Source organism: Quercus suber, unplaced genomic scaffold (genome assembly GCF_002906115.3).
Source record: "Quercus suber isolate HL8 unplaced genomic scaffold, Cork oak 2.0 scaffold_156, whole genome shotgun sequence".
Lineage (NCBI taxonomy): Eukaryota > Viridiplantae > Streptophyta > Magnoliopsida > Fagales > Fagaceae > Quercus > Quercus suber.
Genome location: NW_027069617.1, coordinates 329,079 through 399,775, shown reverse-complemented (window position 1 = coordinate 399,775; position 70,697 = coordinate 329,079). Strand labels below are relative to the sequence as shown.

Genomic DNA, 70,697 nt, shown 5'->3' with positions numbered 1-70,697 from the left:
GTGATTTGATCCTTTGAAGACACCTAGTCTACTAACTAAGGTTAAGATCCAAGTATATTGTATCCACACAAACAAAAAATAATAATATTAAAAAATAAATAAAAAAAACCCATAACTCTCTCTTAAGATGCCTGAATATCATATTTCTTCTTTGTTTTGATAGGTAAATAGTGAAGAAGGAGACAAAAAAATTCAAATCACATACATGCGATATCACAAAAAATATTATTAAGCTATCACTTCAATCCCAATAATATATCTTATTTATTAATATAAAAATTATGTCTTATATATAAAACCCAAAACCCATCATATATGTAACATGAAGAACAATTACAAAAGAAATTATTTATGGAATCTCTCAGTGAAACTTGAATTGTGGACCAATTCTCCTCACTTACGCCTTGGAAGAGAAATTGTTAATGACTAGATGCACCATCTTTAAATTTGTCAAATTTAGATGAATTTTTTTTTGATACTCATTAATCTCATTTGAATTCATATATAAATGATATAAATTTGTGTACTTCACAATATTTTTTTGAGTATCTTATAAAAATATATATTAAAATAATCCAAAATAATTCTAATTTTATAATGGCCCACGCTCAACTCACCCAACACAAAAAGTCAAAAACACAATACCGAATGCATGATTAAAATTAGAAAAAATAAATATAACCTACTACAGTGAGATATTAGCTTATTGTATTTAATCATGCATTGGGAGATATATTTACATTTTGGTTCCCAGGATTATGCTCAAGAGCAATAAGTCCCTCGTTTGTAGTTGAGTTTGGGTACATCCAAACACAGCTTAGTATATCTCATATGATACTAGTAACGTTAAATTATTCCATGTAAACTATAAAGACATAACTCATATTATTTGTTTCTCTCCATTCCCTTTTTTTCAAGTGTAATAATTATTCCCTCCCTTATAGATTGGAAGAGAGACATGTTACTTAAAGATTCTTTTTTTTTTTTGGTTGGTTAATGAAACAGAATGTTGTTCATTAAAAAAAAAATTGTAAACTGTAAAAAATAAAAGACCCACAATGGGTTCTGGGTTCTGGCCAGGATTTTGTGGTTTTGGAAAGTCCCTTGTGGACCTATGTGTACTTTTTTTTTTTTTTTTTTTTTAATGACAACTTGGGATTTTATTATGAGGACCCATGTTTTACTAAATTGTTTCTGTGTGGTTAGTGAAAGTCGGTTTTAACCACAAAAAAAAAAAAAAAAAAAAAAAAAAAAAAAAAAACCATAAATCATAAATGTCACAAACTAATACCTATAAAGTTATAAACTATAACATTGTGATAAAGACTCAGATAGAGAGGGATGGTTAGACCAGTTAGGATGGCTCAAGCAGCATCTAGTCTGCAAATCTAGAAGGTGCTGTCTCAAGAAATACGCTATGGGCTCTTTCAAAGGCCACGTCATTAGTTTTGGACCTTTTCAATCTTCTTGGACGCATCAAAACCCACATAAAGAGCATCTATGATCTATGACTATCTATCTCAAATTTGTGACCCTGTTATTTTCTTATTTGGGGCACTCTCTTATTAAGCAAAACAATTTTTCTCCTGTACAAAGTATAAATAATCATCTACCTCCTCTACAACTGTCTTTCTTGAAGTGACATTATATATAGATCCCTCACTTGTGAAAGGAAGCGTGAAAATTTTGATTTTAATTGTGTAATAGTCTGTGTGTTGTTTTGCTAGCTCTGCATGAAGATGGAGGTTGAATACCAAGAGGTAAGTCTTTCATATATTTCTTGAGCCCAAAAAAAAAAAAAAAAGGTCTCCATATGAGAGTATGGTAAATTTGCGAGTTCTTTTTCTTCCTGTCATTTTGCTTTACTGAGTTTTCGTCTTTGTGTAATGATGTTGAGATTGTGATACTATATTATATCAGGAATACATAAGGAATTCAAGAGGAGTGCAGCTCTTTACTTGTAGATGGTTGCCTTCTTCTTCTTCTCCACTGGCTCTTGTTTTCCTTTGCCATGGTAGCTCCTTCTCTCTCTCTCTCTCTCTCTCTCTCTCTCACACACACACACATGTGAATGGGAGTTATTAATTAATATTTGTTGCTGGGATTTGCAGGGTATGGCATGGAGTGTAGTGGTTTCATGAGAGGTAATAAATATTCTTAAATCGCTTGATTTGTTTTACTCTCTTTCCTCTTTGTTTATTTCTAATTTTCTACGCTTATTTATTATTAACATTCCAATTATCTGTGTGACTTTGTGTACATTGCTTAAATGGTTGCCACAATATTTCTATGATTCAAAAGTTGGCAAATTTTAATCTCTTTATTTTACAAGCAATTGTTCGGAGCACGGTAAACAGTGTGCTCTCTTTTTATATTCATAATAAAATTCACTCATTAAATTTATATTAAAATTCACTGTAAATGTAAGGAAAAAAAAGTATCATTTAACTTCCATATGCTTGTATTTATTTCTAAAATTGTAGATACCAAACTTTTCGATTTATCTTTTTTTATAAGACTTTTCGATTTATCATTTTCTCTGACTTGCATCTTTTTCAAAGACAAAATAATCGACCAAAATAAAGCTACAACACCAAACCTCTTGTAGACATTATTGCCAAAGCATCCAAATTCCAACTGCCCAAACCCAATCGTGTAAGTTACTAAGTTTCCAAGTTTTAGCCAGAAAATTGTTCACCCAAATTCCTAGAACCAAATTAAGTTGCCTTAGCTAGCTAGGTCATCAGCTAATTCGTTCGCTCACCTATAATTATAAACTTGGATTCTATAATGTTATTGTCAAAGTTTTCCCCACAACTTTAATAATCCTTGAATTCTTAGTGCACAAAATTTCCAGTGTTCACCGTTTTGAGTGGTTCTATGCACTGTTTTTGAAATCAGTATGTATATTTTTAACCCAAAAAAATTTAAAATTATTTTATTACAATATTTTTAATTTTTAATAATAAATAATATTCAAATAAACTTTTAATTTAAATGCGAAGTCTACTGGTCTAGACTCGCATTCTATTCGTACAATCCTCACGTTTATCTGTTTAATATTGAATTATTGATAGTTGCATTGTTGATGGACATGGATGGACGTGATAGACATGGATGGACGTGTGTCCGTCCATGTCTATCAATCTTAAAGCCTTTTCTTACTTTAAAAAAATAATAATTTGTAGGATTTTTTTATTATTAATTATTAAACAATAAGCACTACCCACTTTTTCGTACCCTTTTGCTTCTGTATAGTTAATGTTTGTTACACCTTTAGGTGAAATTATTGAGTGCGTTGTACTGCACCTTTTTCTTTTTCTTTTCTTTTTTTGAGAAACACCTTTTTCTCAATATTAATGTTTGTTACACTTTTTCTCTGATTCATGTTGGAATTATAATTATCTGTAGCCTTTATTCATATCATATGTGAAAATATGACTTTTCTGTTCAAGATTTAGGACTTTTTTTTTTTGATAAGAAAAATCAGAATACAGCCAACAAAGGAAAGGTTAGGGACCCAACATGATTGTAGAAAATCAGAAGAGACAAATATGATTGAAGATCAAATTTAACCATTTCTGCAGTCTTCCCACATCTTTTTTTCCACTTTTATTTATTTATTTATATAATCATATCTTTCTGTTCCACTTGTCATCAGTGCTTAGCACATCATATATATATATATATATATAGAGAGAGAGAGAGGGAGAGAGAGAGAGAATTGATGTAACTATGTATTAAAAATATATCATTTAATAATATTTTTTTATTATATTAATATACGACAACATTTTATCATTGAATTTTATTAAAATCTTAATAAAATGTTATTTGCTAAGGGTTTTATAGTTGTAATTATTTTCATGCACTACACTTTTTAGTACTATTTATGAGTTTCATTGTACTATTTCAGCAAATTTTTACATTTATCTATAATACTTTCAGTAAAAAGTTTTCAATTTTAGCAAAATAAGAGAATCTGTTATTTACCATTTACTATCTAGTCAATATTATGTTTTGTGCATAATTTAAAAAAATTAAATTTAAACAATTTGTAGATTAAATAGTTATAAAGTTATATGTGCTATAATTGTTCTTTTATGTACTAATTTGGCTAATTATTCTATTAAAATTATATCAAATATAATGGTAATCTTCAAAAGTCGTAGAAACAATTGCTCTCTTTGACTGTACGTAGATTATGGATCTACGACAGACCTCTCTTTGACTGTACGTAGATTATTATGGATCTGCGACAGAAGGTTGTGCACTTGAAAAGCATAAGTCATTAATATTAACCATAAGTCCGGTCTATTAGTATTTAATCATGGCCCCATGAAAGTCTCTGTTGGTAATAACAATCTATGTTACGTTGGGTTAACCTCCGAGTCGAAAAGTCAATGGTGAATTAGTTACGTTGTTTGGCAGCAACTTGCAACGAATAATATTAATTGGGCATTAAAGAAATATATATTCTCTCAAAAACAAGAAAGAAATATATATATATATATATATCTAAACGTACAGAATACGCTAATTAGTCGTTTGCTTGCGCTCTTTTCTTAGGTGAGAGGAGGTTGAGGTGGTTGGAACTTGGTTTAAAACCTATAAATTAAAACTGTTTATATAATAGAAAAAGTATCATATTTTAACCACGCATTAAAAAATTATGTAAAATTGTGTAAAAATACATAGTTACTATTCATGTAAATTTACTTTGATATTATTCATTTACATTTACTTTTTTATTCTTTCTTTACGTATTACGAGTGAAAAAGATATAGTGAATAGTGGTTGTTATGTATGAAAAAAGATAAATAAGTAAAAAATATATATATATTTGAATGAAATGTAATGTAAAATAGATAATTTAATGTAGGGTGTTTTGAAATCTTATGCTAAAATATATAGAAAATTTTTGCACGAACTGATGCAAATACTCTTAAAGTCACATTTATAAGTTATCGATTAAAAAAAAAAAAAAAAACATTTGTGTTATTTATTTTGGTCACACTCCTACACCTCCCAAAAAACACATCTTCGTATTATTAATTTAATTCATGTTTTCTAAGGGTATTATCAAGAATTTAAGATTATGTTAATCCCGTAGTGTATAGGAAAAATATCACTAAATAAAGAGGGGGGTTTTTTTTTTTTTTAATTATTTGATCGAGCACTTTGTAAAGATAGTTGAAAATGTGTGCTAAAAGGCTTATTAGTATTGATATGATCATCCCGGTTCTTTTAGAATGCGGGGTAAGGCTTGCTCGTGCAGGATATGCTGTATTTGGGGTCGATTATGAAGGACATGGACGGTCTAAAGGTTCTCGTTGTTACATCAAGAAGTTCGAAAACATCATTAATGACTGCTATAATTTTTTCAAGTCAGTTAGCGGTATGCATCCAATCTATCAACTTAGCTACCAAGGATATGCTTATACACAGCCTCTAAAATTTATTCACAATGATTTCTCAGTGCAGGAAGAGTACAGGAATAAGTGCAGGTTCTTGTATGGAGAGTCCATGGGAGGTGCAGTGGCCCTACTATTGCACAAAAAGGACCCTACATTATGGAATGGTGCTATTCTTGTTGCACCCATGTGTAAGGTACGGAAAATTATTATATGAAGCAGCTATATGTGCTACCTCACAACATGACCTAATATTGGTCCCAAAGGTTGTGAGGAAGCAGTTGCATACTATTCGTAAAGTATGTAATACGGTTTTCTAATTAAATTCATTCATATAATTGTATTGACCAATAAGCTACTTACTTAGTAATTGTTCTTGGAAGATATTTATACCTTCTATGTTGCATTGGTGAATACGGCCACATGGTTAAATTTAATTGAATATCCTAAATTATTACATCTAAGGAATAGTACCTTCATCATAATCTCCATGTGATTAGCGTTAACTCAACTTGTTTTTGATTTCCAATGATGTTTTAGTCCTTACCCAAAAAGAAGTTGTGGTCCTCCCTTTCTTCTCTCTCTCTGTAATGTTCCATGGTGTTACATGTTTTTAGATATCAGAGAAGGTGAAGCCACACCCAGTGATCGTGAATATCCTGACCCAAGTAGTAGACGTTATACCAAAATGGAAGATAGTTCCCACAAAAGATGTCATTGATGCAGCTTTCAAAGACCCCGTTAAGCGAGAACAGGTAAGGTTAACTATTTTCAATTTTTAATAAGGTATGTTTTAGAGAAAATGAGCTATTATCTGAAGAATTAAATTACGGTGTATCTCCTTTCCTCCATGATGGATGCAGATAAGGAGCAACAATTTGATATACCAAGACAAGCCTAGGCTTAAAACAGCACTAGAAATGCTGAGAACTAGCATGAGCCTTGAAAACAGTTTAAGTGAGGTTGTTACTGTTTCAAACTTAAAAATTTGTTGACTTTTACTCTATTTGTGACAAGGAAACGGGTTTTTGACTTATTTTGCAGTAAAGTAAAATAGTTTTGGGTGGTTTTTTGTGCAGGTGACACTACCATTCTTTGTGTTACATGGGGAAGCTGACATAGTGACTGACCCAGAAGTAAGTAGGGCACTGTATGAGCGAGCTGGCAGCACAGACAAGACCATAAGACTGTATCCAGAAATGTGGCATGCTTTAACCTCCGGAGAGCCCGATGAAAACGTTGATATTGTCTTTAGGGACATCATAGGTTGGCTTGAAAAGCACACAACCGTCGGCAATGCTGTGACAGTTCAGCCAATTCACCCATTTAGAAATGGCGTTGAGATGTGCACTACCTCAGCATCATCTGCAACAACAAACAAGCAACAGCCACAGCGAACAGTTTCAGCAGGCAGCTATTGTTGTGGATTGAAGGGACGCCGTACACTCCATCACTCATCATTGTAACACACTTTTGGGCTGCTTGTCTGCATCTAGTCTTTCTTTGTGTTGTGTAATTATTCTTTAGTGGTCTTCATTTTGTTCCAATTGTGAAGTGAATCTTAAAAATGAAATGAAATAAGGAATGTTGTTATTGATAGACCAAAACCACTTGAATTCCATTTAGATTAATGACACGTTTGGTAGACTGTAATAGACACTGTAATGTAATAATATTCCTATGACATAACTATTCGGTTGTTTGGTTATGTTTTTATTACAATGAATAGTTATTCTTTATAAATAGCTATTCTTCAAAATGAGGAATAACTATTCCTTATCAAAAATACTGAATATTTATTCTTTTACTTTATATAATAACTTTTTAAAAAAATTTCCTAAAAAGTAATTAGATGCCACATCTTCAAAAGGAAAGAAAATAAATTTTCTTTATTGTTAATTATTAGCTCCATTTTGAACACCTTAAAATAAGTGTATTTTAAGAAATTTGACTTAAACTTTATTTAATTACACATTCTTTTTATACTTTACTAAATTGTTGATGCATCTTCATAATTTTATTTTTAAATAGTCACCAAATTAATGAATAGTAATACTTATTACATTCTAACTTAATGTATTCTTTGTAATACTTATTCATATTCTCATGTAATAATCATTACAATATATTGAACATGCCCTTAGTTTATCTAGTCATAATCGGAAGTTGCATTTAAACCGTTGTAGAATATATGAAGTAAAAATGCAGCTATAACCCGCGTGTTTTGTAGTGCAAGTGAGTCCAATTTAGGTGTATTGACATATTTTCTAGAGGATTTGGCTGGTGTAATTCTACATAATCATTTGGTATGTGTCTCTTCGCTAAATTATAGATAATTTTAGGGCTGACATACCTCCTTATTACTAAAGAGTCGACCCTTTCCTTCTCTGTTAGCCATGAGAGCCTTGTTCATATCTCCCATTCTTCTAAAGCCCATCTTTCTAATGCTTTTAAGTTTTCACAGAGTCCCAAGGTTTAAGATAGAGAGGTAAATATCTTCTTGCTTTCCTCATCAAAAACCTTTTGAGGATGGAATCAATCTGTGTGTACACAATTTTTGGAAGGTTCATAGAGTTCATCATGCAGATGAGGGCAGCAAAAACTACGAATCTAATGAGAAACGACCTCACCGCTTGAGATGAGTTTTTGCTTCCATCCCTGAACTTTCTATTGAATCTTCTCTACTACCATCTCAAGAACGCTTCTTGTGGATCGCTCCCGACTTAGAGGCATCCAAGATACTTAGAATGAAATGGGGGTGGTTTTAGGCTTTGGAAAGCTGCAAACGTGTTAAAATTGCAGGGCATACTACAGGGCAGAGTAGCATGAGACAAGATACAAGTGTGGCAAGTGATGCAGCTGTTACTGAGATGAAGTGCACTAGCCGAGCCACAAGGATGGTAGGGAGTGCAGCACTTGCTGATAAGCAGTGCAGTGATCAAGCCACATAGCGTGCATCAACACCTGACCTGATTAGCACTGAAGTCTTGGAAGTGATTGAGGCAATGCCTCATCATGAATTCTTCATTATGGATCACTGAAGACTTAGGTTCCGAGATTTTAGGAAGCAATTAATCACAATTGACACATGTATGGTCCTGGAAGTTTCAATAACTGCTTTTGGCGCCATTCTTGGTAGTTAGTTATGTTTACTGTGTATATAAACAGAGCATTATGCATTTTACTTTCACTTTTCATTCTTGTAATCATTTTTTCCCAATCAATGAAACTCTCCCAATTTTATTTAGATTTCTCTCAGAACTTTACAAAACGGATTGCCTTTTCCTAATTCCTATTCCGTACATTCTTATTGAACATCACAAAGGACTTCTTGAAATTAATCATCTGACCTGACCCATCTTGATTGATTGGAGTTGTGGTTGATCTATACAAGAATAATAATGGCTTAAGACTTAAGTGATCAAAAGAGGATAAGCCCCAAGGCAGGGAAGAAGAAAAAAAGCAAACTGAAGTATCTAGTAAGAAGAAGATGTCACGACTCACAACCAGACATATCTCACATCAAATATGCTTCTACGAGCTTTTCTCTTGCCATTGATGATTAGGCTCAGGTGGAGGGCTAAAATATGCCCCACCAGCAACATGATTGTTTTACCTTGGAATTACAAAGGGCTGGCTCGTTCCCTAGCAGCTTTTGCAAGAAACTAAAATTGATACAATTGGAATTAAGCATTGTAGAAAGATTAGGCTTCACTAATTCTATTTTTGGTGCCTCTTATGGGCCTTGCTGGAGGTTTGCGTTTTCATTGGAAGAATGGAGCTGAATATGATCTCGAATTAGTCCATTTTTTAACCTTTTGGTCTTCTCAGAGCCTATTCATGATTCATCAACCATGGATGCTAACAGTAGTATATGGGTCCTCCTGCAAATCCTTAAGAGCCTACTTTTAGGATGCTCTGAATTGTATGACAAACTCTGTTTCGGGGCCGCGGTTATTTATTGAGGTTTTTAGTTATGTAAATGCCCAAAAAGAGAAAAAGGGTAGAGGAGCCTTTGTGGAATCCTCAAGCGTTTTTTGTTTTTTTGAGAAATTAAGGATTTCACAAATGACTCCAACTCCTAAATATGTGATTCTATGAAAACAAGTTTATTTGGTCCAACAAGGCAACAAATGAGTGGCATGATTAGTTTTAACCGTTGAAATCTTACATAATCACAAAAGTGGGTGTTATATATAAGATAACTGAGCCCAAAACAAGTGCTCATTAGAGCATTTCCATTGATGGAGTCATAAATTTAGTAATATGGCTCCAAAAAAAATTATTTTATTTATTTTACATTTTCACTTTACAAAACACCCAAGTGGTTTTATTTTAACTTTTAACACAATAAAATAATATAAATAATACAATAAAATAATATATCTACTACAATAAAATAATATATTCACTACAAAGTAATGTGAATACATAAATAAAATAATATATTTAATATAAAGCAGTGTGAATACACAATTTAATAAAACTTTTTTTTTTTTACGTATGAGCTGCGATGCATAGCCACTTTTGGTATGCACTGTAGCTGTGGAGCCAAATTATTTGGCTTTGACTCCACCAATGTAGTCATAAATTTATATTTGATGGTGCTAAAAATAGCAATAAAGCTTTTTAACACTACCAATACTAAGGGTTCGTTTGGTTGGAAGAGTGGAAAAGTGAGAAGATAGAAAATTGTGTGAGAATGGAAAAGTGGAAGGATAAAAAATTTTTAATTTCTCTCATTTTTATTTGGTTGTGAGTGAAAAAGTAGAAGGATGGAATAAGTGAGCTTGTATAAATTTACTCATATACTCTAGTTAAAAAATGATGGCCAATTAAAACAAAAAAGTGACAAACAACCTTTTTTTTTTTTTTTTTTAAACCTAGCGACTTTTCTTTTTCATTTTCAGATTCAAAAGCAAAACTTTTCTTTTCCCAAACAGTTTTCTGGGAAACCAAACACATCTTTACCACAAAGAAAAATCGGAAAAAAAAAAATTTATAACTGAACCTAAGAATTTCCAGCAAAAAAATTTATAACTAAACCTAAAAATCGTAAAAACCTTTCCAGCAACCGCTTGCAGCTTCGCTGCGAGATCTGAACCTAAGAATTTCCATAAAACCGCTCTGGTTCACTGAGTCGTTGCATTACTACTCGACCATGTTTGACTTGTTGGAAGGATTGGTGAATAGTGAGGATAAGGTGATGTCCGAGGTGCACTTAGGGAAACAGATATGCAACGTGGTGGACTGTGAAGGCGTGGACCGAGTCAAGAGGCACAAAACGTTGACTCAGTGGAGAACTTGGATGGGATCGGCCGGTTTTGCACCAGTTCACCTCGGGTCGAACGCGTTCAAGCAAGCATGTTGTTGGCTTTGTGGTGGAGAAGGGTACAGCTAGGATGCACGGATGTGGCGCCAGAGGCGCCGTACCTGTGTCGGACGCAGCACGACGTGGCGATATGGGAGGGACGCCGCTGACCCCGCGTCGGTGCCGCATCGGGCCGCGTCTACCACGTGATTTTTTTTTTCGCCGACTCGCGCCGACGTGGTGAGGACTCGGGCCGGTTCGCGCTGAAGAATCAATTGGATGTCTCGTTGCAAATTCTCTTCACCATCGAAGGTGTTTGCTGATGCATTCCTGGTCTCATCGGAGTCGATAATCTCATTATCGGCTTCATCGGCGACCTTTGTTGAGTGGGCTAGTGTCAGACAGCTACCGAGAACGGCTTGAGGAAGCATCGACTCGGCAATACTTACATCGGAGATCTTATTACCTCTCACAGAACTCGCCGTGATTGATGCCAAAGACATCCCTGGGATTTGGGTTTCGCGTTTTGGGCCGCTAGACAGAGATGGGCTTGGGTTTAAAAGTGTGGACTTGTTTGGCTTTGACTGGGTTGAATGGGGTTGTAGACTTAAAATAATCTTCTGTGGGCTTAACATTTTGGCCCACTTACTGGACTTTGGACCACTTAACTTCCCACTTACCATCTGGTCCATGGTCCAATCTCAAGCAAACATCCAGAGATAAATCAGTGCCACTGCTAGTTTTATACTTTTATTTAGTTAATAGTTATAACTTATTAGTAATTTGTGAATCTGTGATTTGTGAGTGAATCTGTGAACTTGGGTTTGATTTATTACTCATTCTGAACCAGGCCTCATGAACTTATTACTCATGAAATGTTTTAGTTTCAATCTTGTGGGTTGTATTTAATTTATGAACATCATGTTTTAGTTATTATCTAATATTGCTTTTAAATTTGAACCGTGCATACATACATGGTTATTGTAGTTGTGCATACTCTTATTTATTATTTAATTTCACACTTTTTTTCTCTCTCTTCTCCGTGTGCAAAACAAACTCAATCTCAAACTTCTCCTTTCCTCATCTTCTTTTTCCTTAGGTACATACAAACACATCCACATAGACAAATCAACACAAAATACACAAACACACCTACATGGACAAACCAACAGAGAGAAGAGAGAGAGAGAGAGAGAGAGATTGGTGTTGGTATTGGCCGCTTATGGATCGATGCTGGTGGCAGAGATTAGAGTTTGTGGGTCGATGGAAATGGATCTAGACGCTTGTGGGTCGACGGAAATGAGTTTTAATGCTTGTGGATTGGTGCTGGCGACGAAGATTGGTGCTTGTGGGTCGACATAGATCGGTGCTTGTGGGTTTTGATTATTGTGGTGCTTGTGGATTTTGATTATTGTGGTGCTTGTGGTGGAGAGTTGATCTGACTGTAAGGGAGAGAATAAGAAAAAGAAGAAGAAGAAGAAGCTGCCTGTAGAGGGGGGGGGGGGGAGGTGATCTAACACGTGAAACTGTGAAAGGAAGAAGAAGAAGTGGCCATGAAAGGAAGAAGAAGAATAAGCGGAGGAGGGACAAAAGATTGGGCTGAAAGAGATAAGGACAAAGATAAAGAGAAAGAGATAAGTGCAAAGAAAAGATAAAGAGATAGGAACAAAAGAATAATAATAATAAATTAAAAAATATATATTATTATTTAAATAGAATAGATTGTAAAACAGATGAATTGATGTGGGTTTTTTGGAAAAGTGGTAGTGTAAAATAGAAAAAGTAAGTTCTTAGTGTAAAATAGACAGAAAAAATTGGCCGGACTAATGCAATTGCTCTAATGCTCTTATTATCTCCCTAGCAGGGCTTTTTTTGTAAGGCTTAATCAAACATCACCCTACTATTATTGAGCACTTATTTTAGAGTGCCCCATCCATCACAAGGATAATTTGGACCAACTTCCCTTGGCATTTTCATTTCAATAATATGAACATCTCAAGAGGGAATGGGTTATGATCATCTTGAACACCACTAGGTTCCTTAATGTTCCTTAATATGATGCTAAGAAAGTAACATTTCATGCAGCTGTTTGTTGCATAATGAATTGGATGCTCATAAACATGTTGCTAGGTAAAAAAATCCAAGTGAACCCTATACAACTAGCTTGGTGGATAAATGAAGTGTACTTTTGAGCACTTGCAATTGTGAGAAAGCTTTTTTTTTATATATAAGCTTGTGAGGAGCTTACTTCAAAGGAGAAAAATACCTATTAAAAACTTATGTGGATGCACACAAGTGTGTAATAAACATTATCCTATTTTAAAAAGGCCTTTTGAGGTTTTCAATTATTCCGTTGGTAGCATTCTAAGAGGCAATGGACAAAAGAACCATGTTAACACCATTCAAGAAATTGAAAAAAAAAATTAACAAAATAAAAGGACAAAAATGACAATTAATTAAAGTTAGAGGTTGAATTTTGGATTTTACTTTTTAGCCAAAGCTTTTACAAACTATTTCAAATCGTTAAGATGAACATAGACGTCTTCTATTGTACTTTGTACATTACAATTAGCAAAATTATTTTTAAAAAAAAAATGGTGGCAATAATTTGACTTAATATTAATCTATAGTAGTCAAAAGGGCACTGTACATTTTTGATATTTTCAATAGAGATATTCATTGTTTAAATTTCTACATTTATTATTGAATTATTACAAAAAGTGTTATATCTACAATATTTTCATAATAAATTCTAGTGATAAGTTGTTATTGGTTCTAATTTGAATTCACTATATCAAAATTACTTTTTTGTCAATCATAAATAGCCCTTGCCCTTATAAAAAAAAAAAAATAGCCCTAGCCATTGAAGATTTATTATAAAAATTATTGTGGATTTAACGTTTATCAATTATTAAATAAAAAGTTCCTCAAAAAAAATTTAAAAATAAAAGTTAAAAAAAAAAAAAAAAATCGNTATTATCTAATATTGCTTTTAAATTTGATATATGTTTATATAATGTGAAAAAGAATGCTTAGCAATATATAAAAATATAAATTAAAATATTTTTAATAATTTTTTAATCCGAGTCCCGCCGCACCCGCACTCACTTTTTCAAAAATTGCCGAGTCCCGCACCTGCACTCGCACTCGAGTCCGAACGCACCCCGTGCTTCATAGGGGTACAGAGTAGAAGAAATAATGGGTCTCTGATGCTGGGTTGGCATACTCGACTTCTCATAGCTACATCGGCATGGCAGCTTGCCCACAACAACAGAGCTGGGGTCTGTTGTGACACAGTGAGTCAACTTAGAGAGAGCTGGTAAACTTGTTTACAACTTGTAGGCCCCAACATTACACATTTTAGAGTACTTTGGTCATTTCATTTTAGTGGTATTTTAGTAATTTGATAAATGGGTAATTGGGCGGGTTGAGATTTACCTATAATAATGGGTTGGGTTGAATTAGGTTAGAAACAATTAGTTTAAATGGGTTTCAAGGGTAAATGAGTTTATATACCCAACTCAATTATGCTCACCCCAACCCACCCATTTGACACCCCTACCCATTACCCACTTAATTTAGATAAATCTTGACCCAACCCAATTAAACATTGGGTTAAATGGGTAAAGACCCAATTGGGTATTTAATTAATGAGTCTTAATAAATAAACCCATTGGGTACTTAGTTGGTTACTGAAAGTTCAAAATGGGTATGAAACACCCTTGAACGTTTAGACCCCAGATACAAAAATACCAATTTAAGCTTTCTATCAAACAATTAAAGTGCGGAATATGATAACAAGCTTATAATGGAATTGATAAAACAATCTATGCCAAATATAAACACATCCACAACAATAAATATAAGGCAAAATAAAGGAAAGAGAGATGCAAACACACGAACAACACACGATGTGTTATCGAAGAAGAACCGAAGTCCTCGGCGTAAAACCTCTCCGCCGCCCTCCAAACGGTAATAAAATCCACTAAAGAATATAGTTGGGATACATGAACAGCAGAAGACCTTCCAGCCTAATTTACCCATGCACTTTAGTCTATTGTAATCTCTACACGACTCATGATGCCTGTTTGTCAGCACGACGTCGTATGATATAAAGCGACTTGGCACCCGACTTATATTTAGTTGTGAACCCTCCGTTTCTTTCTTTCAGTCGTGAGATCTATATTCCTCTCGACAATAGGAGCAGTTCCCTAAAACCCTAACCACTCGCTGTAAGTTCTCTATCGCTTTCCTCTAATTTGCTTCAATTTCAAAGCTCTCTCATTCAATTTTAAGCACATTCTTATCTTTCTTTAGATCCGCTTTACCCTAAAAACCCCTTATTTTGTTTCTGTTTTCAGGGTTTTTTCCTGGTAGAGAATCACATTATCATCAACATGAGGTAATTTCAAGATTTCTACTCCTTTTTGTTTTTTTCTCCAAAATTTTCTTCGTTTTGTTTAATTTGATTGAGAATTAGGGTTTGCTATTTCGGTTCTAAATTTACTAATCAGTTTTTTTTTTTTTTTTTGGTTGTGTGTGTGTCTATTGCAGTAAGCCAATGGATGAGGATACCACTGTAAGTAATTTATCTTTTACAGACACAAACACAAATGTTGTTGTGAATGTTTTCAGTGGGTAGTTATTCCTAAGATCATGCCCTTTTATGTGTTTGTCATTTGGTCATTCAATTGTCTCTTTCAAAACTAAAATGGGAATTGCTTGAAGAATTTTAAGATGTGATAAGGTTGTCAATTTGTCATAAGTATCAGGCATTTAGATACTTTACTCCTGTTTTATTAAATAAATTTCCGTGTTGTACTGCAACCTATGCCTGTTTTGTGCTTGCGTATGTTTGGGGAGGAAAGTGGATGAGGTTGTAATTTCTGTTTTATGATGTCAACATATTAGCTTTTACTACTGTATATTTGAAGCATCTCTTAACTTCTGGCATCATAGCCTTCCTTCATGCGAGTATCATTCATCCACACTGTAGTTTCACTTACCTTAGAGCACTCACAATGGCTTAGGCAAAACACTAACAATTAAATAACCCAATTTGCAAAATTTAAATTTATGAGAAAAAAGAAAAAGGTTGAGCTCAAAAGAAGGTAACCCTGAAAAAGTTTTGAGCCAAAAATTCGTTGGGGTTGGACTAACAATAGGTACTTAATTACTTATTTTGTTACTTAAACCAAATCAAATGAAGAAGACAGGATAGGAATAAAAATGGCCAAGAAAATTGGTTTTTCAGAGCATAATGGAAATGCCTGTGTTTTGATGCTGACAAGTAAAGAAAGGAAGTGGCAAATTGATTGCGGTTTGGAAGTGAAATAATAAATTTTAGAATAGAAAATCAGATGTGGTTTTTTTGAAAAGTGGTTATAGCTATAATACAAAAAGTAGGTTCTTATTCTACAATATGATTGAAATTTTGCTTAAGCCATTGTAAGATTGCTTTCATAAAATACCATGTCATCAACCAAAAATTATTTCTATCAGTTTTCTTTATCCTTTTACATACTTGATTTACTTCGTTACTTATTAAAATATATAAGTATATGATTGAAATTTTGCTTAAGCCATTTTGGGTACTTTTACATCACCATTCTTGATTACGTTTACATAAGCATGCTCTCTTCTATATAACTCCTATATACTGTATCTTATCTTTAGGTATTATGGTGTCATCCTTTTTGTGGGGCTCATTTTTAGCTACATTGCTATGTTCTCTTTTTCCCCAGACTGATACAGGATTGAATTTACCCTTCTACTGATATGAGCTATTGTTCCATGATTTTTCAATATAAGCTTCTACTCACCCAAACTCTTTGTGACAGGGAGGCAAGAATGAGGAAGAGGAATTCAACACTGGGCCACTCTCTGTTCTGATGATGAGTGTTAAGAATAACACACAGGTAAATATATTATCTTCAAAGCGCTGTTTATTAAATACCAAAGTGTATTGTCAAAGCAAGTCTTAAACAATAAATTGAGTGTGTGTTTGTAAATCAAACATTGTGTTAATGGGTAAAAAATATATGTTATTGATATGCAAGCATTTTGTAAACCCCAAAATCTAGTCAGCTGGGCATCTGATTGGATAGGGAATGCATGTTGTTTTCTAAGAAAAGGTGAGTTGATTGCCATTATAGCTTAGTTTGAACATTTAGGCGTCAGGGGCAATATTTTAAACTGTTGTTCTGTTGGTTTTCACCAGAACTGGATAGCATTATGCAAGTGACCAGGCCTGGTCAGTTTTTAGAATTCTCAAACAGTCCCTTGGAGTTATAGCTTGTGATATCAGTGAGTGTACAGTTCTTTAGATATAGTTTTCTTACCTGTTATCAGATAGATTTATTGTTGATTGCTTCTTTGTCTCTTGCCTTACTAAGGTGCTCATTAACTGCCGAAACAACAAGAAGCTTCTAGGTCGTGTGAGGGCATTTGATCGTCACTGTAACATGGTTCTTGAAAATGTCAGGGAGATGTGGACTGAGGTTGGTTTCCATAGCAATATTTTGTCCCTTTAATTCCTCAATCTGATGCTATCATGTCTATCAAACTCTTGCTGATTTAACTAATACATTGTACTCTTGGTTTAGGTACCAAAGACTGGTAAAGGCAAGAAGAAAGCTCAACCTGTCAACAAAGATAGGTTTATCAGTAAGATGTTTCTTCGGGGAGACTCTGTTATCATCGTTCTTAGGAACCCAAAGTGAGAGATGTCGCAGTTCTCATGATCATCTGAAGTTTAACAACTTATTTTGATGATGTCGCAGTTTTCTGGAGGTTCACTTAACAATGACAATATGGTCTTAGTAGGAGAATTGTTCCTTGCTTAAGTTCTTCTTAATACTATTAATGATCTATTTGTTTTGCTAGTAACTTGTTGATCACATGGGAATTGCCGTTATTATTATGAATGTGTGACCTTGCTGAGGATTTATGTTAATTGTTGCCCCCAAATGCGTGTACTGCCTTATATTCTACTTTGCTTTCCGTTTCTTTTGGGTTTGGTGATTAGATTCTGGACCTTAGATATGGCAATACAGGCAGAAAATTCTGACCTGACCCGAAAAATACTTGACCCGAACCACATTTTTTGCAAGTCAATCTGACTCGACGCGGATTACCCGTGACCCGACCCATTAAAAAATATTCGCTAAAAAAAAATTTAAATTATGTCTTGATACTAAGTGCATAAAGCATAAAGTACCAAAATTTATAATTAATATGTTATATGTTATAAAAAATGACTGTTTGATTCATCAACGGTCAAAAGCTAGCTAGCCTAGTTTTAGTGCACTGCATTCCATAAAAATAAATAAATAAATAAAAGCCTAGCTTCAGCCTTCACACGTTACACCATTAGACCACACACGATACACAAGGCAAGGGTCTTTCAGTGATTGGCAATTGGCAAGGGTCTTTCAGTGATTGCCAATTGCCATGAGATAAGACCATTAGACCACACGCGTTACACAAGGCAAGGGCCAAGGCTGTTAAGAGTCAGACAACCATTAAAAAAAAAAAAAAAATCTCATTCAGCTGAGGTACAATTTGCAAGAATAAATATTTACAGTGCTAAATCTGTTACTAACGTTAAGCAGATTGAGATTGATGTGTAATTTTATAAAATATTTATTTATTCTTCTTTACTTAATATGTTATGTTTATTTTTAAATTTTTTTTTTTTGTTTAGTTTATCTTTTTAAGTAGCCTAACTTTACTATTATATTAAATGCAATAGGAATGTGTGTATTTAAGAAGACCAATAACTTGCTACTTTGTTGGCTTGTTTGTTTTAAGATCTCTTTTTGAAGATGTAAACTTGTAATTATATGTATTTTGACAGTAAACTATTAACATTGAAGATTTTTTTCATCATAAATTTATGACTATAAATAATTTTTGTCATGCTCAAAACTATCAGAATTAGAAGGATATTAATAAGTGGTATTAAGTGCAATTCATTTGCTTAATTGATTTTATTCATTCTCTCTAAACAGGTTGTCATTGATTTGTTTTTGTAATTAAAAAAAAAAATTTGTTTGAAAATATGGGTAACCCGACCTAATCCGCAACCCAATCAACCCGTTTAAAAATAACCCGTTTTGACCCACAAACCCGATTGACCTGAACCAACCTGACCGTTTTGCCACGATTCTGGTGGTCACATTGTGAGGCTTATTCGGTTTAAGTTTTACCTCTTTCGTTGAGAAAGCTCAATTTTTGTTGTCATGTTTCTTTCCGTTGACCTTTGTCTAGACTCAAGGACACACAACTTGATAAATTACGTTCTAATACCCATATTGGAATTGGTTGGACCCAACTCTGCGGTGATTTGTAGTTTGTATTGACAGTATCGGCATTTTCTTACACGGGACTTGAATTTTAGAATATTCTATTTCTGAGCTTTCACGGCCCACAAAAGCTAGAAGGGTAAAAAATTTTCACACGCATTTGCTATTTGGTTTTCTAAGTTGTTGGTCGTATCTTTCTCAAAAAAAAAAAAAAAAAGGTTGTCGGTAGTATGGTAGTTTTCTTGTTTCTAGAATTGTTCAGGAACAGACTGCGATAACCGTATTGATTTGAGTAGCTTTGGCTTCGTTTATTTGGTTGTTATTTCTTGGAATATGGGAAGCTTGTTCAGAAACTTTAGTGGAAGAGTTTTGGCACTTAATGAGTTCAGCGTGCCCCGTGTTACGTTGTATAAGGCAAAATGACCTTAGGGGGTTTTAAGTATCAACAAAGAAGTTTGGATCCTAATGGTAACAATAAAAAACAAGGCTTCTAGAGTACACGTTTATAAGTTTTTTTTTTTTTTTTTTAACCTCTTGATCCACGCTTGCATGTCAATGCTGTTAATTAGGAAATATAATCTGTATTGATCGATTGGAATTGAAAACTTGAAAAATTAGTAAGCTTTCACTTATACATATATAGCAGTTTATAGCCAATTGTATCTTTGAGCAAGAGATCTTCAAGGGTCAACATTGCCAAGCTGAACTGCGATAATTTACACCCTTTTTAAGAGAACAAAACGGAAACAAACTGAACTGCGATAATTAAGCTGGAATGAGAATGCAGCAGGTAAAGCTATTACTGTAGGCCTCTTAACAAATTAAATTTAAAAAATAAGGAAAGGAACTTTTTGGAATCACAAATCTATTACGCTTAAATGGGCTTGTAACCCAGAAATTACTAAGATGATGGAAATCAAATGCCAAAGGGACACCTAAAACCTATTCCAAAGAAGAATCAAGCAGCACAAATGCTGCTTCTGGTGTTGCTACTGTATTTTGCTTGGAGAAGGGAAACAGCTGAGAATTGCATTCCAACAAACAATTATCATTTCCCTCTGTCATCACTCTTCAAGTATACATGCCTGACTTAGAATTATGCGGTAGTAGCGCCACCCTCCTTGTGGTCACCAAAGATACGTTTCCGGAAATCTGAGACCATGAGAGGAAGACCCTTGCGGAGTTCCACCTTTGGTTGCCAGCCAAGTAGCTCTTTAGCCTTTGTGATATCAGGCTTCCTCTTGTGGGGATCATCCTCTGTGTTGGGCTTGTACTCTATCTTTGCGTCTGGGTCAATTGTTTCCCGGACCACCTGCACCAATGACACGCAGTACAGCTCAAAATTTATTGATCTTTCTGTTTGTTTTGTTTTGTTTTTTTTTTTTACTGCCACAACTCACAACTAGAAATGCAAATTAACCTCAGAGAGCCAACAACTGAGCTGTTCATCAATAGTAACCATTATAGGATTAAATTATAAGATGCTACCCTTCCATTAAATTTAAACCATCCCATCAATTTTTCCCTTCCATCAAGAGTTATATATAACAACACAAATTAGATTTTTTTTTTAATTATTATTATTTTTTTATTTTTTAAGGAAAGCAAAGGCATGAAACAGGAAACGTTGTTGTTGTTGTTTCTCTCCCTCTCTCAAAACGAGAAAGTTAGAATTCCAGAAGAGCAATAAACTTACCCCAGCAAGTTCGAGCATGGTGAATTCACCCGGATTACCGAGATTGAAAGGTCCAACATGTTCTCCTTCCATTAGGCGCATCAGACCCTCCACCTGTAGTAGCACACCATACCAGAAAATTTTAATAATCCTGAACAGAAATTACTAAACTGTAATTGCAAATTTACCTCACAAAGCACCAAAAGAAAACAGAAGAAAATAAATAAATAAATCTTATTATTCCAATTATTTTTTAAGGATAATCTTATCACTAATTTCATTATCACAGAAGAGACAGTTCCGTTCATTACAAATAAAGGCCTACCCCCCCCTCCCCACCCCCCCCCCCCCCCCCCCCACCAACAATCAAAAAATAAAAAAATAAATAAAGGCCTACCCCAGATACCCCACTTATAAGAAATAATATTCCCAATCATATAAATTAAAAAAATATCTTAGTCAATGAAGCCCGCCCTACCCCAGATAGCCAACTACTCTAGAAGCCATCTCATTAGTCAATATTGATATTTTACTACCACATCAAATATACATCTTGGTACAATCAAATATCAATTAAATTCTGAAAGCAACCTGGGATCGCACTTCAATTTATTAAGGTGATCTTTTGCTTTAAACTTTAAACAAAGTTCTAATGCTTTTGAGACTTGAGAGTTAAAATTCACTCAGTAGACCGATCCGTGCCTTATATCAACATAAATGGGAATTATAACAAACAAAATGGGGAATTATAACCGGCTGGCCCACCTTCAGCTTTCAAATCCGCTCTTTTCATATATAGGGAATATGATCCTCTTAATCTCACTTAAAACCGAGAGAGTTTATTTCATGGTTAAGATTTTATCCAGACTGAAGGATTCGAACAAACAATAATGTAGGTTCCATGAAGTCTACAACCAGACTGATTCAATATATTTTTCAATTTAGGCACCAAGTTTGCACAAATTTTTTATTTATTTGTGCTATGCACATGGGAAGGTAATCTCTTATTGTAATCTAAGATTCATAAGGAACTAAATAGCAAAGACAACAAGCATAAAGCAGTTACATTTTAATTTCTTCATTTATTCAAAGTCTCAGTCTTTAGTTTAACAATTTTAGTTTAAAATATAAAAGTAAAACTTGGCATAAGATGCAATATGATATCTTTTTGGTAAGTGAAGCAACTTAAGATCACCAAAAGGATATCAGAAGCAATTTGGAAAACAAACAATAAATTATCCTTGACAACACCAAACAAAGAATAAACAACACCCGCATGATGAATAAACAATTAAGAATTCACTTACCAAGTCAGATACATATTGGAAACTCCTTGTCTGCTTCCCATCACCATAAACGGTCATAGGCTCCTTCCTTAATGCCTACAGTATCACCACCAATCATCATTAACTAAACTAACTAAATAAACAGCTCATTTTTCCTGCACAACCAAGTCAAATAAATAAATAAATATGTATTGCATTAATGATCTACCTGGGCAACAAAATTGCTGACCACACGACCATCGTCGATGCACATTCTGGGTCCATAGGTGTTGAAGATTCTTGCAATCCTCACCTGCAACAAACCCATGCCGTTACATTGATAGAGTACTTATTTGGACCCATGTAGTAATCACATGGATATAGTGCTTGTTTAGAAAAGCATATTCTCATAGATTTATATATCTTAAAATTATAATACATTGCTTCATCTAAATATAATAACAACCCCAATAATAATTGTACATAAATTTAATAAATCAAAAATCAAGATGCTGATAAAAATGAGAGCAAAGGAGCCATGATCTTTTTTTTCTTTTTTCTTTTTTAATCACATAACGTGGGACCTACAACATTTTAGTTAAGATACCTGTAACACAACATGTGCACATATGGAAAGTTCAAAATATCAAACACAAGCAATATTCTTTAATTAATTAATTAAACGAAAATCAACATTAACGGAAATATTTAGCTTAGTAAATACAAATAAATAAATAAAAACTGACCTCAACGCCTGCACCTCTATGATAGTCCATGGTCAACGTTTCGGCCGTACGTTTTCCCTCGTCGTAACAGCTTCTAACACCTGTCGCAAATCCCCAACTAAAAAATGTCAGATCTTTTTTTTTTTTTTTTGAGAAACTTAAAAAAAAAAAAAAAAAATGTCAGATCTAATTTTAGTAGTTATCTAACACTTAAAATTTCAGACCACATCCCAAATTACAAAACACTCCCTCCAATGAATCAGAAAGAAAAACCTCGAAGAGACAAAAGAATCATCCATCATATCTCATAGAGTCACAAAGATAAACGTGGACCGTCTGATTAACAGAACCGCACATCACGGGTTACTCGTTTTTCCACGGGTCCCACAACCAGGTCCACGTGGTACAGCTTTCGAGTGGGTTTCAAAACAGAACAGAGCAAATGACAACTGGGTTTTCTTACATCAAACAGTGAGTCTACCACCAACCCCCTAAACCGCGCAGATTAGGACCGGCGACCTTAAATCACGCTACGTTGCGCCGTTTCGACAAAACACACAGACGCGAAACGCCGTACCCACCCTCTATTCCGAAAGAAACGCATGTTCTCGATTCCAGCCAGTTGCCTTGCCGGAAATCAAAAAAAAAAAAAAAAAAAAAATCCTTACCAATAGGATTGACGTTTCCCCAATAGGTTTCGACCTGAGGGTGTTGCAGTGGATCTCCGTAAACCTCACTTGTGCTCGTTAGCAAAAACCTCGCACCCACTCTCTTCGCAAGTCCCAGCATGTTCAATGTCCCCACAACATTGGTCTTGTACAAATCAAATTAAGGAACAAACACTAATAAGACTAATACTAACAAATAAATCAGAAATTGAAATGAAAATTTCAGTTAGCTCAACGAGTAAGAGATCTGAAGTAGTCGACTTTATAGTATTTATAAAAAGGATATGATGGTCTTGACGGGGTTGAACTTGTAGTGAACAGGAGAGGCAGGGCAAGCGAGATGGTAGATCTGATCGACCTCGAGCAAGAGAGGCTCGACGACGTCGTGTCGGATGAGCTCGAACCTTGGGTTGCCGAAATGGTGCATCACGTTCTCTTTCCTTCCAGTGAAGAAGTTATCGACCACGATCACGCTATCGCCTCGCTCCATCAGACGGTCGACCAAGTGGGACCCGACGAACCCGGCCCCGCCGGTCACCACGATCCGCAAACCCTTGCGTTTTAGCCCCAAGGGGACTTTGCCAGAGCTGTACATGTGGAAAGCAGAGCGGTGCTCGTACATGGGTTTTTGGTCGTACTGGCTCAGCCGTGTCGTCGTTTCCGGGATCGTGAAGTGTCCGTACTCGACACGGGATGTGGAGGAGGGAGGTAGGAGGGTGAACACGATGGTGGCTATAGCAATGCCAACGAGGACGAAGACCAGGCGTTGTTCTCGGAGCATGTAGCGAATCGGTTGGGTCACTGAGAACCATGGCTTTGGTTGCTTCGGTGTGTACGTGTCCGACACGGGTTGGCTCTCGTGTCCTCTGAAAATCAGCTCCGAACCCATCTTCTTCTTCTTCTTCTTCTTCTTAAACGATTCAAAATTCTGTGTTTCTGGGTAATAAGAAAATGAGGGGGTGAAAAATGAAGGAAAATCGGTGAGTGATTGAGTGCGTGCTGAGTTACGAGTTAACTCGCCGGCAACTCGGACGCTTCGGCGAGTGAGAAAAATGGAGGAAGGGTCAGAGAGGTGGTGTTTGGGTTTTTGGTATTTAAGGAGTGAGGGCTGTTAAATAAGGCATTGGCTTGTGTTGTATTTACGGAAATACCCTTTTGGTTTTTGTGTTTTGAAAAGTAAACGGTTCAGACGGTTGTCATTAGGCGGTGGGAAATTGGGATTGGAATTTTGGCAATTGCCAATATTTAGGCCTGCTTGGGACCTATTCCAAACTCACATTTTTACCTTTTTAAACAATATTATATATATTTTTATATATTTTTTCATTCGTATGTATTTCAAACAACTACAAATAATATTATTCAAATTACTTTACTAAATGCCCCTTTAATTTTTGAAACTGTCAAATATATGCTTATTTGGTAAAATAATTATTTTGGTTAATTAATTACTAGTTTAGGAGGGGAGTTTGTAATGTGTTTTAAACATTTAACTTTCTACAAAAAAAAAAAAAAAAGATTTAATTACTTTGCTTTATGTGGGCGGTATTAGGTTTTAAATTCTAATAAAAGTTGGCTTTTCTGGACTTTCAAATCCCTGCTTTGAGGTGGTCAAGTAGTTGTGGATGGGTTTGGGACCTTGGCTTATAGCTTGATTAAGACCAAAATCTAAATGTACGAGTAAAAGGATTGGCCCAAACTAAGCTACGTTTCATGTCATTGCAATTACAACCTATCCAAGCAAAAGATCGTGTTCACAAGAAGTTCATGAATAAAACATTCGTGCACAAACCTACCACATGTAATAAATAAAGATAAAATTGTGATATAAAAGAGTCAAAGACCACTAACAAAATTTTAAGTTAAATGGCAGGGTAAATGTAATTAAACAAAAGAAAGGAGAGAGAGTTTTGAAATTGGATCGAGGATTCTATGAAATGGTCAGAGTGTCTTTAAGAAATTTGTTAAACTATTTTAAGAAAGTTTTTATACTATTTTAATAAGAAAAAAAAAAACTTGCCAAAACATTGATTGCTTTTTTTATCTTATAAAATCTTTCCTAAAATAATTAATTAACAAATGCTCTTAAAGAATCCATTAACCTTTTCCTTAACAAAAAGTTCATTTATATTTTACTTTGTTGTTTCGTGAAATTTATAGTTTTTATGACTCTATTTAGGTAATATAATAAAAATCTTGTTTGAAGTTAATAAAATTAATTATAGCCATCATTCCACATGGCTTGTGTTATTTATTTACTTTTTTGGGGTACCACACCAAAGTTTGATTATTGAAACAACATTTTAATCTATGCTAATCCCATTCATTTGTTATTTATCATTATAGGTTTTCTTATTCTACCTAACTATAGCACTCTTCCCTCTTTTGTTAGCACTAAATAGTAACTGTTTAAATATCTGACATATCATATATAATTCTCCAATAAAAAATTGTAATAAAATAAAAAAATTAATATACCAAGCAATATCAAATAAATTACTACAAAAATACAAAGTTACACCATTTAATTTTATTTTGTTCAATCCTCATTTTTGTCCTGCAAATTTTATTTTTACCAATTTGGTATTGTAAGTTTACATTTGCCAATTGCCATTACTATTCTATTAGCCATTTCATCCATAATTCCCATTAACCATTGAAAAATAATTTTTTTATACTAAGAACTATTAAATTTTCTTTTAAAAACAATAAATACAACAGACTTTAAATTTGATCAAAATTCATGTTGATACTGTAAGATGCTTTTTTATTAATTTAATTGTAAGTTCACATTTATTGTTACCATTAGTATTAGTACTTAACGTTAACTTTTTAAATGGAGTGCAGAAAGAACTAATGATGACAGCAAATATTAAATTACATGACCAAAATGACAAAAATGAGACATACAGAATCAATAAATAAATAAATAATGATCAAACTTTAAAGGTATAATTTATATTTTTGCCAAAATGTTATCTTAGATGTTGTGAATAGTTAATGGTCAACAAGTACTGGAACATTTTGCATAATTCAAAGAAATAAGTAAAATGCTATGGCTTTGAATAAGCCTTAAGGAAGTCATTAAAATTCTTTAATAAACCCATAAATTTGTACCAATTTGGGATATAACATTTAATCATTAAAATATATTTATAACCTGTAAATTCAAATTGATTTTACTTAAAAGTTAAAAGTAACGTTTGGACTGTCATGTTATGGTCCCATGACTTATCTAAATATATATATAAAGTGCGGTTACTAGGAAAGAATGGATAAAAGGGAGGCAAGATGTCTTTTTTTTTTTTTTTTTAATATATATTAAAAAAGCTATATTTTGTTAATGGGTAGGCTCAACAAGTTTTTTTTTTAATCAACAAGGTCGTTCAAATATTTATTAAGCAAACGGTACATATCAATGTAGCAATTCAATGACATCTATATATATATATATATATATATGCAAAACTCGGAGAAAATTCAATTAAAATTTGAAATTAGAATTCAATTTTTTGTTATGTATCTAAATTTACATGAGGACCACACATAATTATTCACTTAAATTTGTGTTATGTGTTCACTTAAGTTTTTTAATCTTTGTGCCAAATGAGTTAATGGGTGCAAAATACTAAGAATATAATATTAATAAATTATATATAAAAAAAAAAAATCACATATGCTCAATAAAAATCACCACACAACAAAGATAACCACATGTTCTATCTTATTAAAAATTATAAAAAAATGATCAAAAGTAATATTGAATCTAGGTAAGAATTTTAATATGTAACTAATTACGTTTACTTAAAAAAATTAATTTGACTAATTATTTATACTTTAATGATAAAAATTGTGCTTAATTTTTTTTTTTTTTTTTGAGAGAGAGTCTCTACTTATGGTATTCGCTTCTCATACCAAGACACTAATCAGTTTTTAGTATAGGTGGAGATTAAACCCCAGATATCTTATTCAACCATTAAATACTTTACCAGTTGAGCTAGCTGGAACTTACGTGTGCTTAATTTTAAATGTACCTGTACATATGCATGTGTTACATGCTATTTTTTTTTAAAGTAATTTGGCTAATTATTTATATTTTTATAATAAAAAGTGTGTTTAATTTTAAATGTATCCATGCATTTTCATAGGTTACATGCTAGTTTATATAATGTACATATATGTATAATTAACATTATCATCTCTGTATAATTAAATAAAATATATTATTTTAGTTCCTAATTCAATATATATCATATTAAATATCACATATATAATGCGAAGATAATTAATAAACATATTCACATGAACTCCCCTCTCTTTCTGCAGATTGAGTTGCCAGTATTTTTTTAATGATTGTATTCCCACTAGTATTGTGAGAGAAATGGTATCTTGTGCACCTATTCAGTTAATGGAGCGGGCACACAAGATAATTTTTTGTTGAGAGGCATGGTTTTTTTTTTTTTTTTTGGTAAAATCCCCTCCCCCCCCCACCTTAATTTTTTGTTGAGAGGCATGGTTTTTTTTTTTTTTTTTGGTAAAATCCCCTCCCCCCCCCACCTCCCTCATAATTTTTATAAAATAAATAAATAAAATAATTGAGCCCCTAAAATAAATTTCTGACTTTGCACGGCATATGCCTATTAAATCTCTTAACAAACAATAGGGAGGCTTGACACTAAAGGCTCTCTGCCAAATAACCTATTCCCTAGTATATCATGTTTCGGGTGTATATGTCATCTCTCTCACAGCAGCTGAGTCCTACAATTGCTGTGAGAGCTGTGAAAGAGATGGCATATATACCCGAAACATGATATACTACCTCGTACAATAGGGAGGGTGTCACTGTTTGTTCGATATTCATAAAGCTTATAAAAGCTATCATTTATTCATTTCTAGTTATCTACCCTGCGATGTAGGCTGCCTTCACCATAGTCAGTCACAATCAACTGTAATTTACTAATTAGTGTTTAACCATTTGACATTAAGAGTTTCAGAGAAAAAATTGATGGTAAGAGCATATTCCCATAAAAAATAAGAGATGCCAATTCTCTTACCAAAAAAGTTTGTAATAAAGAGAGAAGAAAAGTATTCACTTTTCTCGTGAACAAAGTAACAACAATATGTGTGCAAATATTTTCTTAACATATTGTTGAGAACCGTGAACTAGGCAAATTGATTAGTGGCTTTTATGACAGCGGATACTTTTATACCATTTTATTATGGGAAAATAACCTTGACAGTAGCACTCACACGCAAAATTGATTCGTGAAGATTATTTTAATTTTTTGAAAAATAATAAAATATCCAAAACAAAAATATAGGGAAAAAATTAAGGAAAAAATAAAAAAAATGATTGGAAATAAAACATAAAACAAATCATCAATATCTATTCCTTTATTTTTATCTCTTTCCACCACAACAATATAAAAGTTAAAATAAAATAAAATATTTATATATTCTATTTGGGATTGGTTATTTGCTAAAATAAATTTTAAAAAAAATTATTTTTATTAACAAAACATGATGTTGTGATTTTCATAAAGAACAAGAATTTAAATAGTTATTTTTGTATTATACATGTCATTTTGAAATGTTAAACTATAGTTTTAATGAATTTGTCATAATTTATAGTTTATATTTTGTTTGTTATTATTTATTTAGATGAAGATTAAAAAAATTGATATTGGGTTTATAAATCCAAAGATAGTATGGGAAAAATAAATAATTTCTTTAAGATTGTTATGAATAAACCAAATATAGGAATAGTTACATTTTAAGGCATTTAGATTGCAAAGTATTACATTCCAAGGAATTTGGATGCCAGGAGTGATGTGGATTTTCCCATACCAAACGCCACATTTTTAACTTTTGGCCTATTTTCATGGGTGGCTATTGTGTAAAAAGCTTTGCAAATAAATATGAAGAATACAAAGATAGTACTGAGATATTATCACAAAAATCTAACTTTTTTTTTAGAGAGTTTCAATTTGTGGCGTTCGCTCCTAATAATAACTCTTTATCATTAGGCTAAAACACCAATCAATTTTTGGTGTGGGCGGGGGATTAAACTCAAATCTCTTATTTTATCATCAGAAAATTTACTAGTTAAGCTATAAGACCTTTTTTTTTTTTTTTAAAGAAATAATTATAATATGTTACTAACTCCATTATTCATACTCTTTTCCCTATAAACCCTTTAAACACTTTGCGTATGAGGAGGTGTCAATTCAACTAGAAGACTTAAACTTAGGATTTAATGAATCATATAAGACTTCAAAATTATTAATTAGACCAAACCTTGTTTAGAGGGAAAATTAAACTTAGGTTTTACCATCTCCCTTGTTTAGAGGGCAAATTAAGGTTCCGTATATTGATTGAACCTAGCTATTAAGTCTATGTTTAACGGGTGTGTTATTGTAGCTTTAAAGGAAAGTTATGTGCAAGGTTTTGTTTGTAAATTTCTCAAACAAGAGGCATCGAATTGTATCAACTAGTAATAGCAAACTGAAATTGTTCAGGGTGACCACTGACCAGTAGAAGCCGCCCTTTGAGTGGGTCAAATAGAACGCCCTGACTACGCGACTTTATAATTAAAAGACAATTTGGTGGAAACTTGGAGTGATTTAGACGTTCATTTCTTCATTCAAACCTAACTTGTACCTACAGAATATTGCCCCATTACTGCAAATTATTCTTTCCCAAGTTTTTTTTTTCCCCTTTCCTTATGACGGTAGCTTTTAAAAAAAATAATTTATTTATTTATATTTAATCTTCAAAAGTGATTTAGTCTTTTAAAGCAAAAAAAAAAAAAAAAAAAAGTTACATAATAAGGAGAATAATCGTTCTTCTTTTAAAGCAAAAAAAAAAAAAGTTACGTAAAAAGGAGAATAATCGTTCCTTTTGAGGAGCACAGACATTTTATCTTTGCTCAGTGCTCACTTTACCATTTATATACACATAAGAATGAAAACTAAAAGTAAAACAATAGTTTGAAGATCATTCTATGAAAATCTTAAGGGACAAGAGATTTGCACGTTGGATGAGATGTTGCACATGTGTTTCATTCATTATTACAAATTAATAAACGGCAACTTCTGAGTTCGAAGGAAGCTTCTCTAACTAGTTCTATGTTTATGATATTGATATATGATTAATTTCACTTGTCATTGCATTTTTTTATTGTATTTTGTTTAACAAAGTCCATGTGATTTGTTTTTGTTGGGTTAGCTGATGAAGAAGACCTCGCACCATACTAGAAAATGGTGGGGGCATGCATTTTCTTGGACACTAGAAAAATTTACTAGTAGATTGGAATTGAGTGACTCTCTGATGATTCTTGTGGAGATTATCAATGCTTTCAACCAATTTTCACTAATATATGGAGATTATCATAGCTCAGTTAAATTCTTTAACAAGCATGGCTAATACTTCTATGTTGGTGCCAGTTCTTATATATGTGTGAACTAGTTATTTACATGTACAGATTTCACCAGTGACACTGTTTTTAATTATGGTTCCATATGCATTTTGGAGATTTGCTAGCTAAGTCCCAAGTTATGCTTAGCTAAGACTCAAAGTCTAGCTAACACCAATTGCCTTCTTTAAATAAGAAACATGTAAATAAGTCTTCTTTTCGCATATATAGAAATGCATGTTGGCGAGCAGTCAATATATAATGATTGAAAATTTTAAAATTCCTTTTCTAAATAAAGTTTCGCTATCCTTTCCATGCATGAAGTCAATATAACGGAAAAAATCTACAATAGTAATTAGTTATTTGACCTATTGCTTGTTTTTGCAAAATAGTTCCTATCTAAGAAAAGAAAAGGAAAATAAAAGACTTTTGAAAAATTGAGTATAGATTATTAGTTTTGTGACTGGGAACCGTAAATTGCTTGTTAAGAAATTACTTTATATAAAAAAAATTTATCAACTTTATAGAGCGTAGGGATAGTGGATCCAACTTTTTAAGTTCTACTTATTGCTTCAACTTTATTTCGAGCTGTTATCATTAATTCAAGCTAATAAAAAGTGTGAGCTCATTGATTCCAAGCTTACTGTCACGCGTATTGCACGAATCTTATTGAGACTATCACTTGAGTTATTTCTTTCTATGTAAGGATATGAGCTCCTACCATCAAATCATACTCTATATGGTGACCTCACAGAAAAGTATACACACGTTACTATACTTATTAACATTTGTCATAGGTTTGGGACTACCTTTTAGAAACTATAGAGTCAAATATAGCCAAACCAACAAGTACTAAATACGTATCAAACTTTGTATCCCGAAAGATTCACATTTTATTTTCGGTATTGTAGGCTTGGAATGCGCTAAATATGTCATTGATAGGAGACAGTAGGGAGCATATTATAGAATGGGATAGAAGAAGCACAGTGGTAGGCCCCTCGGAAAAAAAAGGACAAGTTCGTTTGTTTTCTTTGCACGTCGAAGGGGGATTCGTTTTTCTTAAGCAACGTTGACTCTCCTCCGTACACGTGGCACTTAACGATTTCGCACGTTTCGCCACTGCTTGTGCCTGATTTGTTAACCACCTCCATCATGACCATGACTGGAATGTGTCAGAGTACATATTATTTCTCAAACATCTATCTCAAAAAAATAAAAAAAAATAAAAATATTTCTCAAACACCAGAAGATTATATGGTCATAGGTGTAATTTGATTTGTTTTTCTTTAATCATTTTAGTGTATTATTCTTAATTCTTAGTTCTCCCAAATAAAGCTGGTTTGTTTTTGGTAGGAAAAATATTCTCTTACTCTCTTTTATACAATATTCATAATTAATGCACTAATACAATTTTTTTTTTTTTTTTATATAACTTGATGATGCTAAAAAATCACCAGTGAGCCACACAGTATTCACACGCTTGAAATTACACCTGCATAATAAAAAGAGAAGACATAGCAAAGGGCATCGGTGTGGTGCCGGCCAAATACCCTCCGAAGATCAAGTTAGATTTTTTCACAACTCTAAAGTACTAGAGCTGGAGTGAATTATGCGTACCTTAATTTATGAGGGTATTGGGGTTTTTATAGTTGTAGAGGGTTGACATCTCTTCCTTGGATTATAAGTCTTTTCCTTATAGGAATCCTTATAAGCGTATATTGCGAAATCATTTCCTTGTAGAAAATAAACTCTAAACGTGAGATACAAGATATTTTCTTATTTACTCATGTGTGGTGATCAAGTCAGGATTATGTCAGAACCGTCGGCTTTAGAGGTGTCAGCTTTCCATCTTCCCTTCATTGACCTCGTCAGCTTAAAGCTGTAGACTTCATACTGCCTTGTTGATGGACATAAGCAAAGCCGACAGGTTAACTTGGAACGCCGTTCTATGCCTTTCCTTTGGTGAGCGTATACTCAATTTTATCCTTATCATAACTGATACATATATTTTAAAATGCGAAAAGAAAATATGCATATTTAAAACTTGAAAGTAGATTTGAAGAATTAGGGACACGTTTAATACATTGAATGAAGGCTATAGTAAGAATAAATTTTTATTACTTTAGAATAAATTTTTATAAGATGTTATAGAATAATTAAAATTTTTTATTTGTTTTGTTGTAAGTTGTAACATTATAATAAACATAATATGAAATATTCCTGTACAATTATATTTCTTAAAAAAAAAAAAGAAGAGAATTTAAAAGAGAGAATTTTTTTAATGATTTTTTAATAATAATTATTATGTGCACATAGATGTTTATATTTTTGGAAATATATTCATTTTAAAAATTATTCATTTTACAGTCATTTTATAAATATTACTTTATATATAAAAAAAAAAAAAAAAAAAAAAATTATCAACTTTATAGAGTGTAGAGATAGTGGATTCAACTTTTTGAGTTCTACTTATTGATTCAACTTTATTTTGAGCCGTTATCATCAATTCAACCTAATAAAAAGTGTGAGCTTATTGATTCCAAACCATGTGACAGTAATGAATAATATCACGTGTACTGCACCAATCTTGTTGAAACTATCACTTGAACTATTTCTTTCTATGTTAGGATATGAACTCCTACCATCAAATCACACTCTAAATGGTGACCCCACAGAAAATTATACATACGTTACTATGCTTATTAACATTTGTCATAGGTTTGGGACTACCTTTTAGAAACTATATAGTCAAATATAGCCAAACCAACAAGTACTAAATACGTATCAAACTTTGTATCCTGAAAGATTCACATTTTATTTTCGGTATTGTAGGCTTAGAATGCGCTAAATATGTCATTGATAGGAGACAGTAGGGAGCATATTATAGAATGGGATAGAAGAAGCACAGTGGTAGGCCCCACGGGAAAAAAAAAGGACAAGTTCGTTTGTTTTCTTTGCACGTCGAAGGGGGATTCGTTTTTCTTAAGCAACGTTGACTCTACTCCGTACACGTGGCACTTAACGATTTCGCACGTTTCGCCACTGCTTGTGCCTGATTTGTTAACCACCTCATCAGTCATCATGACCATGACTGGAATGTGTCAGAGTACATATTATTTCTCAAACATCTATCTCAAAAAAAAAAAATATATATATATATATATTTCTCAAACACCAGAAGATTATATGGTCATATGTGTAATTTGATTTGTTTTTCTTTAATCATTTTAGTTTATTATTCTTAATTCTTAGTTCTCCCAAATAAAGCTGGTTTGTTTTTGGTAGGAAAAATATTCTCTTACTCTCTTTTATACAATATTCATAATTAATGCACTAATACATTTTTTTTTTTTTTATATATAACTTGATGATGCCGAAAAATCACCAGTGAGCCACACAATACCCACACGCTTGAAATTACACCTGCATAATAAAAAGAGAAGACATAGCAAAGGGCATCGGTGTGGTGCTAGCCAAATACCCTCTAAAGGTCAAGTTAGATTTTTTCACAACTCCAGAGTGCTAGAGCTGAAGTGAATTATGCGTACCTTAATTTGTGAGGATATTGGGGCTTTTATAGTTGTAGAGGGTAGGCTCAAGGATGACTAGGGGAGCTTGGTCAACCAAAGGCTGCTTCGAGGCCTCTGGGAGTTGTGTTGGAGGAGGGGCGTCAACCTCTGGAAGTTGTCGGATGTCTGCGTCATAAAAGATATTCTCAGGCAGCCTCAGCTCTGAATCAGCAGGCACTCCAGCAGCATCCAGCGCTTTGCCCCAGGTCATATCACAGTAGTCCCGAGCGACTAAAGCGAATTGCTCGGTAAGACCTTTCTCCGTCGTCTCCACTCCCAGTTGATAAGATGCTTTCTTTTCGGCCTCGGTCGCCTTCTTGGCTAGCTGAGCGTCCCTCCGAGCCTCCTTGGCAGCCTCCTTGGCCTTCAGGAGTTCGGCGCGAAGCTCCTTCACAAGCTCTTTCTCAGTTGCCAGATTTTTCTGAGTTTCGTTCAGCAACTTGCGTTGGGCTTCGGCCTGGGTCTCAGCATTTCTTAGACCAGCATGGAAGCTATCCCTTTCTTGGGTCACTCCCTTTAGCTAGTCCGAGATCTGAGAGACCTCATCCTTCAGGCTGCCTAATGCCCTCTCGGCCTTGGACCTAGCTTGGGCCTCCGCTTGGGCTTCCACATAAGCCTTACGATTCCATTCTTCGGCCACGAAGACCTGCTGGGTAATCTAAACAAATAAGATAAATGTGTTAGTATAAGAATATAGGAAATTAATAATGTAAACAAGGAGTTGAATGAGTATGCTTACCATGGCCAAGTCCCTCTTCAGGGACATAAAGAGATCATACTGGCTGAAGCGCCTGTATGACTCCATGTCTCGGGGGAGGAGCAGTGGTTGCTCCAGGGCTTCGGCTATAAGTCCAGCTCTACCCCCATCGTAATTCCTGACAGAGGTCTCCCAGGAAAAAGGAACACCATCAAGTTCCAGCCTGGGAGACCACGTGCGTTGCCCTCGACGCACGTCGGCCACTGGGGGCTCCTCCCTACTCTCCACAAAAGAGGCCCTTTTTCTACGGTGGTCCTTTCCCACTTTCTGCTGCTTAGCCTTTGGTGATAACACCACCTCCCACTCCTCGAGCTCGATTGGTCTCTTTTTCTTCAAATCCGACATCGGTTTCAGAGCCGGATTAGAGATTTGAGGTGGGAGTGGAGGTGGAGGTAGATTCACCACTGGCCGAGAGGTCCCCGTCCCCTTGGACTCAGCTTTATTACCCCTTTTCTTCAGAAGGAGCTTCAAGTCTGACATTTCTTCTTTCTCTGAAGAGTCCTCGGGGACTGTAGTCAACAGCAGGGGTGGGCGGATGCAGGACTGCCTGTCAGGTTCCTCCTCAGAATCTGAAGAGGGTATTATCTGAACCCCCTTTGAGTATCCCCTTCAAATCTAAACTTGTCGATCTGCTCCTCTAATGAGGTGGATGAGGAGTCAACCCTTTCGCCTGCGGCCGCCGGTTCGAGGGGGACCTGTTGAACTGGTCGGATTAGCAAAGGAAGGCCCTGGGGGTTGGGGTGTGGAACAGGTGCGAGGTCGTATGAGGCCAAAAAGTTTTTCCGAGCAACGTCTATTCGCCTTAACCGGTGATCACCTTGCGTGATGGCGTTGCCAGCTGGCTAAATGTCTGCTTTCTTGGGCGTGTAGCCGAGTATGAGTGGGATGGACCTCAGCTGTCCGTCCTCGCTTATGAATATCTCCGAGCGTAGTAGGTAATTAAGGGCGGAGGCGTTAATAAGGCTGAGCCGAGGAGCAGTATGTACCTTATCTGTAAAACAAACAAACAGGTCAGGTCAGAAAACAAAAACAAGATGATATAAAAAAAAGAAGAAACCGCCCTAAGACTATTGTTAGAGACCCTAAGTCTAAGGAGTCACACCTGGCTCTCCTGACTCGGTCGGACAGTGTAGACCGTCATGCCATGCGCCCGAGACGATCAAGTAGTCGTCTTTCATCCCTTTATTCGATTTGGGAAGGCAGGAGAACAGTCTAACGACGTCGGATCGGGATTTGAGATAGTATCCCGCCCCTTTTTGGCTATGACACTCATACATGTATGCTAAGTCATGCCAGGTCAGCCCTAATCCTAACTGAGCATTCAAGGCATCGATAGCCCCTAATATCCTAAAAGTGTTGGGCGCGCACTGCTCAGGAGAGAGCCTGTGGTTGCAAAGATAGTTTAAGGTGATGGGGCCCATTGGGAGGGTCATTCCCCCTTCAATGAAGGCTATCATTGGAATTACGACCTCTCCTTCTCTTCGGGCCGTTAATATCCTCTCTAGAGGGCAATACCTCAGATTTACCCCCCGCAGGATACCATAATTTCGCTTGAATTCCTCTATCAACGCCGGACTATCGACGAGATATTGGAATTTGCCCATTTCTAAGAGAATGACTGAAGCGATGAACAGAAGAGGGGTTTTGAGGGAAGAAAACGTTAGCCGAGAAGAAAATAAAGAATTAGGAGGCGCTGAAACTTACACAAACAGGATTGGAGTAAAATCCCTAAACTCGAAATGAACTCTTTGTAGATTCTGGAGGCAAAGAATGCAGAAATCCGAAGAGGCGTGAAAGGCTTTTGAAGGAAAGGACTCTCTGGGTGCTCTGAGAATGCTCTGGGTACTTTGAGAATGTGTAAAGTAAAGAAAAAATAACCTCCTCCAGGGGTTTATATACGGAGACAGATGAAACGGTAGCATTCATTCTGTCCAAATCCCGAAGAAGAGCCCTGGCCGTTTGATCAATAACCCACCGTTGGATGCAAAGAACAAAAAGCCGCTTGGAGTAATTAATACATCGCTTTGGGAATATGGGACTGACAGCGGCAATAATGAAGCGCTCGTCTCTATGCCCGCGCGCGTGTAAACAGGGGTATTTATGACTTCCCCCTTTTAAATTTCTTTATTTTTCTTTATTTTTATCTCTTTTTCCTTGCATGGCAGATCAAAATCTTACTTTTTCTCCTCGGACGCGAGCGAAAAATTAAAATTTTGAGGGGCTATTGTGGGGGGAAAAGGGCCCAGCCCAACATAATGGGCCGAAAGCCCATAGAAGAGCTATTTTGCGACCGAGAAGAAGAAGATGGAAAAGGTAGGGCCCATCTGGAAGTGGGACCCTCAGAAGGGAGAATTATTACTATCCGAAGAGGATATCTCCTGTCCGAAGAGGTTGTAATCCTCTGACGCAAATATTACAAATCAATTGAGTGTGTGAAAGGCCAAAATGACCTTCCGAGGACTCCACCTGATCAAGATAAGCTTTGAGTATGCTGGGAAATGATAAGGATGGAGAAATATCTAAGGGGAAAGCTGCTACCACCGTATTTAATACCCTGCAGCAACTTTTCTGGCCGCATTTATGTGGAGAAGACCCCTGAACAGTGCATCCTAACCTACCGCCACTCACACAGGGCTAAAAGAAGATGCTTGACGTGACATGTACTCAAGCAAACTCATGGATGAGGAGCAAGTGGATGATGGAGATAAGGAGAAGGGTGGCTATATAGATGAAGGAGAACTTGATTGTAAAAGAAAAAAGAGACCTTTGCTCATCACATAAACAATAGTATAGCTCTTCGGATTTTCAGGTTTTACGTGTAAATTCATGTTAGCTAGTGTTTGAAAGTTGTGATCCGTTGTTATCAATCCAATACTTGACCTAGCTCTTTCACCTATACTCTACAAATTTATTGCTTTGGGCTTGGGCCACTGATCCCAACCTTACAAAACCTATTCCAACATGGTGACATACCAAACATGCCATATGTGAGATTATTATGAGTAGGGGTGTGCATGATCCAACCCACCGACCTAACCCAACATACTAATTTTTTTTTTTGTTTTTTTGATTTACTTTGGTATTTAGAGAACTAGTTTTGATGAATTTGAAATTTTGCAAAATAATTTAAACATAATATGTGAATTGTAATAATTTATGAAATCCATTGTATTTGTGTGGCATGAAACATGTAAGCACAACCCATCAACCCAGCCCAACCTGCATGCTTGAATTGTGGTGAAAAATCTCTCCAACTTGACTCATGCACACCTCTAATTATGAATAGACTTGTCTCCTGATATTATATCTTTAACAGGATATCTCCTATTCTTCCAATAAGATGCGAGCATGTCACACACTGTTTAAGCAATAAAATAAAACGAAGACTGTTTATTATATATCACACCCTGTTCTACAGAATCTACACATTTGTGTGTTTGGTATTTATGGTAACATTCTTTTGTTCTCATAACACGGTTATATACAGGTCCGATCGTACCAAAAACGAAAGCGTGGAAGGTTTGAGACCAAGTGTTAAGAGGGCCCAATCTTGTGACTTTTGGGGCATGCATACTATTGTTCACTATGAAACTGTTGAATTGAATCTTTATTTCCTCATGTAGTTATTAGGTTTATTTATTATTATTTTATATATATATATATATATAAATGTAACTTATGCATTCTTCCAGACTTCAATATCAGATTTCTTTTTCTTCCAAACTTTAGCTCCAGCTAACATGGTAGGGCAAGCTAATTACAGGCAGATAGACACTAATCCTATAGATTACAACTTGCAAAACGTGTAAGTTTTAGTTTGAATAAAGAGAGAGAGAGAGTCATACAAGTTGATGTAGCGTCAATGAACACTGATTTAGGTAAATGAACGATTGGGGTAGAAAGTCTCTCATGTGAGAGTGAGATTTTCAGGAGTTTATGATGAGGCCAAAAAAAGGATGCCCCACTAGCCGGGTCTCTACATGAAAAGAATTGGCAGGGTAAACACCCAACCCGGACAGTTTATGATGAGGCCTACCCAGCAAAAAAGCCCATACCAATCTGGGCTTAAGTCCTGTCAGAAAACACACCAAGCCCACACACTTTATTTATTTATTTTTTTGATCCAAAGCCCACACACTTTATTAACATCCCACTTTGTAGTCCTAAGAAGTAAGAAGGAAGGAAATGGGATTAGGGTGTGGGAGTAGGACTACTAAACATTGAAGGTCAAAGAAATGGTAAGTTCTGATTTTTAAAAAAATGGCAAGTATCTTTGTCTTTTAATTATTTAATTTTTATATATTATAAGTGGAAAGAAAGATTCAAACTCATGTTTCAATTGAAAGCACCAGAAAGTGTTATTGTCTTTTTAATACCCTTCAATACCATATAATGTCGGCAAACAACATATTTTTATTGGGGGTGGGGACATGGAGGAGGGATATAAATAGTCCTTTTTATATTTATGATTTCCATTTAGTTTGTATTTCCTAGAGGGTAAAAGCTGTCTTTGTCATTCTTATTTTGATCGTATCGAATATAAAATAGTCTATATCATTTTTTGTGTTCTATTTTATACTCCACCAATCACAATTTGCCATTCATTTGAATTCATTGGTATCAAAGTATTTTGGGAAAGATAGTCATTGACAGCACAGCAGATATTATAGCAAAGATGATTTCATATGGCTGCATAATTCTCTACAACTTTTACTGAAATCTTCTCTTCTTTTTGCCTATTATTTTTTTGGCCTTTAATGCTAAATTTCTATAGCATTTTTTCTTAGCCTGCAGAAGTTTGGGGATCTCAGGTCTCTCACACAGTTTTCTGCCAATTTATGGTAGTTGATTATGGAACTAATTTATTATAAATTTCATACTGACAATAGTTTATTAAATATAATATATTGATGTTATATCTGGTTAATATATGATTAGGTCCTTAGGAGTTAGGAACTTAGGACAGGGCCAAGTGCTACATAAGAACTCTTCTACTGGAATGGGGGAATATGCATGAGTTGCCTAGTAATGGAAAAGCAGTTATCTCCTTTATTATCTTGCCTTACTTGTTGCAGATGCTTCAATATTTCTTGGTTTTGGCGAGCTAATTACTGAACACTTTCTGCCAATGTCTGCAGCTGTTGCTCCATCAAGGGGTTTTGGGAGCTTGAAGGCAGCATTGTGGTTGCTTTTGACCATTGATCAGCTCTGCACCATGCAACTTTTCTCTGGGATCTGTAGGCAAGGCCAACAATTCCCACGGATGGCAAAATATGATGTTGCCTATATATGCCGACACTTAATTTTGCGTAACATTCCACATTCAAATATAAGAAACTATATCACCTTATAAATTTAATAAGAGAAATTTTTATAAATGAAAAAGATTTAATAACAGCATCACTTAGATTGTCACTTGTGAGAGCAAAAACATATAAACTACATAGATTTTTATGGCTATACGAAGCTGGAAATATTATGGCCCGTTGCTACCAAACAAAATATCTAGAGATATTTTGGCTGGAGATGGCCTTATTCTCATACTAATTAGTCATACTGCATTTGATTATGATCAATCCAGAGACTTCTTCATCCCTAGATTGATTCATGCTATGACGAAACCCATATTCAGAACCCTTATGGAACAGTTATGCTTGCCAAACCTGTGGATGCTAGTTTGTTAACCAGAGCCAGGGCATTACTAGTGATATAAGTAGCATTCAAAACCTGATTTTGAAGCAACTTAACTTGCTTTCCCTTTTGGTCTTCAAAACCATCCAAGCAAGTGTCTTCGTCGGTGAGGGCTGCACTAATCCATGTAAGAAGGTCACTCATTTGTTCATTGAATGTGCTTTTACTAAGCCTTCTGAGCACATCGAGTGATTTATGAAGCTCATCAAGTGCATCCTGAATACATTCAATGCAATCTGAAAGGGCAATTCTGTTCTTTCCCTTCATAAGCCGATATTTCTTCAATTTTTTCAAGTTTTGAGCAACGTCCTTTACCTCACCTATTGTCACTGATACTCCTGCCCGTGCCCACTTGCTGGGGCTTCTCTTAGCAGTGTTTGAAAATGATGCTAGTGAGTGAACACACATGTCAGGGTACCTAGTCACTTTGCAGGCTTCTTGAACATAACTGCTTCCATTTCCATATGCCAATTGGCCTGAATTCGTCAGCAATGCAACAAACATGAATGTCATAAATGAATGAATACAAGCCATTCTCATTCAAGAGAAGTTAGATGGAGAAAGTGATAGCAATTGAAGTAGAAACTATTTTATCACTAGGTAAATACTAGTACTACAACAAAGAGTCCATGTATGAAATAGAAGAAGAGAGAGAATAAAGAGTCACGCTTTTCAATGATACTGAATTGATTCCCATGAACTGTAAAATCATAGAGCTTTTGATGTTTGATTTATAATAAAAAAAAGGGCTTTTGGCTGACTTGGAAAGGGCAAGATCTTTTTGCAGGAGTTTGATTTTTAGGCAAGAGGCTGGTGAGTTCCATAAATAAAGAGATAGCGAGGCTGAAATAGGTTGTGACTGGGCAGGTGAGTATCTCTCACGAATTCAAGATAAGGTCTATTCAGTGCCTTCTTTCATGTCACTCATTTGTTCATTGAATGTGCTTTTACTAAGCCTTCTGAGCACATCGAGTGATTTATGAAGCTCATCAAGTGCATCCTGAATACATTCAATGCAATCTGAAAGGGCAATTCTGTTCTTTCCCTTCATAAGCCGATATTTCTTCAATTTTTTCAAGTTTTGAGCAACTTCCTTTACCTCACCTATTGTCACTGATACTCCTGCCCGTGCCCACTTGCTGGGGCTTCTCTTAGCAGTGTTTGAAAATGATGCTAGTGAGTGAACACACATGTCAGGGTACCTAGTCACTTTGCAGGCTTCTTGAACATAACTGCTTCCATTTCCATATGCCAATTGGCCTGAATTCGTCAGCAATGCAACAAACATGAATGTCATAAATGAATGAATACAAGCCATTCTCATTCAAGAGAAGTTAGATGGAGAAAGTGATAGCAATTGAAGTAGAAACTATTTTATCACTAGGTAAATACTAGTACTACAACAAAGAGTCCATGTATGAAATAGAAGAAGAGAGAGAATAAAGAGTCACGCTTTTCAATGATACTGAATTGATTCCCATGAACTGTAAAATCATAGAGCTTTTGATGTTTGATTTATAATAAAAAAAAGGGCTTTTGGCTGACTTGGAAAGGGCAAGATCTTTTTGCAGGAGTTTGATTTTTAGGCAAGAGGCTGGTGAGTTCCATAAATAAAGAGATAGCGAGGCTGAAATAGGTTGTGACTGGGCAGGTGAGTATCTCTCACGAATTCAAGATAAGGTCTATTCAGTGCCTTCTTTCATATAAGAGTAAACTGCATCTTAATTCTAAGACCACAAGTATGGGATAATATACTAACAAATATCATAGCAACATCTTGAAAACATGTCATTATTATTTTTTTATTAGGTACGAAATCATTTTGAACTTATGATGACTCTTTACCATCGCACTAAAATGCTTACGAGTTTCTTTTGGTGTGAAAGAAAATTCAAATCCGACAAGAAATTTTACCAATTGAACAGTTAAAACTTGAGGGAATATGCCATTATTGAACCCATAATGAATCAATGATGCTGACCGGATGTCCAGTGTGACTACACAAAGTAACCATGATAAATCTAAAGTTGATGATATGTACTATGCAATTTGTAACCGTACAGTAGGGCATGTGCGGTCCATGGCAGAACTGATAATGAAATGAAATAGGTACTTGATAAGGTGAATAATTGGGGTGGCAGTGAAGACGGAAGGCACAGTTTCTAGATTGGACAGTACGAAAAGTATGCCGGAAGTAGTTACTAGTTAATCTGATCAGTTCGTATTCGCGGTTAATGCAGCCACTTTTTTTGTAGACATGGCAGACTTGCTTTTAAAAGTTGATCAAAACCGTCCATTCACTTCCACAGTACAATTCACATGATTTGGCTTGAAAATTGGTTACACTTCACATGAATACAACAAAGAAGCATTTCATCAGCGTTGACAAGGTGCTTGCTTTCTGCTGTCTTTACTCTTACCTATCTTTCCCAGTATTTATTGGTCCATCTGTTACACAAAATTTCAAATATGATCTTCACTTCAGTTTTCTACAATCCATAGATTAACATGTAGTCTCTAGATACATCTGGTAGAACATGTTACTTATCCACTATCTATTGAGAAATTTCTTGATTATTTTGAAAGTGACTTGGAGGTAAGAAATTGGTGGCTTTGATTATGTCATATTTGAGTATACTGTACACATCATGTGTCATTGTGTGCTATATTGGGATATTTTTGAAAAAAGTAGGTATACTATGTAGAAGTCAGAAAGTGTAAACAAATAGCTTTCATTGCATACATCCAATATTCATTTGAAAAGACACATTAGAAAGGAAAAAAATGGGATTTAAATTTTAGTTTATATGACTTAATAAAGTACTAAAAAAAAGTGATTTTTTTAAAATTTATTAGTGATAGAAAAAGTATAGAAACAGAAAATGTTTTTATGAAGATTGAGATGACATGATGTAATTGGTACTAATAAAATGATGTCAATAATAAGCTCATTTGGAAGTTATGCTACATCTACTAATAACTTGCAACATCAACGGCTATGCAAAATTTTGTGAAATGGTGAAACTTTTTTTTTTTTTTTTTTTTGAGAAGGAAATTTTGTGAAACCTCTTTAGTATTACTCGTTGATAATATCCATAGATAAACTTAAATCTTATTAATACGTGGATTTCAAATGATTAGTTGTAAGACGTTATTTTAAACTCAACACAAATAATTTTATTAGGACAAAAATCTCTAGCCCCCTACCCATGTTATTGAAATCTCTCAATACTAAAATTCTAATGCAATTCCGAGTATAGTTTTTCTTTTATTTTTAAACATACATATATAAATGGAGCACAGTAAGCTCTTTTAATGTAGTGGGCCAAAATTGGGCGAATGCTGGTCTCCCTAGAGATTATGGGTTAAAATTGGGCTGGGCATGGTCCGGGTCGAATTGGTGGTCACACTAAAACCCTCTTATTGGTATTGGAAAACGATAAACCCTAAACACTAACAGAACACGAACACGAAGAACCAAATACCACTAGCGTTATATATAAAATCTCAGGTAAACCATTCTTCATTACCCTTTTCCCCTGAATTTTTTCTCTAGATTTGAGCTTTTGCATAGTGGGTAATGGGTTATAGTGTTATACGATTTGTTTCGAGTCAATTTTTTTTTTTTTTAATATAACATTTTGTGAGAAGGTTGATAAGGAAAAAACAAAATGAAAACAGAGCCTCTCTTTGTTACAATGTTTTTTGATAACAAAATTTAGGGACATACTTTGATAGAGGAATGTTTTGCTTCTTTAAGGTTTTGTGAAGATTTTAAGAAAATTTTCAGGTAGATGGGGGTTGAGGAAAACAGTTTGGATATGATCAGGATTAATATATATGATTAAAATAAAGGTGGAAGGTAGTAAACCAGGAGATAGGGTCCTTATTTTTGGGTCTGTTTATTATAGATGATTTCTATCTGTTCATGAATTCTTCACTAATTTCTTCCTAGCTTAGCCTACAGTTAAAGATTTGTAGTTATCACTTATTCCTACTGTTAAACTTTTCTCATTGATTGTATGCCTTTTATATTTTATTTCACATAAATTGAGAAGCAATCTTGGTGAAGCAAGTAATAGCAGTAAAAACAAAAGTTGGATAATGTTAGAGAGATGAAAGTTTTTCAGTTGAGCTACAAGTTCTTGGCATGATAAGATAACCTTAACAGAATAATTAATTCCTTTTTTGTCATTCACTCATTTGTACCCAAAACAGTAACTTTAGACTAATATTATCCAAACGCTCAATTAACATTAACAACACTTTTCACATGTTTTTCAAAACCTACATTTTAAAATAATTATTTTTTAAATACACACTTTACAAACAGCTAAGTTAAACAGACCCTTTGTTTTTAATTCTGGAATCAGCTTTAGCTGTGTCTTCAAAAATCCTAGTCTTTTGCTCTTGTAATTGTTCTTGATTATGCTAAATGTTTTATTTATTTTTTAAAATTCTATCAGAAATCTCTGAAGCTGGGACTGAATTTGTGAAATTCAAGGTTCTTGGATGCCATGGCTCGTTTTCGTAATGTAAGTAAAAATTTTATTATGTTTGGTTTTGATTTTTATTATACACTCTATTTGGTTGTTGAGAAAATGAAAGGAAAAGAAACGAATTGTGGGTAAATTTGTTTTTAATTGGGAGGTGAGAAAATTTTGTAGTATGAGAAGCTAAGTCAAAGCCAATGGGCTCTAGCTCAATTGTCACCTCCTCCCCTTGTAAATTCTAGGTGGAGGAATACCCGTATTGGCATTTCCCTTAGGAGTTTTGTTTACTTGGTTTTTCATTTGGATGATTTATTGTTTGATTTAAACAGAAGAAGAAGAAGGTGTTTGTGAAGCCGGTTGTGAAGAAGAATCAACCTAGTGTGGATCATATCACAGGAAATAAGATTCCAAAGAGCTTTGTGTTTTCTAGAGGGAAGTTGCCTGGTCCTCTTAGGCAACTTCAAATGGACTTGAGAAAGTTGATGCTTCCCTATACTGCTCTCAATCTTAAGGTAAAAGTTATTTATTATCTGCTTAGTTTCTGTGCGTGTGTCTTTATCTCCTAAAGTCTTTTTTATGGCAATATGAGATCGATGGAAGTTTGACTGATGTAAGGATGAATTTTAAGGGTGTAAAACAATTATTCTACACAAAAGGGGCCCAGACATTTTTGGCATAATCATAGAATCCTTGTTTGGAGAAGATTTCTTCACTTCTGTTAAAGACTTGTGCACTATGAGTTGGAAAGAAGTTGTTGTAGCATATGAATGGCGGTTTCATCATAATATGTATTGAGGAGTTTAAAAAGGAATTCAATTCAGCAAGGTAGATCATGTACTTAATCGGGGATAGCTTAATACTTGCGAACTGTGATTTCCCCTGTAATTCTTTTTGATAAATGTGATTTCCACTGTGATGTGTTCAGTTACAGAAATAGGCTAACTTTAGTTGGAAGTGAATTCTCAGCAGTCTCTGTGCTGCATTCATCTATACCAGTCCTAATGTTTTGCTATATATATATATATATATATTATTTCAGGAGAAGAAACGGAATAGTCTCAAAGACTTCTTGAATGTTGCTGGGCCTATGGGTGTAACACATTTCCTCATATTGTCAAAAACTGCAACTGCACCCTACCTGAGGGTTGGAAGGACTCCACAAGGCCCAACACTTACATTTAAAATAAACGAATACTCGTTGGCAGTTGATGTTGCACAATCTCAATTGCGTCCTAGATGTCCTCAAGATCTTTTCCAAAATCCTCCTCTGGTAATTTTATATTCTCACTTATCAAAAAAAAAAAAAAATCACTCAAATTCACAAGCAGACAAATGGTCATGGCTATTTGGTTTACTAAAATGTTAGAGAAAGGTAAAGAAAATGTGAAAATGGATCTCTTTCTCATGCAATTTTCACCTCTCTTCTGTCACCAATGATCAGTAGTCTTGTGCATCATTACTAGCCTTTAGCATGAGACATAACAAGTTAATCATAATATCTCAGTGCAGGAGGACTCAGTTGTAACTCCTTGAATGGTTGCACCTGCCCCTCCATATGTACTTTACACACCTATCTTCTATAAGCTAATGTCAGTTAATTTATATTCATCTACTCATCAAAAAAAAAAAAAAGTTAATTTATATTCATCTCAAAAGAGGAAAGGACTACAGCTACACAGTTGCATAATTTAACTTAAACATATGGTGAAATTTTACTCTTGTTTGTTTAACTTCTTCCCTTGTTAATCTCTGAGCATATCATTGGCAGATTGTTCTTTCTGGTTTTGGGTCTGGTGATCAACATTTAAAGCTCACTACCATAATGTTTCAGAATATCTTTCCTGCCATTGATATAAACACAGTGAGTGTTTAAACAAATTTCAGGTTGCTGCCAGTGCCATGAATACTTATGATCCTATATCCCCTCTTAATGTTGTTTAATGTGTGCATTTTCAGGTCAAACTTTCCTCTTGCCAGAGAATTGTATTGCTTAATTACAACAAAGATACAAAGCTTATTGATTTTCGGCATTATTCCATAAGATTACAGCCTGTGGGTGTCTCCCGTAGAATTAGAAAAATTGTGCAGAACCATCAAGTTCCTGATTTAAGAAATCTTCAAGATGTGAGTGACTTTGTCACAAAGTAAGGGTTCTTTCTCACTAACTTATATCCTTGAAGTCAAGCAAATTATGTTAGCATTAAGAATTTAAAATGAGAATTTATACTACAACTTGTCGTCTTTTAAGTTTTATTGTGGTCTGCTGGTTGTGCATTAAGAGTATGTTTGGATAACTTATTTCCTTGGTTTTTATTTTTATTTATTTGTTATATATATATATATATATAAATTGTTCATAAGTTGGCAGTGAAAATAAGAAACTCGTTATTAATGACCAACTATGTCAATGAGCTCTGTCTCAAATGACACTTCCTCCTCCCACAAGAGAGTGTCTATAACTTACTAGTCAGAGAGAGAGAGTCATAACCAAGTACAAATTGAGAAGGAAAACGTCATGTGTACATTTGGATTGATTCATCTTGGTCATTTTTTTTTTTTTGGTTTTATATTTATTTTCCTTGTGATTTTAAAGGGCTGGGTATGGATCAGAAAGTGAAGCAGACGATGAAGCAGCAACTGTGACTTTGGCTAGTGATCTTGGAAGAATTAACAAGGCCTCGACAAAAAGTGCTGTCAAGCTTCAAGAGATTGGACCCAGAATGACTCTTCAACTCATCAAGATTGAGGAAGGATTATGTTCTGGTGGAGTCATCTTCAGCGAATATGGTATATTTCTCTCATATAACATGTTACTTCGTTTTTCCTCTAGCAATGAGATTATATTTGGTTGTAAGAAACCGGTTAACATATTGAGAATACAGCGTCTCTTAACTTTGAAGTTATCAACTAAGGATATTCTGGATGATTGACTACAAGGGTGCCATAAGATGTCTTTTTGCAGGTCTATGATGATCTACTCTGGCCATTCCTCCAAACATCCTCTACACACGTGATTTCTTCTCATTCTTTATGCACACAAAACTGCTTTCCTCAAGACCTCCATAAACAATTTAGATTATATCCTCTAACCAGAAGTGACTGCTTCAGAGCCTTGGTCCATTTTCTAAGCACATTTTTAATATGGCCTGTATATATATATATATATATATTGCTCTGTATGCTCCCATTAGAAATTTGCGTATTACAGTTTCTTAGCTCTGAGCCATGTTGAAACGATAAAAATCACAATTCTGCTCAAGTTTTTTAATGATGATGTTGGTTAATCTTCTTTAACTTGGATGTAACCTGCCTTCAATCGACCATTCGGACATTCTGTGATTCATACTGCCTTCTATATTGTATAACCAATCTTTCATTACATCCATTGATCCATGCTCTAGGATCCTGAAACTTAATTTTCTCTTTAAGTGCATTTCCTACTTTCCAGTTATGGAGTCCCGTCTCTTCTCCAATTCACATATATTCTTCCCTTTTAAACTGTCTTCCTATAATATCAGCCAGTGTTTGTGACAATTGGCACCTTCTGATCTTTATTGGATATTTGGTCTTTTCATCTTTCTGGTGTTACTCTGTTTCCTTTATTTATTTTGTTATATCTCTTTTACTATATATCATCCCTCTCTTGTTACACCTTCAGTATTATTGTTTTGGTACTTTTTCTTTCATAAATCACTCTTCCTTTATTTGTTATTCATGATCCCTGCTCTTTGCAGGAATTGACAGATCACTATTGAACTTCTTTCACGAACTTATTTATCCTCCCCCTGTTATTTTCAGGAAATGGTGATGGCAAGAAAAAGCTGGAAAAGGAAGATACTAAAAAACAGAAAGACACAGATGAAGACGAGGAAGACATGAATGAAGACCAGGAAAATATTGAAGATCTGGAAGATGATGAGGAAGACTAGCTACTGGCCAAGTTGGAAACTGAAGCGGGTAGCACTCTTTTTGATATCTGATGCCTCACCTGCTCATCCATCAAAGGAAATCTTGTATTGACATCAACAGGAAAACACTACAAGGTTCTCACTGGAGAGAGAGAGAGATCTCCTTATTAAAGATTTGGGTGGCACTGTTGCGGTGTTGCCCACAATCTTTAAATATAATGTTCTTGTTTGTTTTAAATGAGGAAAAAAAAAAAACATTAATTGGGTTCAATAAAAAAATCTTTTGGTCTGAATTACCTTTTTGTGTTCTATATGTCCATTTAGAATATATTGGGAACAGCACTCATAACACAGCCTTCTCCTTATCCCTGCATTATGCAGTAAAGGCACGCTCCGTTTGGTTGAAGAATGAGTGTTGCATACATTCAACGACCATTTCTAAAATCTAAAACTAGTAAACTGCTTTGAAGTTATAGTAACTTTTGTAGAAGAATGTAATCACTATCTATAATTCCAGGCATAAACACTTTTCATATGATGCAACATGATCTTAAGGAGTAATGTTTCAACAAGCTTTTCGGCAACAACCCAAGGGAGCTCAGAGAAAAATTATTAAGTGAAGTCTTGAACAAACAGCAAAACTGAAAATCTTTGACAGAGTCCATCAAGAACACTATTGGTGAATGCTACAGGGGAAGATAGTAATCAAATAAGCAGCTCCGATCTGAGGCAAATGATGTTCAAAAACATTGATACTATTCTTTAGATGGCTTAACTCTTAAGAATCTCTTCAGAAGGAACCTCGAGTGTCGCTCCTGCATGCTCTTTATCTGGCTTCACTACTGCAACAATCAGTATCGGAATGTAAAATATAAGGTCACAATCTTATATAATTGTGTATGAGCAACAAATTTTTTGTTTAACAGATACAGAATTTAAGCTACCACATTTTTGTAATCAGAAGGAACCAAACACCAAAATGATGACAGTTAGAGGGGGAAAAAAGCCCAAAACATTTTAACTATATAAAGTACAACATTAGTCAACACAACCACATTTCACAATGTTTTAACAGAAAATAAGTTTATGGGAGATAACCAATCACCAAAATAAAAATTTTAAAAAAATTTAAAAAAAAAAAAAAAAAAAACCTTCCCTAGACATGTTTATGGGAGATAACCAATCACCAAAATAAAATTTTAAAAAAAAATTAAAAAAATTTTATAAAAAAAAAAAAAATTCCCTAGACATGAAAGAGTGATGATCAAAGCTAAGCAGTGCAGAAGAATAAACTGACACACGACGCCATGTGGTATAGCATCACATCCTATAAACATAAATAAAGAGATAATACCCCCAGAACAAAACCCCAAATGAGGCAAAAGAAATAATATTAAGCATCATAAGTAGAACATAAGGTTATTCTGTTTGTTTACTTGGTCATTTAGGGGGCTAGTTTTTGCTTCTTTTTCTGTAATAAGAAACTTCTGGGGCCTCAAAACTTATACCCCAAGGGGAGGGGAACAATGAGATTTGAACTAGTAACCTCAACTCTATGAGTTCAACTTCCACAAATGCTTTAACTATAACAACCATGAAATATGTACAAACACATGTGAATTTATACAACATATTACACATTATTTTTTTAAGGAGTCTACACGTTGAGAATAAGTGATAACTAGCATCATTTCCATGAGTTAGCAGCAATATATTTCATCTCTGAAAATTGTGATAAAGCCATAAATTCCTTAACAATAATTCAGTAACAATGTCCCCTAAACTTCAAAACTGAGCAATATACCCCCCCTTCGGCAATTGGTACTAAGCATTTTGTCTTCTACCATTTGAATTTCCATCAAGTAAAGGAAAATTCAAATTTTTTGAAAACTTGGCAAACTGAAATTTGAAATTTATGTTAAAATACAACATTCATAAAGGCGGCAAATTGCTTATTACCAATACTTATTATGGGACATTGCTTAGTTTTGTAGTTTAGGGGACATTGCAGGTACAAGTACAACATAGTTAAGGAGAAAGTAATTGTCTTGTAATTGAAATTTGATCAAATAATTAAAAAAGAAAGTGCATTTCACGCTAAATGAAAAGGAAAAAAATGTCAAAGTCTCACAGAAACAATTTCACAAACACAAGAAATGCAAGAGCAAGACACGAAAAATACAATTAAAATAAACCCATATTGATTAGAAGTTATAAATAGAAAAATCGAGAGAGAGAGAGAGAGAGAGAAGGGTTACCGTAACCACCGCTAGAGTTGAGCTTGGCTTGGACAATCATGGTGGTGATGAAATGGGAGGCCTCACGTGCATCGTCGAGGAGCTTACGGATCTCGGGCTCGGAGGTCACGTGCCTATTATCTTCGAATTTTTTACGTACCTCGGAGGCCGACTCGGTCAGCATCAGTGAGTCGCCAGCGAACGTTTTCCGAGTCGCTCTTAGCAACGCTCTGTACGCGTTCAATGCTTCTGCTCTCACCGCCATCTCTTCTCTCCTCTTTCTCTCTCTGGACCGCCCTACCCAACCCTTTTCCCTTTTCAACGTTGGATTGGAATTGGACGGGGATTAACGAAAACGGCGTCGTTTACGTTTTTTCGCTGGCTATAATGCTACGTCGTTTTTCTATGCCCAGGCAAGAGGGAAAAAAAAAGCATACATCCACGTTTCCTATTTTATTTTCCTAGGTGGCCTAGAGATTTTTTTTTCCATACTATTCCTTCATATCATAAATATAATAGTAAGTCCAACTCACTTTAAAGCAAGCGAAATAATACTCATGCCTTAGGTTTTAATTTTTTTTTGAGAAAGACCTTAGGTTTTAATTAACTCAAGTAATCATCATGATATAAACACAATAAATTAAAATTTTGTTGTATCTATAATTTTTTTTTTTTTTTTTTAAAGGCCTAGGTCGTTAGCAGTTAGCACCAAGCCATCTTTGAGGGTATTGATACCCGTTTTCGTGACACATTTCGTACAAGCCCGATTCAACTAAGCCCGACTTCTTTGTGAGCTCAATTTATGTATTATATTTTATTTTATTCTTTTAAGCATGGCCCGAGCCCATACGAATGGTTGGAGAATTGAGTAGGAATGGTTTTGGTGGGTGTGGGTTAGTTCCCATTGGACCTTTTTACATAGGCCCGACCTGTACGTGCCGCGAAGTGGGCCAAGAACGCTGGGGGCATCTAGGGCCCATGAAGTAGGTCCAATGTCAGAAATTTCCACCCCAGACTTTACTCCATGCTTTGTGTGACTGTGCCCTTTATTTTCAGCTTAACTCCATTTTCCCACACCAAGACAGCTGACTCTAAGAAAAAGCTGAGTAGCCTAGCCCACTCAGCCACCCAAATGTGGTCTTCAAGGCCTACAAAGACCAGAGACAACAGCTGTAAAGAGGAAATAACTTTGTTTCCAAAATCATGCAAAAAGCAACCAAAACCTTTCCCTAAGCATAAAACATAATGCACCAAGTCATAGAAATAGCATCTGAAAGGTCCAAGGGCTTCCTCCAACCTAAAAACTGGTCACAAGCATCCCCTAGAGTTTGATATAAATATGTATCACCAACCCACAAGAGGGGCAACGTTTTTCCCTACAAAAAACCCAAAACTTTGACACAAAAAGCCCAGTTAGCTACCTAGTGTATGGGACGATTTGAAGGCCTGGGGGTGAAAATATTGATATAGGGGAACTCTCCCTCTCTTGCTCGGGACCTCCTTCGATTTCCTCCCCTGTGTAACTGCGGGCTGAAATTTCTGACTCATGAAATATATAGTTTCTGCACTTTCTTGTGTTTTCATTTTTCTGTTGTTTTCTCTTTCCATAAAGCACCATTAGCCTTTGTGTACCTCACATCGTGAATTTTGGGCTTGGCTCTCCAAATAACTGACGAATTTAACGAACCCAAGGGGAGTTTTGGGCTGATTTATGCGATCTCGGCCCTTGTCGCAAAACGTCCTCGACAGAGGGCTCTTTATTTTATTTATTTATTTATTTTCTAAATTTAGGGGATTTTAATTCAGCAAGAATGCTGGATATGAAGCTATCCAGCCACCTTTGAGGGCTCTTAATTTTTATTTATTTTTTTCCTGAATTTTAGGGATCTTCATTCAGCAAGAATGCGGGATATGATTCCAATAGCTCGCAAATGTCTAAACTAAACAAGCTTTTAAAAACTTCTGATCTTTCACCAAATCATTTCTTTATTTCTTTCCTTCTTGCCCTAAAAAGGAATTAGTATATTAGTACAAACAAATGAAGTACAAAAGATTACACAAGATGAAAAGAAGCAAAGTTAAGGATGTCACATAACAGGTTATATAATACATAAAGTGGATTGTGCAAAAATACAAAAATATTGCATAAGTTGATCACCCCGAGAGGCAAAGTTGTGCCGGTTTGCTTCTTGGTAAATTTGATTGAATTTCAACACATTCGCGCCCAGTAAGTTTCTGTACTCAATAATCAAAGTGTTATAACACAAAGCAATAGTAATGGTATGAGAAATAGATATCCTTGGTTCCTTGGTTCCATCAAGGGTGTTTCATATTATGCTCCACCATTTTAAACTTTGGTCATTTAAATAAAAAATGCGTGGCAGGTTATGATTCGTGCTGTAATAAACTCAAGACTTTCACCAAAGCAATTTATTCTTAAATTGATTTAGAGCTCAATGCACCTTATTCCAGTGCATCTTCCACCAAAACAATTTATCTTAAAATGAGATGGGGAAAAAGAAGCATGTAATAAGCGGATATAACTGTTTATAGAAAAATTAAAAATAGTTCTGTCCTATTTAAAAATAGTAAACCCAGCAAAGCCCACAGTTTGTTGACAACCTTCACAAGAACTCAATCATCACAACCAACGTAGATAAAGAGTTCCGGAGTTCTAGCACATAATGCACAATTATCTTATGATAACAAAAGTAGATGAGTTAATCACCTGTAAATATTACAACATTATCTTATGATAATGTGATGATGCGCTAAAATGTAATGCACATCCACATCTTTGAATCCCTTCAACCACAAGCCAATAGAGTGCCGCATGACAGTATGCTGGCATAGATGATCTCACAAATGGGGGAATGTGTAACCTACTGCGGGCTGAAATTTCTGACTCATGAAATATATAGTTTCTGCACTTTCTTGTGTTTTCATTTTTCTGTTGTTTTCTCTTTCCATAAAGCACCATTAGCCTTTGTGTACCTCACATCGTGAATTTTGGGCTTGGCTCTCCAAATAACTGACGAATTTAACGAACCCAAGGGGAGTTTTGGGCTGATTTATGCGATCTCGGCCCTTGTCGCAAAACGTCCTCGACAGAGGGCTCTTTATTTTATTTATTTATTTATTTTCTAAATTTAGGGGATTTTAATTCAGCAAGAATGCTGGATATGAAGCTATCCAGCCACCTTTGAGGGCTCTTAATTTTTATTTATTTTTTTCCTGAATTTTAGGGATCTTCATTCAGCAAGAATGCGGGATATGATTCCAATAGCTCGCAAATGTCTAAACTAAACAAGCTTTTAAAAACTTCTGATCTTTCACCAAATCATTTCTTTATTTCTTTCCTTCTTGCCCTAAAAAGGAATTAGTATATTAGTACAAACAAATGAAGTACAAAAGATTACACAAGATGAAAAGAAGCAAAGTTAAGGATGTCACATAACAGGTTATATAATACATAAAGTGGATTGTGCAAAAATACAAAAATATTGCATAAGTTGATCACCCCGAGAGGCAAAGTTGTGCCGGTTTGCTTCTTGGTAAATTTGATTGAATTTCAACACATTCGCGCCCAGTAAGTTTCTGTACTCAATAATCAAAGTGTTATAACACAAAGCAATAGTAATGGTATGAGAAATAGATATCCTTGGTTCCTTGGTTCCATCAAGGGTGTTTCATATTATGCTCCACCATTTTAAACTCTGGTCATTTAAATAAAAAATGCGTGGCAGGTTATGATTCCTGCTGTAATAAACTCAAGACTTTCACCAAAGCAATTTATTCTTAAATTGATTTAGAGCTCAATGCACCTTATTCCAGTGCATCTTCCACCAAAACAATTTATCTTAAAATGAGATGGGGAAAAAGAAGCATGTAATAAGCGGATATAACTGTTTATAGAAAAATTAAAAATAGTTATGTCCTATTTAAAAATAGTAAACCCAGCAAAGCCCACAGTTTGTTGACAACCTTCACAAGAACTCAATCATCACAACCAACGTAGATAAAGAGTTCCGGAGTTCTAGCACATAATGCACAATTATCTTATGATAACAAAAGTAGATGAGTTAATCACCTGTAAATATTACAACATTATCTTATGATAATGTGATAATGCGCTAAAATGTAATGCACATCCACATCTTTGAATCCCTTCAACCACAAGCCAATAGAGTGCCGCATGATATTATGCTGGCATAGATGATCTCACAAATGGGGGAATGTGTAACCAACCAACAAGCTGAAATCATTATAATGTTTTGTGAAGAACTAGTTGCACTCTGGGAGCCAACAACCTCATCGATGGGAAGCCAAATGGATGAAACAAAGGAATTCGTCATTTTTCATGGACAGAGTCTTTTACCTCAGTGAATAAACCATTCTGCAATCATGTTTCTTACGCCGGCATCTATAATGGGTTTTTTGATCTGAGAATGAGTTCTCTCCAGCCACCTCCATTTTAGAATCTGGCTCTGGTGCAAGAAAAAGGCACATCAGTCTCTCAAGCTGAATCAAATGAAGCAAATGCTTGAACAACAAAATGTCAGCTTCTCAAAGAAGCCTGGCATAAATAAATAATAGAGAACAATGAAATGTTAAGACACAAAAATTCACGCCCCTGTGCAATATTCCCCATTTACAGAAAATTTAATAGTAATTTTTCATTTTCAAATCTCATTTAAATCATCATGTAACTCAAAAAAATAAGGTTGTAGACTTGTAGTATTGTTAAACTATAGCAATTCACAAAGTGACAATAACAAGATTACAAATATTAGCACCCAAAATGGCAACAAAATGAGTGATAGAGCAAGAGTCAATATCAATAATGAAATAAATTTATTAGAACAGACCAAAACTAGCACTAGACACAGGTGGAAGGCATCCAACAACTAGTACCAAGTCTAATAGCTCCAATGTTAGCTTTAAGTTATCCAGTGCTCTTAATCCTTACCCCATGTTGTCTCCCAAGTCTCCTACCATGTATTCTTTGGCAACCATAACACTATCAAAAGTGAGTTTTGTTTATCAAAGACCACACAGGTCAAATGGTCATTTTTGACGGTTATGTTGATTCTCATTGGTTTTCCAATAAAGACAACTTTAACCATTTCCCACTCTTCCACACCACAAATTATATCAAACCATATAACAGCACCACCACCACAACATCTACCATTGTTGCTAACACTACTTCCCTTAACATCCAAAAAAATGGATCTTTCTTCTGTTCCCTCAATTTCTGCCAAACTAAGCGTAAGACCTCTAGACCCGACTTCCAATCAAACTTCCATGACAAACTTGTGTAGAGCCTTAATACATGTACAACTAGATCTGCTACATCTACACACATAATACTAAACAATTCAGAAAGGTGAATCTACAATGACTCAAATATCTGAATATTTGAGCAGTATATGCTAATCAATCCACTATACTCCCCTTCAAAAACACCCAAACCAAAGATAAAACCATATTTTAAGAGAAGAGAAGTTCCACAAACCAGCAGCAGCTTCCTTAGACACACCACTCTTCCAAAACACCCAAACCAAAGATAAGATTATTTCACAACTTTCCAAAACACAAAGAACCCATGGCTGCCACAATGCCTAAACCACTAAGAAAAGAGAGAGTCTATACTTGTTGTGATGCATAATAAAAGGTGAATCGTGTTATTCATACCCTTTGGCATTGAAGCCTAATCCTAACTGTTCCAGGCAGCTGCATGAAACAAATTGAAAGGTGGAACAAGATCCTTTTTGACACACACAATATAACAGGCCTGAAGCCAAATCAATCTTCAAACCAAACGGAGCATAAAAACAGCAACTTGGATCTTCAAACAACTAGAGAGGAAGACTTAAATTTTCCAGGATAATTATCAGTCAAAACTATAAAATTTGCTGCATTTTTCTTTGACCACAGACTTTCTCTTCATAATTCACCACCCATTACATTCCAACTTTGTTTCACGTCCCTCAAACCACAAGACACAGAGCCATAGCCCACAAATGTGAATATGCCCCAAGTTCCAAAAATGAGTAAGATCCTCCCAAATTACACTTTCTAATGATATAAAGTTCACAAATCATACCAAATTCCCCATCCATACTTATCACTTACACTAAAAAATGCTCAGTTATCTGAACTTGAACAAGCTATGAAAAACCAACAACACTGTAATTCCAGCAACTAAACTAACCTCCCAAGAATCTAATTCTAAGTTTCTAACTCCTCTTATGAAATTAAAGAAAAGAAAAAGTGAAATTGTAAAAAACTGTACCTCCTCCAAATCGGTCACCCCAAAACAACAATCTTGGATCATCCTCCTCCTCATCAAACTCATCTCCATACCCGAACTCCGCATCGCCGCGATACCCGGGTTCACTACCGTAACCGGATTCGTTTCCCTGAGCATCAAACCCCCCAATTAGCCCAAACCCGAGTCCCAAATTCTCTTTATCTCCATTCCCACTAACACCACTTCCTCCTCCTCCTCCTCCATCTCTCTCTTTCCTCGAGTTCCTCGCTTCGCTCACATCCGAACCCCAATTGGAATCCCCATTCACAAACAGCTCTCCGCTCGAGTCCGTCACGGGAAGATCCGAGCACGTGCCGTACGCGGCCGACGCCCCGACGGAGCAGCAGCGACGCGTCCCGCTCCGGTCACTGCTCCGACCCGAGACCGATCTGGACCCGCGACGTCGTCGTTTTCTGGCGATCAAGCTAAAGCTCCCGCAGTTGTAGATCCGGTTCTTCTTGTTGGCGTTGTCGTCGTCGATTAAGCTGAGCTTTGACATGTCGATAGCAGCGTCGATTGGAAACGGCGGCGTTTTGGTTGTGGTGGTGGCACGGTCGGCGAGGCAGGGACGCTTGGTGTTAGTGTGGGCCCCATTGTAAGAGTAGGAGTAGGGGTTTGAGTCGGAGGGGTCTAGGGTTTTGGGTGGTGTTGTAGTAGTAGTAGTTGAAGTAGTAGTACGGAAAGGTCTCCATGTGTGAAGACGAAGTGTACAAGAGTCTATGGAGTGCCGAGAATCTAGGGCTTTGCGTGACATTTTTTTTTTTTTTTTTTACGATGATCGAGTTCTAGTTTCTGTGATTTTTTTCACATTTTCTCGCTTGTTGACAGAGAAAGAAAAGAGACAGTTGGAAATTGGAATTTAGTTGGGAGTTGAAAACTAGTTGAAGTTGACTTTGCTTGGGTGGGAGCTAATATTAGATTTCCTAAAGCAAGCTCGTGAGTATGTGAACGATGTTTTTGTGTTTTGACTTGGACACGTGTAACCCTTTGGGATTTTTGAGAGAGGTGATTCCATGCACTCTAGTCTTCTTTAAAAGCCGTGCGCTTCCCAAACAACTTTAATTTAATAAAATGATTGATCGGTATACTCATAAACTTATAATAAATCAACTATTTTCCCTATCTCACTAAAAAAGACAATGATGCATCATTTTTCTAAGAATTTGGGTGTAAGGTGTAATTTCAGGGATAAAATCAGTAGCAAGCATTAGTAATAGATTCAGCCAAAAAAGAAAAAAAGAACCGAAAGCATTAGTAGTAGGTGTAAAGTATCGTCCACTGTCCAGTCTCAAATGCTTGATCACCCGAGAAAACACGAACTAGCAAATAAAAAATGTAAGCAGGCTTAGCAAGGTCAAGCAGGCGAGCTGAGCAAACTGGAATCATAAGCCAAGCCAAGACAAGACAATAAAGTGCTAAACGCACCAGTCACCATGATAATATTTTAATACAAGATTAGGCAGGTACAACAATTCCAAAGGTTATAAACATTCCTATATGTGCTAGCAGCAAAAATGAAAATACATATTTAGATGGCTTCAGAAATTCGTATGAAAAATCGAGACCTGTTTTCCATAAAATAACATAGGGGCAATTTCAATGTAACATCATTTCCTTCAGAAGCAGCATAAATAGGAATAGATAGATCTTCTCAACTGCCCCAAAAATCTTACAATGCGCTTATCCTGCTATAACTATACAATGCCAAAAGCAAATAACTTTACAACCAATAAAATCTAATTCCTTGTTTTACACAATGAGTTTCTGTAGAGGCCCACAGGAAATCCTCTAAAGGTTGCTCTGGATATCTAGCAGACGCTTCTGCAGTGTAGTTGCATAATCACCAAACTGGATGTCAGTAGGTGGGTGCAGATCAAAAACATATGAGATGGCCCGCGATACCAACATTGGCTTCTTTGTGGTGATTGAGTCTGTTAACTCCCCAAAGCTTGTTACGTCAAATGGAAATGACTCAGTAAGGAAGAAGAAGAAATCTCTGCCCAACTTTTCAACCTGAAAACACAATAATCAAATGCTTTGCCACATCATCATCACAACCATTAAAGTGATACAGGATGCAGCATCATTATTTTATGTCCAAGAACTTCATCATAACAGTTATCCAGTATCCACCAATGTGCTATTAAAAGAATTTAGAAGTGCATTAAATGCACACAAGTTCCAGGTAGAACAACATTGCTAATACAAGACAAGAGGGTCATCAATCTAATTATTCCCAGTTTCTACCCCCTCTTGAGAATACTCAGTAGCAAAGCAGGCAGTGGAGAGGGCAAAACATGAATGATTTATAGCATCAATTATTACCTGTAGTTGTGAAAATCGGATATTGTTCATGGTAAGAATAACTTGCACTTCATACAAGGCACCAGCCAATATCCGAATGGATAGATATTCAAAGAAATTCTGCAAGAGAAGTTTTTGCCTATCCAAATTTTCACTATAACTTTCTAAGTTAGGAAACCATAGCACACACTTCACTTCATCCCATGGGATTGGATTCTCCCCTATGGCAAGGATGGTATGGTATGGGTGATAAAGGCCCCAAAAAATTCGGACACCTGTCAAGGATGGATCACAGATGTATGTATCAGACAAACATGTTGTTGAGACTATCTTGGATGGATCATAGTAGCGAGCAAGATTTGTGGAGAAACGTAAATCTGTGTCATCCAATAGAAGAATGCATCCATCTGAAGATGTAGGGAAAAAACGTTGAAGGGAAGCAGCATTTGCATCACTATCTTCTGGCAGGCACAAAGCTGCGCTAGAAGATGATGGTGATGGTGATGGTGATGGTGATGGTGAGGGTGATGGACCCAGATCATGAGAAAAGTGACATGAATCTCCATTTCGACAGCCCTGTCAACAATGAAATACAAATTACAATAAAGCAGAGCATCATACTAAAAAGAAATGGGACATTTATAAAGATTTTTCTAAAAAAGAATTCTTATTCCACAGAAAAGAGTGTTTCCAGACAGGTGCCCCACTGCCAGATGGACAGCTTTCCTCCAAACCATCCACGTGTATCATTTAAACAAGACTCGTTGAATAGATCTTGTGACTAAGAGTACACATGTATGGTTTTATCAACCACCACGTAGTGGGATGGAGGAATTTATTTTCTTTTCCCTACCAGATTAGGCATGAGAAAAAATCCACAGCTTCTACTAAGGATGCTTTGGTCAGTTTGTATATCCAAGGACTATAACATGCTTCACTATTAGTATGTTTTCAAACAGCAGGTCCAACAAGTCTGAATGGCAGTTTTTGATGATCTTTAATTGATGACTATTGATTACTTCATTTGCAGTTAAGCATTGCAACTATTTGTACTTTAAATAATGGGAAAAGTTAATGGATGCCCTAAGGGTATTGGTTTAGAAAGTATTTTTAGAAACTTTTTATGCAAAAAGAGAAAAGTAATTGATTTATTTAACAACTTTTTTATATTTTTAATAAAAGTGATATTAAAACTTTCTTAAAATCATCAATTAACAAATGCCCTAAGGGACCAGACCCTAAAATAATTAGCATGGGCCAATTGAGGCCATATAAACACTTCATACACCATTTTCAATTATTGAAGCCGCAAATGTGAGATACCTGGAATGAAAAGAAGAATTTGCATATGGGTCTCTTCGCTCCAAGTGAATGAGAAAACAAGCATTGACTGCCCCTGTTGCAGAATCCTTTCATAAAATATACACATAGAGGCTCCTCCCCATTGACATGAGAACCATTATCGTCAGCATTTATATGCTGGTTACCAGATCTGTCTTCTGTGCACAGAACCCTTATCTGTTAAACATGACAGGTAAACGAAAGATCAGTTTTTATGTCAAGAATAGTGCACAAAAGAGAGTCAAAAGAAGATACCTCTTTGATAGTAGTTGCCAAATTTTTAACCACATCATTGGTCTGAAAATTATTGGAAGCAACAAATGGTTCAGCAACACATTTCCTTATTTCACTAGATGGCTCAAGATGCTCATCATCAAGTGCATCTGTATCTCCATCTGGCTGACATTGGAGAAGGCAAGTATGTTCAAATTCATAAGGATCATAGTAGGATGGCAGCCCATTGGATGTAGCCAGAAATTTGGGCCGAAAACGATGCACTGAACTTAACACATCCTCATCTGAAAAGAAAGACTCAAACTTGAAAAGGAGCTCAAACTATTTTTTTTCTATTAAAAAAGGGTGCTATTAAATTTATGTTTAAGATTATACTTAAGTCATAGATACACTGTAGTTATGACTGCACAATATTATTTTTTTAAAAAAAGAGTGCTGTAATGGCATAGATTCATACATATTTCTGAGACATGATGTAATGATGACTGCAAAAGATTATGGAAAGAGCACCATTCTTCCTCAATCTTTGGCAGCAGTAATGTTGTATCTTTTATCTCATCAAACTTCCGAAGATGCTTCAAATTTTCAAGACGGTGCTTATCCTTCATAGAAAGGCAAAATGTGTAAATCATGCATTCAAATTCTATTAAAAAGTCCAAATTCCAATTAAAATCATACCACTTTACCTTGAATACACGTTGCCAAAACTGAAATGCACATAGGTTTGCCATGAGTACCACCTCCTTTCGCCCAATTTGGACATCATCATTGCTATCTCCACTAAAGTAGCAGTTGATGTACTCAGTAAACTGGGGAACAACAATCAAATCAGAATATCAGATACAGCAATTGTTCTAGCAATCAAGGAATTTCAAAACTGCAAAGTTCATTCACTTGATGGATAAAAATACCAAATGTTCCTCTCCGAAAGGACGACGAATGGGTGGGGGCTGTGTATCCATTAATGCACCCAGCAGAATGCCTTCACGCAGCATTCCAACAACTCCAAACTTAAGTATCAACACAGAAGCATTAAAAGACAACGAGAAACTGGCAAGCAATCGTCCATACAATGTAGGCTCATACCGGCCTCTTAGAGGCGTCCTCTCCAATGCATGCATGTGAACAAGCAAGTTCAGTGAATCCTGAACAACTTCAGGATCTGGTGGATCCAGAGCCTTCTGCAATAAGGCTGCAAAAAAGTTCCAACAGCTTAAACCATATTCAATCCTCAAAGTAGAATCCTCCATGTAGTAATTATTTCATAGCAAATATTGTTGTGACTCCCTATATCTCCTAAACTAGTGAATTTGTACCACAAAATTTCTATGTTTCAAGCTTTAATTATACCTTGATCTTAAAATCCAGTATCACTTGCACAAAATTGAGAAAAACTAACCACTTAACAATCATAAAGTCTACTATCAAAGAAAAAACTATCATAGCATCAGATAAAGAGAACACAATATTATTTTAATTAACATGATAAATTAATGCATTTTTAAGGGATAAAAAGGTTGGCAGATGCAAATAATAACATAATGATCATTTGGACTTCCCTTTGGGCAAAAAGGCTGGCCAAACTCAACCCTAAGGTAGTAAGGTTGACAATACCCAGCCACACCAAAAATCTCAAATCTCAAAAAACCTGGTCAAAGAGTGTTGAGCAGGTAGTGTAGGTTTGGTAAGCCTAATTCATGTCTGTTGTCTTTCTTGATGCTGCTATCATGCTATACATTCAAAACAAATGACATGCTAGTCATGTTAGATATAGGTGGTGTTCTGCTAAGTGATAAATATACTAGTGTGGGGAATGTGGAAATGTTTTATAGGTCAATCCTTCTTTCTAAAAATGCTTGTAGTTACTACAACTCTAGATGGAAAAATTGGTGAGAAAAAGTCAAAATAATTAAAAGGGCAACTCAATCAAATCAATAGTATAACTATTTGTACTTCCTACATAACGTGACATAGATAATTATATTACACAATTTTCTTATCTTTTGTAAGTAATACATGATAACTCATGCAAGAATATATCTAGAGGGCATCTTGATGCCAAAGGTTTTTGCTCATCTCCAAATATAAATAAATAAATATATATATATATATATGTTGAGCAGGAGTTTCAAGCCCAAGCGCATACCAACATTTACCAACTCCAATGTGAGCTTTTTCTACTAGATAAGGCCATTTTAACTTGGGTTGGATTCCACCCACCCACCACTAGCGGCATACCTCTACGGTAATACAACAGGACATAAAGGAAATTCAACACTTCAACCGTTCTATATTGGGCCTCTATCTTAAGTGATCATATGTAAATAAAATGAAGAGGAATTGTGGACTTTCCTTGAAAATTTACAGGTGGTCCAGAATTTACAGCAAAATGAGATCATATTACCATACCCTTGGGATCATTAATAGCTCTAGATTCAGCACAACAGATCTGAAGCACTTGCTGCCTCAATGACAACTTTAGTATAGATGGACACTCATAATCCTCAAGCTGGCTGAAAAATGATCTTGTAACCAACCGATAAACCTGGCCATCACAAGTTCGACCAGTTCTTCCTCTACGCTGCTCAGCCTACAGCACAATTTGAAAAAAGGAGCTAAGAAAATAGTAGGAATACTAATTAACAAGAAAACCAGTATGATTCCCCCATCACCTGAGATTTGGAAACCCAAACAAGCTCTACAGCTTCGTTTTTCCGATTACTGTCCCAAAAAACTTGTAAAGATCGGCATGAATCAATAACAAACGCCACCTTTGGTATTGTCACAGATGACTCCGCAATATTTGTAGCCAATATAACCTGATAAACATGTTATTCAATACAACAGCCACAACCATGATGGTGGGAATAACTAACTAGATCAACAACAACAATAACAAAATTGACCTTGCAACTGCTAAATATTGGTAATGGAAGATAATTAATTAATTTCAAGATGAAACTATGATTCACAGCCTAAATAGATTTGCAGTTTTAGAGGCATCAAAGGCCATGCTTTATAAAGAAGCAGCATCAGAATTAAACTAGCCCTATATACTCCTCAAATAGAAAGCGCATAATTAAAGGATAATGCAATGACATTACGAAACAGAAGATATTTACAAGTTATCAAAGATCATTTCTTTTATGTTAAATATCAAGTCCACATCCATCCATCCCTTCCTACCTCTTCCCTGACCATGATACACACAAATATAAGGTGGAGAACTGATCATGGCATACCTTACGATGGGACTTCCAGATCTTCATGGCCATGAGAGATTGTTCAGTGTCAACACTGCTATGTAAAATGTGAACTTTAAAAGATGAACTAAGTGGCTTCAGAAGGTTCCATTGCTGCTCCAGCGAAAAGTACGTTGGGAGGAAAACCAAAATGCTCTTTTCAATGTCTGGCTCGTTCTCATGGATATGCAACACCAGTTTATGAATAAGTTTGTGGACATCAGGCTTAATATCAGCATCAGCCATGGAAGGGCTTGGACCAGGACAATATTGCAAAGAATTTAACTCTGAACTTTTTCCAAGAAATTCAGTTATCTGTACAGAAAACAAAGCATAATGAAAAAAATATTCAGTAAAATTAAAATAAGTTTTCATAATAAAAGATCATATTTCATTGTAAACTCTGAAACTTACTCATGGTTTCCAATAAATACAAGTGCCATGTATTGTCACATAACCTAATCTTTTTCCACAAGGTCACGTTACTTTTTTCAGGCCAAATTATCTACAATTTGATACCATCATCAAATAGGCATATGCACTAGATTAATATATATATATATATACAAAACAAAAAAATCTATTAAAAGAACTTTATACCTAAATTCTAACTTTAATAACCTATCAAAAAAAAAATTAATAAAATCTACACTACATACCTTAACCTTGCCAAGCCTCTCAAACCACTCCCTATATATTCTTCTTCTTTTTTTGTTTCTTTTTTTTATATATCACTCACTATATGTACTTTTTAAAATTGAATCAAACACTCTTTCAAGATACTCTATGCACCATGTCCAATCTCAGCCTGATAATATTCCCATCCCAACATACACACTATTGCCTACTCATCCTAATCTTGTTTAAAGTAAGTACACTGGAAACTTTTCACCAACTAACTCGTTTCCTCATTCTTCAATTAATAGCATGCAAATGGTGAATTTGGAAGGCGCTTTCATGAAATTGTTGCAAGACCAGTTTTAAACAGGACTAACTACTTCCTATTCTTATGCTCCTATACCATGATACCATCCAGCCAAATACATTAATGGTGCAGAAAGTCAGATCAATGGATTCCGATCCATATAGTCGATTGTGTCCGAGGAAAATATTAAATACAAAATAAAAGGAACAGGAATTTTTTAAATCCATGGTTTCATGTTACTATAATGTTAAGAGTGAAGTGCTTTGAATTAATATTAGTTCCTTGCATGAATGACAGGACAAAAAAATGCATTCAGAGTACAAGTAATTGCCTGTTCAAGATATGAAACATTTCGCTGAAATATGGTTTTCTGGTCAGAGCTAGGTATTGCAAGCACTTCAACTCGTTCTCCCCTGCCAAGATCCTTGAAGTAATCCTTGTATCTTGAAATATCTGCTGTTGCAGACATCAATACCACCCTGAAAATTCAGAAATCCATTAGATCCAGATACAAACTTAGGCCCAAAAATTTCAATTAAAACTCACAACTTTGGAAATACAAGAGATAAACCACCATTCCTTTAGAAGTTAAAAAGATACTTTCAAATGAAATGATTGGATAGTCAACGCACAAACTTTAATAAATTAACTCAAGTCTTATTCCAACTACTTTAGGTTAGTAGAGCTTATTGCACGAAAGTTGCCACCAATAACAACAATAAGAAAGAAAATGTAAACCTTAGGTCATTGTTCTTCATCAGAAACTGCTTAAGACAAACAAGAACAAGATCAGATTCTACAGATCGTTCATGTACTTCATCGAGAATAATAACCTTGTACTTCAATGCATTCATTCCCTTCTCTCGCAGTTCATCCAACAAAACTCCAGCAGTTTTGAAAACAATCTTTGATCTGTGAAACAATACCAGGCAAAAATGCATAACTGTTACAAATAAATTCAGAGTAAAAAATTATTACAATAAGGACAGGTCATTAAGGTGACCTGGCACATAGACACACAGAATCTGCAGTTTGGCCCTAAGAAAGAACATGCATAGCCTCACTTGATTATAGGATCCAATCTAAGGCTGATTGCATGAATTTTTGCAGCTTGTAATCAACTCAAGCCCACTTCCGAAGAAGTGTCTAAACAAAAACTCAAACTGGTCTTTCTAAAAATAACTTCCATAGGACCAAAAAGAATTTGGATATCATGTGAATGTGACTAAGAACCATGATATGCCCTTAGGTAATAAGATACGGTAACATTTTAGACATAACAATGTCTTTTCTTTATTGACCTTGTCCAAGTCAAACAAAAGATTGTTCTAGAAAATTCCCTGGCTTTAAGCCCAGCTCCTAAAAATAAGTTCTTCTTTTAAATAAATAATCTGAGTGCATTGTACAAAAGTTCAGGCCATTGCAACCATGCATATATGCAAACCTAAAAAAGGCCGTACCCAGGGAACAAAGCTCCCACTTTTGCAAGGCTTGTGAGAGGTCGTGGTAGATAGCCTTAACCCCAATTTGTTTTGGAGAGGCTGATTCTCAGACTCAGACTCAAACTTGCAACCTGTTGCTTTGATGGAAGGCAATTGCTATTGCACCAATGCCTAATATCTATATGCAAACCTATTAACAAAAATAATATAAAATTTTGATTCTAGAACCTCAAATATGGTGCCAAAGACAGTCATCAAAGGAGAAAGAACAGTACAAATCACCACCATGTTTGACAAGTAATAAATTGAACTTCTGTTGAAACCTCTATAAAATGTTGCTTGAATGAAGCTCTTTTACAATTTTACTACCCCAAAAATAAAATATAAAAATTTACGCTCATGTTAAGACATAGAACATGCATAATGTTATTGATCATAACATACGCTGCTGATAAATGCTTTGAATGACCTATGTGATATCCAACTTCTTCGCCCACTTCACAGTTACGAGCTTTTGCAACCATTTTAGCAACAGCTACAACAGCAAATCTCCTAGGTTGAGTACATAGTATTGGTGCCATGCCCTCCCTCAGGAGAAACTGGGGAACCTGTGAGCTCTTTCCTGTATTAATAATTAGACAAAAATGTTAACAACATGAAAAGGTTTATTAAATCATTTAACCAAACCCCACTCCCATTTATGTAGCCTTAAGTGAACCAGCAATGATAGAAGATAGTAGATATTCTGATTTTCTTTCTATAAGTGTAAAAGCATGAACCATCAAATAACTTGTTAATTTAAATTTGTTGGTCTTTGCACTCAGTTAATGCAATAAACTCTAAATTAGATGGCACCTCCTTCCTCTTAAGAGCAATGAGGGGGGTGAGGTTGGGGCTTCAAGATTCACTGAGCATGTCATGTGTAACTTACAAGAACAACTACAAAACCTTAGACCTCAATTTTGGGGCCAGTTATGGATCCTCAACAAACTAATCAAGGAATGCCATATGCATTCTTTTCCATCATTCTATTTTGCGGGCATAACTTAACATTTTAAAAAAAGGAAACCAAGAAGTAAAAGAATGTATCAAAATATTGTGCCCATGTTCAGAATTATATTCAGTTTTTTTTTTTTTAATAAGTAGAAGTACATTTAGTTTAAAAAAATCTGATGTGTGAGTCCTAGAAATTCAAAAACAGTGAACAAGACAGAACTCAATCCCATGATCATTGTAGTTAAACAGAGAGGTACAGAGGTGATGCTGAAAAGAAATGTGTTAATTTGGTCTTCGAAGAGTGAAACCACACACACAAATCAATTAGGCCATATGGTTGAATAGCAAAAATTATCACTTCATGTAGTCTTAAATGATTCAAATTTCAATATCTTCTCTTCCTACATTTTCCAGTCCAACTAATGTATCATATATGTATATAAGGAAGACAACCAAATTCCATACTAGTAACTTGTAAGCTCTAAGTAAGGATATTCCGAACAAACATAGAAAATTTGTTCAAGTTCATGATAAAATTTTCCCTGTTTGGCCGCTAAGAAAGCGGAGTATGAAAATTGAAATTTCGCATTTCTCACCATCTAAATTCCATAGGAAAAACAATACATTGAATCGTCCAACTATCTCGAGATTATTTTGCAGATTCAAACGTTTCATGTTATTAACAACCAAACATCGAAAACTAAAACTACTAAAGCTATTTTTTTTTCCCCCCCGATCATTCTTCTTTCTTCATTCAGTTTTCTCAGCATTCAAGTGCAAGCACGCAAAATATTTCCGAGTCTTCTGAACGACCAAACAAGTCCCATTTTCTCGGCAACCAAACAGAACCTAACAAAAAAGCACGAATCGATCGTACATTAACACTAAAGAGTCAAGATATAAAGTTAAAGAGAGTACGGAAGTACCACAGCCAGTCTCGCCGACGATAAGAGTGACGCGATTTTCGAGGATTTTCTCGACGATCTTCTCCCTGAGCGCCATTACTGGTAGAGAAGAGAATTTCGACGACGAAAATGGACTCGAATACGATGAACTACACGACGAAGTTGGAGACGAAGCCATTGCTACACACACACACACTTTCTCTCTCCCTCTCTTGGAATTTTTTTGAGTCTACGCCCAAGTCTCTCTGTTTGTACTTTGTACTATCAAAACTTAATAGAGAAGTAGTGGGATTTGAAAAATAATAAAAAAATAGCTCCTTTGGTATTTTTTTTTTTTTTTACTTTCGCTTTTTTTATAGTCTCTCTCTCTCTCTCTCTCATTTCTCTCCCGCCTGAGTATCACTATTTGATGGGCAAAGATAGGAAGAGTCGGCGTTTACGTGAGCTTGGGGAGAATTAAGAGAGACTGAGAGTCAAAGCAGTTTCTGTGTTCTGTTTTGACTTTATTCTGGGTTCAGCCAATTGCGTGGCGTGGAGTGTGGAATTAGCGCTTTCATTCTTCTTCCGCTCGTTTTCTCGGGTTTGTGGGTCCCGGGAATCTGTGTTGTGAACTCGCTGGACCTGTTACGGTCGAGTCACCTGGTGTTAGATTTCTTTGGCTCTGGGTCGTTGATCTTTTATGATCATGACGTGATCTTAGCAGTAGCATTAATCTCTCTCTCTCTAACCGAAACCTTTGAATTTTCTATAATTTTACAAGTCAGTATAATATTTAAATAAATTTATTATTTTATTTAAATAATTTTTTTTATGGGATATTTAAATAAAATTTAACAAGAGTAAAACTCTATATTTTTAATAAGTCCCAAGTTAATTTCAAATTCATCATTATCATTAATATTTAAATAAAATCTAATTAGCATTGCGTCCGTTCTTTAAGGTTTGGAATTGGCACTTCTTTAAAAGCCTTGTTTCTTCCTTCCTTTACTTTCTCAATTTCTCTTTGCTTTATTCTTGGTAATTTGTTTAACTTTCTCATTTTTTGTTCTCTATACTTTCTTTACACTCCAGACAAGTACAGAAGTAAGCTTATTTTTGTTCTTTCATCTAAAGATTGGGGAGGGAATGGGACGGGGCATAAGGCCTTTTTTGCTATTTATTTGATTTTCCCAAACAATTTCTTGAATTAGCCTCAAACGAAACTATTTCATTAATTAAGTAACATCGAAAGAAACTAATTTGTTATGTAATCTCATTTTAAACATGATTATATATATATATATAGGGGTGGGCTTTGGTCCTTATGTCCAAAAGATGAATGGATTAAGACCCAAAGAGACCAATACAATAAATTTGTAGAGAGTAGGCTAAAAAGTTAGACTTCAACGAAGTGGACATCGGACTCAATGAGCTAAAGATGGTAAGAGAGTAAGGAAAAACAATGAATTAACAAATGTGGTGCACAGAAATTCTTCCTCGGCAATGTCCGTGGAGAGTAGTTCTTGAATATATTTCTCGTAGATTTTATTACAGTTGCTGTTTTTAATGCTATGGTGTTT

General features: G+C 35.2%; 9 protein-coding genes across 9 annotated transcripts; 3 read left to right on the top strand and 6 right to left on the bottom strand.

Annotated features, from left to right (window-relative positions):
- The first annotated feature begins 1,507 nt into the window (after positions 1–1,507).
- On the top strand, positions 1,508–7,136 carry LOC112006568 (caffeoylshikimate esterase). The gene is made up of 8 exons (XM_024038850.2): positions 1,508–1,760; positions 1,921–2,014; positions 2,112–2,144; positions 5,252–5,398; positions 5,480–5,610; positions 6,032–6,169; positions 6,278–6,376; positions 6,494–7,136. Exons 1-8 carry the CDS (start codon positions 1,734–1,736, stop codon positions 6,878–6,880), a joined length of 1,056 nt encoding a protein of 351 aa, XP_023894618.1. The 5' UTR covers positions 1,508–1,733; the 3' UTR covers positions 6,881–7,136.
- Positions 7,137–14,850: 7,714 nt separating this feature from the next.
- On the top strand, positions 14,851–17,680 carry LOC112006547 (uncharacterized). Its single transcript, XM_024038828.2, has 6 exons — positions 14,851–14,957; positions 15,087–15,127; positions 15,280–15,304; positions 16,566–16,643; positions 17,121–17,225; positions 17,331–17,680. Exons 2-6 carry the CDS (start codon positions 15,123–15,125, stop codon positions 17,445–17,447), a joined length of 330 nt encoding a protein of 109 aa, XP_023894596.1. The 5' UTR covers positions 14,851–14,957; positions 15,087–15,122; the 3' UTR covers positions 17,448–17,680.
- Positions 17,681–19,774: 2,094 nt separating this feature from the next.
- Positions 19,775–24,253, bottom strand: LOC112006588 (UDP-glucuronic acid decarboxylase 2). The gene is made up of 7 exons (XM_065777477.1): positions 23,646–24,253; positions 23,365–23,507; positions 22,718–22,797; positions 22,201–22,284; positions 22,014–22,088; positions 20,728–20,820; positions 19,775–20,343 (listed from the first exon to the last, which is right to left on the bottom strand). Exons 1-7 carry the CDS (start codon positions 24,251–24,253, stop codon positions 20,128–20,130), a joined length of 1,299 nt encoding a protein of 432 aa, XP_065633549.1. The 3' UTR covers positions 19,775–20,127.
- A 16,205-nt stretch (positions 24,254–40,458) lies between these two features.
- On the bottom strand, positions 40,459–41,708 carry LOC112006490 (pectinesterase inhibitor 6). Its single transcript, XM_024038765.2, has one exon. The coding sequence runs from the start codon at positions 41,333–41,335 to the stop codon at positions 40,742–40,744; it is 594 nt and encodes a 197-aa protein (XP_023894533.1). The 5' UTR covers positions 41,336–41,708; the 3' UTR covers positions 40,459–40,741.
- On the bottom strand, positions 41,694–42,590 carry LOC136069204 (pectinesterase inhibitor 6-like). The gene has a single exon (XM_065777484.1). It carries the CDS (start codon positions 42,117–42,119, stop codon positions 41,694–41,696), a length of 426 nt encoding a protein of 141 aa, XP_065633556.1. The 5' UTR covers positions 42,120–42,590.
- A 1,594-nt stretch (positions 42,591–44,184) lies between these two features.
- On the top strand, positions 44,185–49,492 carry LOC112006572 (peter Pan-like protein). The gene is made up of 8 exons (XM_024038853.2): positions 44,185–44,306; positions 45,262–45,330; positions 45,618–45,800; positions 46,328–46,558; positions 47,057–47,149; positions 47,245–47,432; positions 47,882–48,075; positions 49,087–49,492. Exons 2-8 carry the CDS (start codon positions 45,313–45,315, stop codon positions 49,215–49,217), a joined length of 1,038 nt encoding a protein of 345 aa, XP_023894621.1. The 5' UTR covers positions 44,185–44,306; positions 45,262–45,312; the 3' UTR covers positions 49,218–49,492.
- A 206-nt stretch (positions 49,493–49,698) lies between these two features.
- Positions 49,699–51,772, bottom strand: LOC112006580 (mitochondrial zinc maintenance protein 1, mitochondrial). Its single transcript, XM_024038868.2, has 2 exons — positions 51,455–51,772; positions 49,699–50,038 (listed from the first exon to the last, which is right to left on the bottom strand). The coding sequence occupies exons 1-2, from the start codon at positions 51,696–51,698 to the stop codon at positions 49,968–49,970; spliced, it is 315 nt and encodes a 104-aa protein (XP_023894636.1). The 5' UTR covers positions 51,699–51,772; the 3' UTR covers positions 49,699–49,967.
- Positions 51,773–55,322: 3,550 nt separating this feature from the next.
- LOC112006566 (uncharacterized) lies at positions 55,323–58,674 on the bottom strand. Its single transcript, XM_024038848.2, has 2 exons — positions 57,732–58,674; positions 55,323–55,920 (listed from the first exon to the last, which is right to left on the bottom strand). Exons 1-2 carry the CDS (start codon positions 58,501–58,503, stop codon positions 55,808–55,810), a joined length of 885 nt encoding a protein of 294 aa, XP_023894616.1. The 5' UTR covers positions 58,504–58,674; the 3' UTR covers positions 55,323–55,807.
- A 620-nt stretch (positions 58,675–59,294) lies between these two features.
- On the bottom strand, positions 59,295–69,471 carry LOC112006581 (DExH-box ATP-dependent RNA helicase DExH8). Its single transcript, XM_024038869.2, has 14 exons — positions 69,160–69,471; positions 67,682–67,859; positions 66,534–66,707; positions 66,127–66,274; positions 64,871–65,185; positions 64,301–64,447; positions 64,038–64,218; positions 62,540–62,820; positions 62,315–62,437; positions 62,086–62,230; positions 61,650–61,912; positions 61,377–61,571; positions 60,075–60,629; positions 59,295–59,762 (listed from the first exon to the last, which is right to left on the bottom strand). Exons 1-14 carry the CDS (start codon positions 69,314–69,316, stop codon positions 59,538–59,540), a joined length of 3,087 nt encoding a protein of 1,028 aa, XP_023894637.2. The 5' UTR covers positions 69,317–69,471; the 3' UTR covers positions 59,295–59,537.
- Positions 69,472–70,697: the final 1,226 nt, after the last annotated feature.

Coding starts and splice junctions, on each gene's coding strand:
- LOC112006581 (XM_024038869.2), bottom strand. CDS start 69,316: ATGGCTTCGTCTCCAACTTCGTCGTGTAGTTCATCGTATTCGAGTCCA. Junction 67,860..69,159: donor CGTCGGCGAGACTGGCTGTG/GTACTTCCGTAC, acceptor TTATTAATACAG/GAAAGAGCTCACAGGTTCCC. Junction 61,913..62,085: donor ACATCATGTCTCAGAAATAT/GTATGAATCTAT, acceptor CTTTCTTTTCAG/ATGAGGATGTGTTAAGTTCA.
- LOC136069204 (XM_065777484.1), bottom strand. CDS start 42,119: ATGAGAATGGCTTGTATTCATTCATTTATGACATTCATGTTTGTTGCA.
- LOC112006547 (XM_024038828.2), top strand. Junction 16,644..17,120: donor GTGTTAAGAATAACACACAG/GTAAATATATTA, acceptor TGCCTTACTAAG/GTGCTCATTAACTGCCGAAA. Junction 17,226..17,330: donor TCAGGGAGATGTGGACTGAG/GTTGGTTTCCAT, acceptor CTCTTGGTTTAG/GTACCAAAGACTGGTAAAGG.
- LOC112006588 (XM_065777477.1), bottom strand. CDS start 24,253: ATGGGTTCGGAGCTGATTTTCAGAGGACACGAGAGCCAACCCGTGTCG. Junction 23,508..23,645: donor CCCGTCAAGACCATCATATC/CTTTTTATAAAT, acceptor TTTGTACAAGAC/CAATGTTGTGGGGACATTGA. Junction 20,344..20,727: donor CCATGCTCGAACTTGCTGGG/GTAAGTTTATTG, acceptor TCATTGGTGCAG/GTGGTCCGGGAAACAATTGA.
- LOC112006572 (XM_024038853.2), top strand. Junction 46,559..47,056: donor TTTTCCAAAATCCTCCTCTG/GTAATTTTATAT, acceptor TATCATTGGCAG/ATTGTTCTTTCTGGTTTTGG. Junction 47,433..47,881: donor GTGAGTGACTTTGTCACAAA/GTAAGGGTTCTT, acceptor GTGATTTTAAAG/GGCTGGGTATGGATCAGAAA.
- LOC112006566 (XM_024038848.2), bottom strand. CDS start 58,503: ATGTCACGCAAAGCCCTAGATTCTCGGCACTCCATAGACTCTTGTACA. Junction 55,921..57,731: donor GGGTGACCGATTTGGAGGAG/GTACAGTTTTTT, acceptor TTCTTGCACCAG/AGCCAGATTCTAAAATGGAG.
- LOC112006568 (XM_024038850.2), top strand. CDS start 1,734: ATGAAGATGGAGGTTGAATACCAAGAG. Junction 1,761..1,920: donor TGGAGGTTGAATACCAAGAG/GTAAGTCTTTCA, acceptor ATATTATATCAG/GAATACATAAGGAATTCAAG. Junction 2,015..2,111: donor TCTTGTTTTCCTTTGCCATG/GTAGCTCCTTCT, acceptor TGGGATTTGCAG/GGTATGGCATGGAGTGTAGT.
- LOC112006490 (XM_024038765.2), bottom strand. CDS start 41,335: ATGAGAATGGCTTGTATTCATTCATTTATGACATTCATGTTTGTTGCA.
- LOC112006580 (XM_024038868.2), bottom strand. CDS start 51,698: ATGGCGGTGAGAGCAGAAGCATTGAACGCGTACAGAGCGTTGCTAAGA. Junction 50,039..51,454: donor CAACTCTAGCGGTGGTTACG/GTAACCCTTCTC, acceptor TGATTGTTGCAG/TAGTGAAGCCAGATAAAGAG.